This window comes from Xenopus tropicalis, chromosome 10 (assembly GCF_000004195.4).
Source record: "Xenopus tropicalis strain Nigerian chromosome 10, UCB_Xtro_10.0, whole genome shotgun sequence".
Taxonomy (NCBI): domain Eukaryota; kingdom Metazoa; phylum Chordata; class Amphibia; order Anura; family Pipidae; genus Xenopus; species Xenopus tropicalis.
The window spans coordinates 40,889,553-40,950,500 of record NC_030686.2 but is presented as its reverse complement, the minus strand read 5'-3'; the positions used below and the strand labels follow the sequence as shown (position 1 = coordinate 40,950,500).

Here is a 60,948-nt window from a genome sequence, read left to right as displayed (position 1 = left end):
TGTTCCTGTTCCTTTAACTGTGACTCTCTTATAGATATAATGATATTAAGCTCGTGCAGAAGCAAATCTCATAACCACATTATCCCACAAGCCTGTGTTGTGGCATCTGATAGCCCCAAGCACCAGTCCGTAGCTTGTACAGTAATGCACAATGTTCTGAATCATCCCAAACTCCATGGAATCATAAACACATAGAGACAATCTTAGAGTTTCTTTCAGTAGGGATGTAGATGTTTTCTCTGCCTTCTTGCCTATTGGGCTTTCAATAACTGCATTTGCCTTTTCATTCTGCCTATGTGCAGTTGGGTTGCCCCCTGCCCAGTATTTCACCAGCCAACTGGTAACATAGCAGCCGAGGCTGGGGCTGGTATTACAGAGTTGAGCAACAGCTCTGCAACTTGGCCAGTTTCCCCCCAATCTGCCCCCTTTACATCACAACTCTACCCCCTCTACCCCTCCTGGACCCCGTCCCCTTCCTTACATCATTGCCCAGTCCCTTTTCCCTGCTGGCTAGTATTGCCTCAGACAAAAAGTGGCAACCCTCATGTGGAGGGGTCAACTACAAAACATTCATCTTCCATTCTGCCTGTCAAACCAATGGCTGGTTGCTTGGGTCAGCAGGACCTTAGCAACCAGATTTAATCTCCAAACTGAAGAGCTACAGAACAAAAAGCTGCACAATTACAGATAGAAAGAATAGGGTCCAAATGAAAATACTCTTAGAAAACCATTGTTTTGAAATTTAACGGTGAACTGTCTCATTGGGACTTGTTAATATAGAGGTCTAAGTACAGCCTACGGGCTTCCAGCTGTTCTTGGACTACAAGTCCCATTTACAAACTGTACAATGCAGCACCAGTGCAGGAAACAATCAGACTTTCAACTGCTACAATAAATAAGCCTCTGTCCGGAAGTCATTTATAGAATATTGCTCCATATACCCCTCCCTATAACTCCCCCTATTGCTCCATATACCCCTCCCTATAACTCCTCCCATTGCTCCATATACCCCTCCCTATAACTCCCCCTATTGCTCCATATAACCCTCCCTATAACTCCTCCTATTTCTCCATATAACCCTCCCTATAACTCCTCCTATTGCTCCATATACCCCTCCCTATAACTCCCCCTATTGCTCCATATACCCCTCCCTATAACTCCTCCTATTGCTCCATATACCCCTCCCTATAACTCCTCCTATTGCTCCATATACCCCTCCCTATAACTCCTCCTATTACTCCATATACCCCTCCCTATAACTCCCCCTATTGCTCCATATACCCCTCCCTATAACTCCTCCTATTACTCCATATACCCCTCCCTATAACTCCTCCTATTGCTCCATATACCCCTCCCTATAACTCCCCCTATTGCTCCATATACCCCTCCCTATAACTCCCCCTATTGCTCCATATACCCCTCCCTATAACTCCTCCTATTGCTCCATATAACCCTCCCTATAACTCCTCCTATTGCTCCATATACCCCTCCCTATAACTCCTCCTATTGCTCCATATACCCCTCCCTATAACTCCTCCTATTGCTCCATATACTCCTCCCTATAACTCCTCCTATTGCTCCATATACCCCTCCCTATAACTCCTCCTATTGCTCCATATAACCTTCTCTATAACTCCTCCTATTGCTCCATATACCCCTCCCTATAACTCCTCCTATTGCTCCATATACTCCTCCCTATAACTCCTCCTATTGCTCCATATACCCCTCCCTATAACTCCTCCTATTGCTCCATATACTCCTCCCTATAACTCCTCCTATTGCTCCATATACCCCTCCCTATAACTCCCCCTATTGCTCCATATACCCCTCCCTATAACTCCTCCTATTGCTCCATATAACCGTCATTAAAATTTCTCCCATTGTGCCATATAACATACGATATTACACAGCATGGGAAATAGGTTCCTCAGAGAGCGTATTGTCCTCAACTATTTGTACATTGCATTTTCTGAGTTGACCAGTAGAGGGACCCCTGCTCCATCTGACACATCTAAAGGGCAGAAAATGTTGTTGTGAGGGGCCCTGTGATTTCTGAGGGCGGCCCTGGTCACAGCCACATTTTCATGTTGCCTTGGGCAGGTCCTGGATGCAATACGTTCAGTGTCTGGAAATAATATAAAGTTTCCCACCAATAGAAAAAGAGCGTTCTATTGTGTGAGTGGCACCCCCAATGGCTTAGGTGCCATAGACTGCACCCATGTGGCATTTAATCCGCCACTAGACAAAGAGCATATTATCCGGAATTGCAAAAATGACCATTCGCTGAGTATCCAAGTGGTGTGTGACAGTAACATGAGTATCATGAGTATAAGGATTCCCAGGCTCCACACATGAAGCAGCCCGGACTGTACGCTGATTCTGAAATCACGCATGAAATAATGCACAAATATATTGCATCTCTTAAAAATGTCATTGCCAGATAAATAATGACAATAAAATCGCTTCTTAATTCAGAGAAGTGCCCTTTTAGTGAATCGATCATTAATTCTCCAAATATAAGAAGTGATAATATTTTTAGCGCATGCAAAAACTAACACTCGTTTTTTCACCCTTTAGTGAATCGCCCCCTTTGTGGGGCCTTTCATTAATAACAACTCCCAGCACTTCTTAGATTTGCCTTTGTCTGCCTATGGGTGCTGGGAGTTGCACAGCAATATATGAAGGGCTACCTGGACGCAAAGGGGATCTGGGTGCATCTTTGCCGCTAAGGAAAGCCGGGTATTTGGAGGGGCTGTGTGGGTCAAACCTGCCTGCCCGGGTTTTCCAACTAAGGAAATATGGACAGGACTCTCAGTGCCGCCATCGGGGAGGAGATGGGGTACAGTTGTGCCAGGGCCCCGTGACATCTTCTTCCGTAACTTCTGCTAAAACTGTTTAAAAAACGACGTAACTTACATAGAAACTTATGGAAGCAGAAAACCATGGAGAGAAGCTTTGCAGGGACAAACTGTATTAGGGGGCACTGCTGGGCTGGCTACCAATGTATTAGGGGGCACTGCTGGGCTGGCTACCAATGTATTAGGGGGCACTGCTGGGCTTGCTACCAATGTATTAGGGGGCACTGCTGGGCTGGCTACCAATGTATTAGGGGGCACTGCTGGGCTGGCTACCAATGTATTAGGGGGCACTGCTGGGCTGGCTACCAATGTATTAGGGGGCACTGCTGGGCTAGTTACCAATTTATTAGGGCGCACTGCTGGGCTGGCTACCAATGTATTAGGGGGCACTGCCGGGCTGGCTACCAATGTATTAGGGGGCACTGCCGGGCTGGCTACCAATGTATTAGGGGGCACTGCTGGGCAGGCTACCAATGTATTAGGGGTTACTGCCGGGCTGTATTAGGGGGCACTGCTGGGCTGGCTACCAATGTATTAGGGGGCACTGCTGGGCTGGCTACCAATGTATTAGGGGGCACTGCTGGGCTGGCTGCCAATGTATTAGAGGGCACTGCTGGGCTGGCTACCAATGTATTAGGGGGCACTGCTGGGCTGGCTGCCAATGTATTAGGGGGCACTGCCGGGCTGGCTACCAATGTATTAGGGGGCACTGCTGGGCAGGCTACCAATGTATTAGGGGTTACTGCCGGGCTGTATTAGGGGGCACTGCTGGGCTGGCTACCAATGTATTAGGGGGCACTGCTGGGCTGGCTACCAATGTATTAGGGGGCACTGCTGGGCTGGCTACCAATGTATTAGGGGGGCACTGCCGGGCTGGCTAACAATGTATTAGGGGGCACTGCTGGGCTGGCTACCAATGTATTAGGGGGCACTGCCGGGCTGGCTACCAATGTATTAGGGGGCAGGGGTTAGGGCAAAACTCCACTGCCCCCCAATAAACGGAACAACTTATTAGCACATTAATCAATGGAACTCTTTATATGAACTGCTTATTATAGAGTAATATCAGCTGTTTATGTTGCACACAGAAGGGGTACTGCCTGTGTCCAGGGGGGGCCCAATATAAATAACTTGTGTGGGGCCCCAAAATTTTTTATGGCAGCCCTGCTCTCCCTGACCAGCCAATCAGCGATGCCCTGCACCCAACATCACAGGTCACCCCGTGATGTCACCTCCCCACCCCCGTGATTTCGCAACCACGCCCCCTGCGCAGGTTCCCTTCACAAAATTGGTGAAGATTGCTGCACTACAATGTTGGGATCATGTCCGGACTGGGCTTCACTAGGGTTGCCACCTCTCCCGGCTGGGGGGGCTGTTTGGGCCTCTGGGTACTTGGAATGCCAGGACCCAGGCCCAGACTGGCAATCTGTGGGTTCAGGCAAATGCCAGAGGGGCTGCTGTAAGATGCCATAGACACTCACTATTTATTGGGCTGGGGGGGGGGGTTGTTTGTGCCTCTGGGTACTTGGAATGCCAGGACCCAGGCCCAGACTGGCAATCTGTGGGTTCAGGCAAATGCCAGAGGGGCTGCTGTAAGCTGCCATAGACAGTCACTATTTATTGGGCTGGGGGGGGGGGCTGTTTGGGTCTCTGGGTACTTGGAATGCCAGGACCCAGGCCCAGACTGGCAATCTGTGGGTTCAGGCAAATGCCAGAGGGGCTGCTGTAAGGTGCCATAGACAGTCACTATTTATTGGGCTAATGGGAGGCTATTTGGGCCTCTGGGTACCTAAGCGCTGCCACCTAATTAGGAAAACTGGGAAGGACTCACTGAGATTGACAACCAATTGCTGATCCCTGTGTCATAGCCCCGCCCAGTGACCTCACATTCCCTTGTCTTGTATGCCCCGCCCCTGCCTCTTCCCCGCCCCTGTGACGTCCCAGCCCACCCCCAAATGCCGGGAGAGGTGGCAACCCTAGTGAAGCCCAGTCCGGACATGATCCCAACATTGTAGTGCAGCCATCTTGCCCTATTATTATCCGCTTTTCCAACCACGCACTGCTGCTCTGTGTGCAGCCATAATGCCAAATATATGCCCGGTGCCCACAGCTTTAGGGCTGTGTCCCATTCTATAATACAGCAGAGGTCAAAGCCATTTCCATGTGTTCTGTGAGCAGAAGGGAGGGGGCCTAACAATCTTATCTATCAATGCACATGTGAAAAGGAAAGGTGGAGGAATTTCTAAGCATTTAGCAGCAATTTTTTTTTTCTTTTTGGGAAAAAAATAATATATTTGAGTTACAGGCTGTTGGGGCGAGGATGGCATCAACAAGCCAATGTGGTTCTAGATCCCCCAGTCAGTTGGACAAGCCCGGCCCAGCTGCCCTCATCCCTGCTAACTCAGACCTGATCCCCACCGGCGCTCCCCCCACTGACCCCCCTATCGTGCCTAGGTAAATGTCAGATATGCCCTCTCAAGGCTCTAGTTACACAGATCGCATTGGGGTCCCTATACAGGTCCCGCATTTTTGTGTTAAGGTGAACGTCTTGCTTGTGGGCTAAGTCTCACCCACTTTTCAGACAGAGGGGCAATACAGGGTGTTAGAAAAGTTAAAAGTGCCTGGGCTGGGAGTGTGGGGCAGGAATAGGAGGAGTTATAATCTCAAATATACACTCATTATTTTAATTAACATTTATTTATAAAGCGCCACAGCGCTGTACAATAAGTGGGTTACATACATGGGACATACAGAGTAACATATAAAGCAACCAATAACCGATACAAGGGGTGAAGAGAGCCCTGCCCAAAAGAGCTTACACTCTACAAATAAAGAATACAGGAAAGTTTTAATGCACATTTGTACCTAGTGTTTCCTATACAGATAAAATAATACTGTGGTTGGAATCAGTGACAAAATGTCAGATATTATTAAGTCAAAACAGGGTAACGTGAGAAGTATAATTTAAATTCAGCAGTCCAGTCTTGCTTTATGGCAATGAATCTAGATAGACACTTTAGACATGCAAGCAGGATCAAATATCCTTTATAGCAGTGCTGTCCAACTGGCGGCCCGCGGGCCGCATGCGGCCCGCGACCCCCCTCTGTGTGGCCCCCCACCTGTCTGGCTGCTTTGATGGCTTACTCTTGTGTAAGCTTTAAATGGTATCAGTACTGTGATTAACTGGCCCCCCTGCATGGTTCTCACCTCAGATTCAGGCTGTAATCAGGCTGTATTGTTTAAATATGTAATCCCCTGTGTTGTTCACACCTTTTAATCTCTGCATTGTTCCCCCCGTGCAGTGTTCACACCTCAGGCTCAGACTGTAATCAACCATATTGTTCCCCTGTTCACACCTCAGAGCAGTAGAAACCCACAAATAATCCCTGCACACTACAAAAAGAACATATACTGAGGTGGTACTGCAATTAAAAAGTTTTTTAATATATAGTTATTGTGCAGACTGTAGGAGCATTGCCAGCATTGTGTCACTGTAGGCTGCCTGTGTGTGCCATACACACAGGCATCATAGGGCAAGCAGAATATGGCACACACAGGCAGGGTAGGGAAGGCAGAGTATGGCACACACAGGCAGAGTATGGCACACACAGGCCAAGTATAGCAGAAACCAGCCAAGTATGGCACACAGGCAGGGTAGGGAAGGCAGAGTATGGCACACACAGGTAGGGTAGGGAAGGCAGAGTATGGCACACACAGGCAGGGTAGGGCAGAGTATGGCAAGTTTTTGCTGTACTACAACCATTAATATGGGTATGGTCATGTGATAACATGGGTGTGGTTTCAAGTGGGTGCGGTTTCAAAAAGGGGAGTAGTCAAAACTGGCTTCCATTATCGGCCCTCCACCACGTAGGTCGGAAAAATTCCGGCCCTCAGTACCACAGAAGTTGGACAGCACTGCTTTATAGGAAAGTTACCTGCGAATGTAACCCTCTGCTGCCCGGGAAGGGCTTTGTGTCATAGAGCTAAGGGGGCAGAAGGGATTGCGCCTCGGGCTGAATCAGAACAAGAGATCCGCTGAATGGAAACACATGGAATCTGAGCCTTTAATGTTATAGTAAATGACACAGCACTTTGACAATTGGTGTAAATACATTAAAGGTGATTAGTGAACAGTGGGTAATTAAGAAGCAACAATATCTCTTTAATTGCAGTAACCCCATACACATCATGAGTGCAAAATCCCACTGGGGCTTCAGGGGCCCCTGCACCCCCCAATGGCCCCGCCACCTTCACACCCCCCCCCCACAGGAGCCCCCAACACCCTCCGACCCCGGAGAATGGCGGATCGTGGGAGTGCCCTGGGGGGTTCGGGTCAGGCCCACCGGGGACCACCAGAGTTTTTCGGCCCAGTCTGATGCTGCATGTTAAGTCCCTGGTGGCACCTGAGTAGGGGACGTCTCAATTCAAATCTAGAGGTGACAAGGGGGTGGTGGGCAATAACCCAAAAAGTAATCTGAGAAAGAAAGAGAAAGAGTTTTATGAAAAAGGTAATGCAACTGGAGATACATTGGATGTAGCTTGTAGGAATGGTCGGACACCTTGTAAGCAATAGAGAAACTGCAGGGTTACTGAAATTAACTCTTAGGGGCTGATTTACTAAGCCACGAATCCGAATTGGAAAAATTCTGATTGGAAAACGAACATTTTGCGACTTTTTCGTATTTTTTGCGATTTTTTCGTCGCCGTTACGACTTTTCGTAAATTGTCGCAACTTTTTTGTAACCATTCCGACTTGCGCGAAAAGTTGCGACTTTTTCGTAGCCATTATGATTTGCTCGTATCTTGTCGCGACTTTTTCGTAAGCGGCGGCTGAAACTTTCAGACTTAGCATGATTTTGGAAGCCTCCCATAGGACTCAATGGCACTCTGCAGCTCCAACCTGGCCCAAGGAAAGTCTCCCATAGGGCTCAATGGCACTCTGCAGCTCCAACCCGGCCCAAGGAAAATCTCCCATAGGGCTCAATGGCACTCTGCAGCTCCAACCCGGCCCAAGGAAAATCTCCCATAGGGCTCAATGGCACTCTGCAGCTCCAACCCGGCCCAAGGAAAGTCTCCCATAGGGCTCAATGTCACTCTGCAGCTCCAACCCGGCCCAAGGAAAGTCTCCCATAGGGCTCAATGTCACTCTGCAGCTCCAACCCGGCCCAAGGAAAGTCTCCCATAGGGCTCAATGTCACTCTGCAGCTCCAACCCGGCCCAAGGAAAGTCTCCCATAGGGCTCAATGTCACTCTGCAGCTCCAACCCGGCCCAAGGAAAGTCTCCCATAGGGCTCAATGTCACTCTGCAGCTCCAACCCGGCCCAAGGAAAGTCTCCCATAGGGCTCAATGGCACTCTGCAGCTCCAACCTGGCCCAAGGAAAGCCTCCCATAGGGCTCAATGGCACTCTGCAGCTCCAACCTGACCCAAGAAAAGTCACCATACTGAAGCTTGAATGTATCCGAAACTTTCGTACTCGGCGCGAAAGCTGCGAAAAAGTCGCGACCCTACTATAGTTTATATAAATACCCCGCTGTGTAGCCCCGGGGGCAGCCATTCCTGCACTGGTACAGCTGGGGTGTTTGCTACAGAAACCCTACTATAGTTTATATAAATACCCTGCTGTGTAGCCCCGGGGGCAGCCATTCCTGCACTGGTACAGCTGGGGTGTTTGCTACAGAAACCCTACTATAGTTTATATAAATACCCCGCTGTGTAGCCCCGGGGGCAGCCATTCCTGCACTGGTACAGCTGGGGTGTTTGCTACAGAAACCCTACTATAGTATAGTATATATTTGGAGGTGCCAAATAAGGGCTGTGATTGGCTATTAGGCAGCCTCTATGCACACTATCATCTTACATTCAAGCTGGAAAAAGGCACAGGTTACATAGCAGATAATAGATAAATCCTGTAGAATAGAATGGTGTTTCATCTGTTATCTACCAATGGTCTGTCCAAACTTAGGCTTTTTTTTTTAAATAAACATAACTTCCCACAATTCCCTGCTCATGTGACGTCAATAAGGAATATCACAGTTGAATGCATTGTGGGTTGTGTAGTTCCTGCATGCTGTCTGTAAGCTGTGGAATAGTTGTTACAATTTGTAACATCAATGTTTTAGTCCCTCCTCCCCTGCCAGGATTTAAAATGATGCAGAAAGGGAAGAACTGTTTTGCAGCTGGATTTCAGCATATAAAATTGTATTTATTCCTACTTTTTGAAGGAACAGATTACAGTGATAGGTATATTAGGTAATGAGCAAATTTTTGCCAAGTATCGCTGTGAAAAAACAGCCATAGATTCCAAAGGATGAAAAAAAAAAATAGGTGCTGTAAAAAAGTTGTAACACAAAAACCCATTGAATTAAATGTATTTCACAATGTTTTGTGAATATTTTTCGGCAAAGTGACGTGGAACAGATTCACTCATCACTAATATTAGGGGTTTCTGTGTTGTGTTAGGCTCTTTTTTTATTTCTGGTTTGCTCTTCCATCCCCTTCCCTGTTATAAGTTGCCCAGATGGGCCATGTAGTTTAAATATGAATAAACAGATAAAAAACAGGTAAACTTTGTATAAGATAAATTTATACTTTATTGGTTTTGCTCTTGTCTTTTCTCCAACTGTAAAAGTTAAGCCCCAGTGGAGCTTACAATCTGAAGTGCCTATCCCATTCCCATCAGTCCCTGCCCCAGTGGAGCTTACAATCTAAGGTCCCTATCCCATTCCCATCAGTCCCTGCCCCAGTGAGCTTACAATCTAAGGTCCCTATCACATTCCCATCAGTCCCTGCCCCAGTGAGCTTACAGTCTAAGGTCCCTATCCCATTCCCATCAGTCCCTGCCCCAGTGGAGCTTACAATCTAAGGTCCCTATCCCATCAGTCCCTGCCCCAGTGAGCTTACAGTCTAAGGTCCCTATCCCATTCCCATCAGTCCCTGCCCCAGTGAGCTTACAATCTAAGGCCCCTGTCACATTCCCATCAGTCCCTGCCCCAGTGGAGCTTACAATCTAAGGTCCCTATCCCATTCCCATCAGTCCCTGCCCCAGTGGAGCTTACAATCTAAGGTCCCTATCCCATCAGTCCCTGCCCCAGTGAGCTTACAGTCTAAGGTCCCTATCCCATTCCCATCAGTCCCTGCCCCAGTGAGCTTACAATCTAAGGCCCCTGTCACATTCCCATCAGTCCCTGCCCCAGTGGAGCTTACAATCTAAGGTCCCTATCACATTCCCATCAGTCCCTGCCCCAGTGAGCTTACACTCTAAGGTCCCTATCACATTCCCATCAGCCCCTGCCCCAGTGAGCTTACACTCTAAGGTCCCTATCACATTCCCATCAGTCCCTGCCCCAGTGGAGCTTACAATCTAAGGTCCCTATCACATTCCCATCAGTCCCTGCCCCAGTGAGCTTACAGTCTAAGGTCCCTATCCCATTCCCATCCGTCCCTGCCCCAGTGGAGCTTACAATCTAAGGTCCCTATCCCATCAGTCCCTGCCCCAGTGAGCTTACAGTCTAAGGTCCCTATCCCATTCCCATCAGTCCCTGCCCCAGTGGAGCTTACAATCTAAGGTCCCTATCACATTCCCATCAGTCCCTGCCCCAGTGAGCTTACAATCTAAGGTCCCTATCACATTCCCATCAGTCCCTGCCCCAGTGGAGCTTACAATCTAAGGTCCCTATCACATTCTCATCAGTCCCTGCCCCAGTGGAGCTTACAATCTAAGGTCCCTATCCCATTCCCATCAGTCCCTGCCCCAGTGAGCTTACAATCTAAGGTCCCTATCCCATTCCCATCAGTCCCTGCCCCAGTGAGCTTACAGTCTAAGGCCCCTATCCCATTCCCATCAGTCCCTGCCCCAGTGAGCTTACAGTCTATCACATTCACATGGCCAAGGCTCCATTTGCTGCAGGACACACAGAAGTGTGAATACAGTGCCAACTTCACGTTTCATGCCCCAGAACACATAGCAGTATATAAGTACTAACATGTGCTACATTAGATCAAAACAAAAGCCAGTAAGAGATTGCGCACACAAGTAAATAACGCCAAACATAGCAGCGGTATTCCGCTAAAACGCCAGTAATGAACGCTGGAGGAGGCGCCATGCAGACACAGCCGCCGCTGCTGTGAGGGGAACACGATTCCGGCCGGAGTGCAGGCAGCGGCAGCAGCTGACAGGGCGGAAGGGGCGGGGCTTCGCTATGCAAATCCCTATCCGAGGCCTTTTAAATCCAGCTGCGCCTGCGCAGTGAGGCTAAATCGGGACTTAGTCGGTTACACAATCCGCTGAGTGTCTCTGCCCACTCTCATTCTGCTCTGGCTGCTCTCGGCTCCAGCCGGCTTCTCTCCCTCAGCCGCACCGTACAGCAGGCACCGCGCAGTATCCCCCCCCCATCTCCATTGTACCCACTGTACCTGCTGTCCCACTCCCTAGCCCTCTCTAGCAGCCCCCATTCATTCACCGGAGCCCCCTCCCCTGAGCCCCCTAAGGATGAGTGGGGATCATGTACACAACGACTCGCAGGTAAGCACTTGCCCTGATACCCCTAGCCCCGCTCTGTAAGCCCCAGTCCGGCTGTGAGTGCTGGGGAGAGCGGCCCGGCATTCCTACTGCCCCCCTGCCCGGCCGGGCACTTCTGGGGCCACTTGCAGCTCAGTCTGGGGAAGGACTCAGGGACCCTATAGTACCCCAGCCCTGTAACTACCCCAGCCCTATAACTACCCCAGCCCTGTAACTACCCCAGCCCGGATCCAGGGTAACTAAGCCCACACAATACATAGGGGCCCCCCTGCCCTGATTGCCGGCCGCTCTCTCACTTCCTTGTGTGATTCTCGGCAGAACCCTCACTACTTGGGGAAGGTTCCAAATAGGAACTCACAGCCATTTAATAACTTCCCTTCAGGGTGCCCAACTCTGCTCACTTGGGGCCCCTTAACCCTGCCCTGGGGGGCCCCTTAACCCTGCCCTGGGGGGCCCCTTAACCCTGCCCTGGGGGGCCCCTTAACCCTGCCCTGGGGGGCCCCTTAACCCTGCCCTGGGGGGCCCCTTAACCCTGCCCTGGGGGGCCCCTTAACCCTGCCCTGGGGGGCCCCCTACCCCTGCCTTGGGGGGCCCCCTAACACTACTCAGGGCCACTTGTACTCACTCACTTTCCCTGACCCCCCACATAGTATATAATAAGGATAAAGTATCACCCCAATAACTAAAGGGTAACTTTGCCCCCCTCCTGTCCCAGATTAATTGCTCTAGTGACCCCCCAGCCTTGGCTGTCAGTGGGTTTGCTGTATATGAAGGGGGCAATGGGAGGAATGCTGGAAGTAGGGGTGCACTCCCCCCCCCTGTACCCCCTTTTTGCAATGGTTATTCTCTGGCTAGGGGCTCCTTGCTAGGGGGATGTGGGTGTATAGGCTGCCCCTTTATTATTTCTTATAAACAGAGTGGGGGCCCCCCAAACTGATGATTTTTTTCTCCCCCGCAGATCGAGGCGGATTTTCGGCTAAATGGTGAGTAATTTCGCTATTACCGTGTAGCTGGGAGTGTTGTGTGTGTTTAGGGGTGCGATGTGTGTGAGTTGTGGGGCCCCGGGCCCCTGTTTCCTTCTGCCCCATTCTCCTCCCCCCCTCACTCTCCTTCCTCCTCTAGGAAAGGGCAGACATGGCGTCCTGAGACTAAGTCCCTTTTGCTCGCTAACCGGCCCCTTTGTTCACCTCCAGCCCTGTATATCTCCCGGTTGTGGGGCTCCCAGCCGGCCCCGAACCCCTATATCCCTTCAGCCCGAACCGAGCTGCCTATCGCCAGTGTTCCCCGGCCTGTCGGGCCGCGTTTTCCCTCTCCTTTCCGCGCTTGAAAGTCGCCTTCCAGTCGGTGGGGACTTAGTCTCTGCGCCATTTTCTTTTTCTGTATCTCCCTGTGTGTGAGGCGGTGTGTGTGTGTCTCAGGCTGGGCCTGATATGGCTGCTGCTCGCCGTGCCCTCACACACTCAATAACAGCCTTTCTCTCACACAAAGGCACTTTTAACTCCATTATTCTGTTTCATTTTTTTCAATCTGCCTTATTCTGTGGAGAGAACTGTCTGAAGTGAATGTAAAATAGAGCAAATCCTGTTTGTTGTGTGATTACATGGGACTGAGTGTGGAACTGGGCAGCTCTTGTCTCTGTCACTCACTCACTGGATTATATTCCTATTATTCTCTGCACATCCCTCTGTGTCCCTCTTTGCCACTTTTTGCACATTTTCCAGATTTTATGACCAGTCTGAAGCTGGAGTCCCAAGTGATATTATGTATACTGTGCCAGTCTATATTTGTATTTACTTACAAAGCTCAGTACTAACATTAATGCTATTGTCCTAAACTACTTATAGATATAACTTAGTACAACTATGGGATCCCTTATCCAGATACCTGTTATCCAGAAAGTTCACAATTTCGGAAAGGCCATCTCCCACAGACTCCATTATAAGCAAATAATTCACATTTTTAAAAATGATTTCCTTTTTGTTTGTAATAATAAAACAGAACCCTGTACTTTTCATGATTTGCTTATAATGGAGTTTATGGGAGACGGCCTTCCCGTAATTTGGAACTTTCGGGATAACAGGTTTCCAGAAACCAAGGTAGAGGTATCGGACCGCTTATCCGGAAACCCATTACCCAGAAAGTTGCAAATTGTGGAAAGGCCATCTCCCATATACTCCATTATAAGCAAATAATTAATATTTTTAAAAATGCCTGTACTTGATCCCAACTAAGATATAATTACCCCTTATTGGGGCATAACAGCCCTATTGGGTTTATTTAATGGTTAAATGATTCCCTTTTCTCTGTAATAATAAAACCGTACCTGTACTTGATCCCAACTAAGATATAATTACCCCTTATTGGGGGCAGAACAGCCCTATTGGGTTTATTTAATGGTTAAATGATTCCCTTTTCTCTGTAATAATAAAACTGTACCTGTACTTGATCCCAACTAAGATATAATTACCCCTTATTGGGGGCAGAACAGCCCTATTGGGTTTATTTCATGGTTAAATGATTCCCTTTTCTCTGTAATAATAAAACAGTACCTGTACTTGATCCCAACTAAGATATAATTACCCCTTATTGGGGGCAGAACAGCCCTATTGGGTTTTTTTAATGGTTAAATGATTCCCTTTTCTCTGTAATAATAAAACAGTACCTGTACTTGATCCCTACTAAGATATGATTAATCCTTATTGGAGCTAAAACAAGCCTATTGGGTTTATTTAATGTTTAAATAATTATTTTAGTAGACTTAAGGTATGAGATTTGAATTACAGAAAGACCACTTATGCGTAAAACCCCAGGTCCCGAGCATTCTGGATAACAGGTCCCGTACCTGTACTAATGTTAATGCTATTGTCCTAAACTTTCTATACATATAACTTAGTACAGCTATGGACTCTTTTATTTGGAAACCCATTATCCAGAAAGCATTTCTGTTCTTTCCCATAGTCCCATTTAATCAATCAATTTAGGCTTTGTAATTTTTTTTTTTAATAGCTTATACGTTGTATTTAATAATTACACTTTCATAAATCCATATTGATGGCAAAACTTTTCTGCTGTATTTTCTTTGTTTTTTTTAAGTAGCTTTAAGGCATGGTGTTTGCAATGACAAAAAACCTGGAATACCCGCAGGTTTTGTATAATAGATCCCATATTTGTGTTACCAAAGTTCCTATTTCTTCCTTTAGTTTTACAGTATAAATGCAGGGGTGCAAAAATGGCTACTGAATGGCATTATATAAAATATGGACAAAAGAGACCTGATAAAGGAAAGCTGCTTTTTTTTTTTTTTATAGAAAAGTTGGCAGCCTGTTACTGACTGCGGGGTTCTAATTTTGGGTCTCAACTAGGGTTGTCAAGCTTTCTGAAAAATAATGCCTGCCTGCCTTCCTATGTATTTATATTAATATGACCCCTAGGTTAAGAAACCCTACTGTAGATCATATTTATTGTGTTTAACTTACTGTCCTCTCACTGACCTACAAATGGCTTCCATTCACAGGGCTTGGCTATAAGGGGATTATGGGGATTGTAGTTCAGCTTGAGGACTACTGAAACCTGTGCCCCATAATACTGCGCAAGTATAGATACACACAAGTGAAGTAATCTCTAATAGTTAGTCTTAGTTTAGACAGTATAGTGGTGTGTTCTCCTGTACACTGATAGGGCTAGAGTGGGCCAAATCCAGATATATAGATGTAGGGTCTATTATCTGTAAACCTGTTAAAAAAAAAACAAAAAAAAACAAACAGTACAGGTATGGGACCCTTTATCCAGAATGCTCGGGACCTGGGGTTTTCTGGATAAGGGGTCTTTCTGTAATTCAGATCTCCTACCTTAAGTTTGCAAAAAACATTATTTAAACAGTAATTAAACCAACTAGGATTGTTTTGGCTCCAATAAGGGGTAATTATATCTTAGATGGGATCAAGTACAGGTACTGTTTTATTATTACAGAGAAAAGGGAATCATTTAACCATTAAATAAACCCAATAGGGCTGTTCTGCCCCCAATAAGGGGTAATTATATCTTAGTTGGGATCAAGTACAGGTACTGTTTTATTATTACAGAGAAAAGGGAATCATTTTTAAAAATATGAATTATTTGCTTATAATGGAGTATATGGGAGATGGCCTTTCCATAATTTGCAACTTTCTGGATAATGGGTTTCCGGATAAGCGGTCCGATACCTGTACCTTTGTTTCTGGAAACCTGTTATCCTGAAAGTTCCAAATTATGGGAAGGCCGTCTCCCATATACTCCATTATAAGCAAATCATGAAAAACTTTAATGATTGCTTTTTCTCTGTAATAATAAAACAGTACCTGTACTTGATCCCAACTAAGATATAATTACCCCTTATTGGGGGCAGAACAGCCCTATTGGGTTTATTTAATGGTTAAATGATTTTTTTAGTAGACTTAAGGTATGGAGATCCAAATTATGGAAAGACCCCTCCAGAACATTCTGGATAATGGGTCCCACACCTGTACTTGATATAAATAAGCTTTATTGGAGGCAAAACAATCCTGTTAGGTTTATCATTTTTTTAGTAGACTTAAGGTATGGGGATCCAAATGAAAGACTCATATCCAGAAAACCCCGATCCCAAGCATTTTTAATAACAGATCCCATAACTATATATTATCGCAGGTATTGGGCGTGTTATTTAGAGTTTAGTAAAACCTGGGGTTTTACTAAAGAGAGCTTTCTGTAATTTGGCTCTCTATTTATTTCTACTGATAAGTATTAATGGGGTTATGTAATAAAAGGCACTAAGTTTGCCCAGAAGTAGTAACTAGTTGCAATGGTTTAATGCTCCTGGGCAACCTTAGTGCCATCGGGGTTCCAAAACACAGGCACACGCTGCCGAATTGTTCTGAGGGACCTGAATTTGCAGCCAAAATCTACTTGTGTATAGCCAGCCTTAGGGTAAAAACCCACAAAGCAGCCAGGATAGATCTCTGCTGTCGCTTGCGACAAACCGATCCGAAAAGTCTTTCTACGGGCAACAATAGGAGTCGTCATTGGAAAGCCCTTCGCATCGCTTCTCTTACCAAAGTCGTGTGAAGTTGGCTGCAGGGAGAAACTTGTACAGCTTCAGGTTACCCAAGCAATACGAAGGGCTTTCCACCAGCGACTCCTATTGTTGCGGAAAGAAAGTTGTGGAGCAGTTTGTCGCCAGCGACAGCAGAGATCTGTTGCGGCCAACTTAACCACTTTTTGGGTTTTTACCCTAAGGGTGAAGACACACAGAGCTACTAGTAGCAGTTACTTGTCACGGCTACAAAAATACAGTGCTGATAATTGTCTGTGTGTTTTAGCAGAGGTCATTCTAATTGTCTATTGCACAGGATTTTCTGGTGTTTAGTAGCCGTGATAAGTAGCTGCTACTAAGTAGCTCTGTGTCTTCCTTCTCATTTAGAGTGAAAAGTTAAATGAAAAAAGTTAGGCATCCCCCCCCAGTGATTGTAATCACTTAGCAGAAAACTGCCCTGGCCTGGGGTATCAGCTAACAGGCCTGGGGTATTTCTGCAGATGTTCTTTGGACTATTCTTCTTTCTCTTCTTTTCACCAGGGCGTGGGCATGCACATGAGAGTGAAAACACCGGCTTTTCGTTTATAAGTTTGGCCTTCGCTGTTCTGTGCATGCGCCTGCCCAGACTGAGATGAAAACATGGAAGAATCAAAAGAAGATGGTGCAGAGATTCTTCTGCAGAGATACCCCGCGTCAGTGCAGATTTGAGAGGAGTACCGGCCCAAGGTATCGAGTAAGTTGAAATCACTGGGCCAAAATGGTAGGCATCCCTCATTGATTTAAAATGCTTAACTTCTCCTTTAAATTAAACATTAAATAAACCTAATAGGATTGTTTTGTCACAGATAAGAACTAATGATGGACTCTATGGGAAGATGGCCTTTCTGTAATTCCGGTCTCTCAGATAGGGGATCCCATACCTATAGTAAAGACAGGTTAGCTCGGGGGAAGCTCAAATTATTATTGGGGCCTGTTGCTAAAGCTGCTGCCTTGTGAACCTTTTTGTGGGAAATGTACATACAATCAAGCTGTGTACCCAATAAACAATTTTTTTTTCATCTCTAGTCAGTACTAACAATAAATATCAGTTATGTTTTATACCTGTATGTGTGTAATTGCCTATGTATATCATTTTGTATGCATACATACACATATATATGGAGCTCATGCCCCTATTATGCTGGGCATAAGGGGGAAATGTATGCTGTTGGAAACCCCTTTATCCAGAAGCTCTGAATTACAGGAAGGTCATGTCCCATAGACTCCATTATAATCAAATAATTCACATTTTTAAAAATAATTTCCTTTTTCCCTATAAAAATATCCTAACTAAGATGTATATAATCCTTATTAGAGGTGACATAATCCTATAGGGGTGTCTTTAATGTTAAAATTATTCTCAGTAAACTTAAGGAATGGAGATCCAAATCACGGAAAGATCCCTTATACCAGGGGTCCTCAAACTTTTGATACAGGGGGCCAGTTCACGGTCCCTCAGACTGTTGGGGGGGCCTGACTATAGTTAGTCCTCAAACTATGCGCCCGTCCTCACCCTTGGCTACTACCTGTCTGCCTCAGAGTGGTGCTCAGTGCGTCATTAGCATTGGCCAGTGTGACAGTGACTTGACGTGCTGGGGCCGAGGACCATGCTGAGGCAGACAGGTAGTAGCCAGGGGTGAGGACGCAGTGGGCCGGGTAAATGACCTTGGAGAGCCGTATCCGGCCCGCGGGCCGTAGTTTGAGGACCCCTGCCTTATATGGAAACCCCTGTGTCCCAAGCATTCTGCATGACTGGCCCCTTAAGCTAAATTTCCATTACTAATACAGGAATGTCCAAGTAACATCTCTGCAAGAAAAAATAGAATAAAATATTGCCTAATGAAAGAAAATGGTATTTCAACTTTGCAATATACATTCATTGCTCATGTGCAGTGGTTTTAAAGTTTGTTTGTGATTGTCATTGCTATTAAAAGAAATGTCTGCTGCTTTCTATTCTCTGCCCTGGTGGTTCTGACTTTTACTCAATGTAGCCAGAGCCAGCTGATTAACAGTCTGGCAGGAAGCATGCAAGGCTAACGTCTACTATATTATTCCAAAGGGCAGCAATAGCAAGCATGCAACTGTCTGTCTGCACGCTGGGTCTATTTCTTTTGCAAATAATGTACCTTTATAAAGTTGCTTAGGTGGTCATTTCCTTTTATTAGGCAATTTTTATTTTTGGCTTTACATCCCCCCCCCCCCCCCCCCATTAAGTTGATTCATCGGGTCCTTAGGTGCTGCTGAGATTTGTAGTTAAACAGACACAGGAGCGGTAGATTGCACATTCCCACTAGGTGCATGTAAGGCTGGAAGTCACAACCATTTCAGTATGGAGATCAGACAGAAGGAGGTGGAACTAAGCAGCATGGAATGTAAAAAATATACGTTTCCAACCCTGAAAACTCCATGTATAGTGAGCTTCTACCATCAGAGGCTCCAAGGGCAAGCACATATAAAAGCTTATTGGAGCCTATTCCCGGCCTGTGTTTACCAGCATTGTGGCTGTAGCCATAAGGCTAAAATTTGGGATAGTTAACTGGATATCTTTTCCCTTTGGCCAAAATCCCCGATGCAGAGAATGCACTGATTCAGCCAGAAATGTAACCAAATGGTATAAGTTGAAGTAGACTGTTTGTGCAGGGAACAGGTGTACAACACGGGCCACTCGTTTGGGCAACTCTGGGGTACTGCTAGTACTCATTAATTACCATCAGGAAAGACCAAACTGTCTTAAGCAACTTTTCAATTGGTCTTCATTATCTATTTTTTTTTTTTTTTTTTTTTATAGTTTTCAAATTTTGCCTCCTAACTTTTTGCAACTTTCAAATTGGGTTCACTGACCCAACAGCCAAGAAACTATTACTCTGTGAGGCTACAATTTTATTGTTACTCTTTAAAACTTGTTTTACTATTCAAGCCCTCTCCTATGCATATACAAGTCTCTCATTCAAATAACTCCCTGGTTGCTAAGGTAGTTTGGACCCTAGCAACCAGATAGCTGCTGAAACTGCAAAACAAAAAACTACTGAAAAGAATTCAATTAATTAAAATGAAGACCAGTTGCAATTCGTCTCTACATCATACAACTATTCGATATTTGTAAGTAGTGCCCTTAGTATGGGGATATGAATTAAAGGAAACTCCCAGTCCTTGTAGTGCACAGGTGTGTTACCTGTCTGGGAGTTGTAGGTTATGTGCCTCAGTATGGCAGCCTGCATTCCTTCCTAACTTTCAGTTGACTCCCAATGCTCTGTGCTATTAGTAGCTACTTTGTGTTGTAACCATAAGAGGTAGTACCTTGCTACATTGCATTATAATCTATAGGGGCCTCTCCTATAAATTTGCCCCCTCGTTATCAAGAAGCCATTTAAAAAGAAAAAACAATGGCTCCTATGATGGTTCAGTTGGCTGCTTCCCAAGCAGAAGTATTCCTATCATGGTTATAGGGATATAAAGCTGTTCCCTTCACTAAAGCAGAGCAGGGAATCCCTGGTGTTGCCCATGCAGCAGGCACTTCCTGTCAGAGAGAGGAAGCTGTATGGACCGTACCGTTCAAAAAAGCCATCCCTTCTAATGCTTGTAACACCCCCGAGCCGCACAAGATTGATGAGGAAAGCCATTTCCGCACACCCATTAGCCCACTTGCATATGTTTAGTGGGGTTTTATTTTCTTCCCCTGTGCTGCTGCCATTAATACAGAAAGTGTAACTGTATCCCCCGCTAATGGGTTTTCCCCTCAATCCGAGAGATTTCTGCAAATCAGCTGCTTCTATTTGTGTCTCACCCCTTCTCATGGCTGGGGCAGGTCACGTGAGCGTGTGTTTATATTCAGCGCAAGAGACTGCTGCCCCATAAGCCACTCCAGCCTTGCAACATGTGCCTTCAGGGCCACCCTGGATTTGCTATATAATGGCCCTATTGTGGGTGGAAGGGGGCACTAGACTGTAAGTGCACTAGGGCAGTGATATATAATTTCTCTATAGCAGAGCAGAATATGCTGGACTTGTATATCTGACATTAATAGATACTGGTGTGTGTGTGTGTACACAATCTGTAACTTCTGATTAATGTGCCATTTTTCTGGTATTTTGGGTGGCTTTTCCCTCCCTTGTGTTAATGTAGGAGCATTTATGGACAAATAACCTTCATTATTTAACTTGTTTACCCTGCTCAAGTATTAATGCAGCCCTCTCGAGTGCCTGCGGCAGGGGTATCATGAGGGTTAATTTACATTGATGGCATTTTTTGGATCCATTTTGCCTGAACCTCTCGGATTTCTGTGAATATTATACAACCTGGGAAAATGGGATATATATATATATGTTTTCAGTTCCAGACTGGGATTGAAAATAGTCCCTGGCATTTCAACCACACACAGAGGCCCAAACAGTGCCCCCCCCCCCCAGCCCAATAAATAGTGAGTGTCTATGGCATCTTACAGCAGCCCCTCTGGCATTTGCCTGAACCCACAGATTGCCAGTCTGGGCCTGGGTCCTGGCATTCCCAGTACCCAGAGGCCCAAACAGTCCCCCCAGCCCAATAAATAGTGAGTGTCTATGGCATCTTACAGCAGCCCCTCTGGCATTTGCCTGAACCCACAGATTGCCAGTCTGGGCCTGGGTCCTGGCATTCCAAGTACCCAGAGGCCCAAACAGCCCCCCCCCCCAGCCCAATAAATAGTGACTGTCTATGGCATCTTACAGCAGCCCCTCTGGCATTTGCCTGAACCCACAGATTGCCAGTCTGGTCCTGGGTCCTGGCATTCCAAGTACCCAGAGGCCGAACAGCTCCCCCCAAACCCAATAAATAGTGAGTGTCTATGGCACCTTACAGCAGCCCCTCTGGCATTTGCCTGAATCCACAGATTGCCAGTCTGGACCTGTACATTTTAATAAACCTCTAAATCTATTTAGGGTCACCCAAAGCATTTGTGTATGAAGATCACCATTCATACCCCCTCCACAATCCTATCACACCCCTGGGGCAAGGGGGGTATGGATACTTGGTGCCTTTACATAGCTGGTCCATAGCTTTCTGGGGAATTGACATTCGGAGACAAACATCAGTAGTTTGGGGATTTTTTTGCTCAGTAAGTTGGGGTGTTGTCCTCCTTCTACTCTAAAAAGTATAAAACTGATAAAGCTTAGTTCTAAAAAGGGAAAATAGGAATAGATGCAACACTATATGGCTGAGTTTGCCACAATGTAACTTTGCCTTGATTCTGTAAAGCACTTGGTATCATCCAATAAAGTTTACTAGCGTGGGCATGTAGGCGTGGGAGCTGCGAGTGTAATAGAAGAGATTGGCAGGGAGTGTGGGAAAGGAGGGGGTACCATGAGAGTATTTAGAGCCTCCCCTTTTTTAGTGAGCACTGGGTAAGCTTTCATTCACACTGCTCCGAGGTGTATCCGGCATTGAAATGAACGAAGTGTCATTGACTAAATATGTCTCCCGCGGGGATTGGATAATTATACCCGATGTAAGCAACTGGTTACGGCTTGGAATTTGTGCATTTATCTTCTACTGGCAATGGAACGTTCCTGGAAAGCCGAGCAGGTGGGACGTCTGTTTACCTGATGGGAGCATTATAATGTTTCAATTGCCATGGCTGCTCATCTGGCTTCCACCTGTTTCCCCAAAGGAGGAATCCGGGATTCTGTGCATTCCCTTTACATAGAGTATGTAGGATGTGTTTAGTAGGTAGAAAAGTACATTCTGGGCCTAGGAGGGACTGAGCCCTTAAACATTTGAGATCCCATGGTATTTTTGGGAATGCATACTGGGATCACTGGGAACCACTGCACTGACCCCAAATTCAGACTGTAGGCCTGGTCCTCCTAGTGAGGCCCATATAACTGGCTGGGTGGGGGGGAGGCTAAAGGCTGGTAATGGTGAAATTTGAGGAGAATAATAATAATAATGTGTAACTCAAGCCATTTCTGGTGGCCAGTTGTGATCCCCTGACCTATTGTTTAATGCCATAAATGCCATATTTATTAAGTATACTCAATTACCAAGTATGCTTATTGGCTTAAGGACAATGGCATAGGTAGGTAGTTTTCTCCAACTTGCTTGCACTAGTACAAGGTTCATACTATACAAAGGAAAAGTGAATCAATCAAAATGAACAATCACTTATTTAAATGTTAGGGGAAACGGAACTGCAGTGTTTCAGAGCTTTCCGGATAATGGGTTTGTAAGTAATGGAACCCACAAATTATGGTGCACACAGTCGTAGGGATAATTATCCTTGTGTTTCGTAAGCATTGCTATTTCCCAGTAAGTATATAGAATATACACAAGCTTAGTTATGACTGATTTCCCTGCATAATGTGATGCTGAAGGATGGGGCACCTCAAATGGTTGTAAATACAGAAAACAATAGAACATAATTATAGCGAGCACCTATTAAGTTAAAAAAACATTGGATACCGTTCATTTCTTTCAGACCCATGCCACCCCTCCCAGTGACCCAGTTTGGCAATTGGGGTTGTTATAGAACAATTCTTTAGCCCCAGACAGTCTATTGTCTAATTGCAGGTGGGGACTTCAAAAATCAATAGCTGGGGGCAGTTAAGCTTGCTTGGCCATTTCTGGTAGGTGGCAGTGCCTTCCTGCTGTCAGTCTGCTATTGAAGCTGCTCTGCCCTGTAGGCATGTTCCCTTCCACCCAACGCATTCCGCAAATATCAGCCTGGTAACTGCTCGTTCTCCTGGTTATTAACCCCTAAAACCACAGTCTGCCCTGGAGGAAGTGTTTTTAGCTTTTAAAAAAACAAAACAAATTGTAGTGTATAAATTACAGGCTAAACCTCGTGGTAGCCAGCTTGCCTGTCCCACTTAGCCTGCCAGGGCTGTTTGCTTTATAAAGGGTAACTTGTTTAGTAACTGATTTTTTGTTTTCTCCGGGATTTAGACTCTCATAAACACAAGAAAGACAAAGAACATCGCCACAAAGAACATAAGAAAGACAAAGACCGGGAAAAATCCAAACACAACAACAGGTATGTTCCTACCTTTCCTGAAAGGGCTGCTGACTCCATTAGAAAATCTCACAAGTTAAATTAGTGGGATAGTTATTGATACTGAAGCACTTATACGTTTGTGGGACAGCTAATATAGGGAATCAGGGCCATGTCTAGGCTGTTTATCCATGTAAAAGGTGTCCTGCCTTATAAAATGATTGCTATAAGGATAAGTGGTTATAAAGTGCTGTGTGGCCTTAGCCATCTTTAAGTTTGTAGTAGGAAAATGTACTGCTTGTATGAATAAATACAATATGAAGATAGACAAGGCTAGGATCTGGACTACATATTTAGCACAAACTGTACTTGGCCAGCCGTGTTTCTCTGATGAAAATCTAACAAATTAAAAAAGGAATCTCCTGAGCCCATACATAGACCAGTGCCATCGCAGCAGCTATATGCCCATGAATTGGATGTGGGAGATTTAGTGTTTGCAACCTACAGCTCTTTTTTTCTGTTTTTCCCCTCCAGTGAACACAAGGATCCTTCAGAAAAGAAGCATAAAGACAAACACAAAAACAATGACAAACATCGGGAAAAGGATGGCGAGAAACACAGAGAAAAAGATGGGGAGAAACACAGGGACAAAAATGGCGAGAAACACGATAAGCATCGAGAGAAAGATGGCGAGAAACATAAAGATGGAGAGAAACACAAAGAGAAAGATGCTGAGAAGCATAGAGATGGAGAAAAGCATAAAGATAAACACAGAGATAAAGATCGGGAGAAGAGAAAAGAAGAAAAGGTGAGGCTGTCATCTCCATTAAGGTGGCCACACACGTGGCGATTTGGGATGGTCGCACGAAAGATCGTTCAATCAGCCACTAACTGTTCAGAGCTGAAACGGCAGATAAGGTGGTAGAAACAATAGGATTTCTACCTCCTTCTGCCGATTCAGCTCTGATGGCAGAACTTGCTCAGGCTCCTTCTATGGCGCCCGATCAAAATCTTTTAACCGGTCCGATCGGCGAGTTGACCGATATATCAGCAGCCTCCTGCGATATTGGTCGACTCGCCGACTTGCCATACACGCACCGAATATCATACAAAACGAGGTTTTGAGGACCTCCTGCACTCATATTTATTGTATTCACTATGACCAGTATCACTGTTTAACCTGACTGCTTTTATCTCTTGCAGATGAAATCTTCCAGCGGCAGTGTTAAAGTGAAAAAAGCAAATGGTTTCTCTAGGTAAAGGCAATGGGTCGGTAGAGCAAATATACTGCCACTGGGTGCGGAGTTTCTCTTATTGAACACCCTGCTTCTTCTCTTCTAGTCCTGTGCGGGTTAAAGATGAGCCAGAAGATGACGGCTTCCACATGTCCCCCAAGGAAAATAAGGCAATGAAGAGGCCAAGAGACGATGAGTACGTGAGCAGGGAATGGTTAGAATGGTGAAGGGAGTAGGTTGTCCACCTACTACTGCACTTGTATTCCTCTCATCCAAGATTAATAGCCGCAGTCTTAATAGAATGAGTTGGAATAAATGTCATCAACCTACTCTGCCATATTGCTTGCTTCAGATATTCCGGAGTTATTCTATATAGGTAATATATAAGGAGGGAATACACTAGACAATCTAAGTCTTGGCACAAAGCTGGCCTTTCCAAAGGGCATTTAACAGCCTGGCCTTGAGTTTCACAAACTGTATTGTACTGTGACTGTGTAAGATATGACAGTGTCCAGCCAATAGCTTACATATAACTGAAGCAGTGTGTATGTGGTTTTTACCCCCACCCTCTTTTATTAGAATGAAACTCTGCCCACACAAAATGTTGTCATGTAGCAGATCATAAAGCAGAACTGCCCTAAAGTTTTCCTGTGGGTGCTGATTTTACCTACTGTGTCATTCTGGTTTTAGTGAGGATTACAAACCTAAGAAGATCAAATCTGAAGATGAGAAAAAAGGGAAGAAGCGGAAGCAGGAGGAAGAGGTGAGGTCTATTGCGGAGTAACTAAGGGGCATATTATCCTTTGTAGGCCAGCATCACCAATTTATGCCCCTAAGTGTCCATCTGGTTGGTTGTTTAGGAAGCAGTTTAAAAACATAGTTTCCCTTCACAGGATATTAAGCCCAAGAAAAAAAGTAAGGGCAAAGGCAACGAGGGGGAAGTGAAGAAGAAAAAAGTAAAAAAGGAGGAGGAAGAGAAGTGGAAATGGTAACCGCTTCGTGCCGTGCGTTATTGTATTTTATGGACTGTACAGCATTTCTTCCATTTCTAACACTTCTAACTCCTATAGGTGGGAGGAGGAGCGGCATGCTGATGGCATTAAGTGGAAATTCTTGGAACATAAAGGACCAGTGTTTGCTCCCCCCTATGAACCTCTCCCTGACAATGTGAAATTTTACTATGATGGTAAGTGGCTCTGCAGTATTCCCAGGTGTCCCCGTGCCTTCAGGTACCAGCTTTGCTTTTGTACTTGCTGTTAATAAACCACTTACCTATACAACCCCCTTGCTGGTAGAATAATTGGGAATAAACCCCTGGCCCTTCATATCTGCAGAGGATGGTGAATATATTCAAATGGGCCTTTATCCTTATATCTTCTGCTCGCTGCAGGTAATCTTGTAAAGCTCAGCCCAAAAGCCGAAGAAGTGGCCACGTTCTTTGCAAAAATGTTAGACCACGAGTACACTACTAAGGATATCTTTCGGAAGAACTTCTTCAAAGACTGGAAAAAGGTAGTTTTTTTTTTTTTTTTTTTCTTTGTTTGATTTAATCCCTAACTCTTTGAATCTGTCCAACTAATTCAACCGACTTCCTGGCCGCTTTCAGGAGATGACAGCCGACGAAAGAAACCTAATCACCAACCTGGGCAAATGCGACTTCAACGCGATGAGCCAGTACTTTAAAGAGCAATCGGAAGCGAGGAAAAACATGACAAAGGAAGAGAAGCAGGTGCTTAACCTTGAGAAATTGAGTTTTGCTCAGTAATGCAGAACAATTAGCTGCTATGGGTTCTAGTCGATAATAGGTCAGACAAGGGATTTTGGGCCTCATTTCTTTTATTCCTGCTACAGAAAATCAAAGAAGAGAATGAGCGGTTACTGCAGGAGTACGGCTTTTGTGTCATGGACAACCACAGGGAACGTATTGCTAACTTCCGCATAGAACCTCCCGGCCTGTTCAGGGGCAGAGGAGATCACCCCAAGATGGGCAAACTTAAGAAGAGGATAATGCCGGAAGACATCATCATCAACTGCAGCAAGTATGTAAAAACCCAGCAATACCAATTTGTGTTCATGTACCTTGTGTGTTTGGAATGTAGGAATTTTTTTTATTATCACTTCCCCCACCCCCCTTGATTTTAGAGACTCAAAATATCCTGTTGCTCCTGCTGGTCACAAGTGGAAAGAGGTTCGGCATGACGGCAAGGTTACATGGCTGGTATCATGGACAGAAAACATTCAGGGTTCCATCAAATACATCATGCTCAACCCTAGCTCCCGAATCAAGGTAAATAGATAATTATGGGCAGCCTGGCCACTAAGGCACTTCTGTTGTTGCTTTATATCCTAATGGAAATGGATCTAGAAAATTGAATTCCTGCAACTAACAATTCCTGTTTGCCTTTCAGGGTGAGAAGGACTGGCAGAAGTACGAGACTGCCCGAAGGCTCAAGATGTGTGTTGAAAAGATCCGCAATACTTACAAAGAGGACTGGAAGTCCAAAGAGATGAAAGTCCGACAGAGAGCAGTAGCGCTCTACTTTATAGATAAGGTGAGGCCCTTTTGTGTTTGATAGATACAAAACTGCGTTTGGTCTTGCATGTGTCTACTCGGCCCATCAACACTGCTAAACTATTAGGATATATAACAAAGGTCAAGGGTGGGTTTCAACAACCCATCCCGTGAACCTGTCTGATTGCAGATGATACTGTCTGCTGTTCTAAATGGGATGATGGGAAGTGGCCATGCATGTTTATTGCAACTAGTACAGTATACACTGCTTGTTGTGTCCTAAGGAGGTATGGGTCAGGTCATCTAGGCAGGCCTGCAACTAAACTAGATATTTTTGCAGTCCAAGGATTATCCCAGACAGCAGAGGCTATTCCTGAAGTAGTCACTGTATAGGCTGTATGCCTTCCCATTTTGTGGAATTCTTTCTTGTGACCCTAAGCTATTCCAGGAGTGCTGCTGGCCTGGCATTACTTACCCCCCCCCCCCCATGTTTGTATGTTTCACCTTAGCTTGTATCCTAATTCTACCCACCAAATCAATCCTTTTCAGCTTGCATTGAGAGCTGGCAACGAAAAGGAAGAGGGAGAAACAGCAGATACTGTAGGTTGTTGCTCCTTGCGAGTGGAGCACATCAATCTCTTCCAAGAGTTGGACGGCCAAGAGTTTGTGGTAGAGTTCGACTTCCCGGGTAAAGATTCCATCCGCTACTACAACAAAGTGCCAGTGGAGAAAAGGGTAAGTATACGGAGTTGCATTTCTAAATTTGTTTAGCTGAAAAATCTCCCCAATAAACATGGAAGGAAGCTGTGACTTTATGTACTAAAATTTTCCTTCTCTGGTGCTCTGCTCAGGTTTTCAAAAATCTTCAGCTCTTCATGGAAAACAAGCAGCCTGACGACGACCTGTTTGACAGACTCAACGTATGTAGATTTGACTTTGGACATTCAGGATTTTTCTGTAAACCTGCCTAGGACATATGAAGGTTTATGTCTTTTTATATCCCTTCTTTCAGACAAGCATTTTGAACAAGCACCTTCAGGACCTGATGGAGGGACTAACAGCCAAAGTATTCAGAACATATAACGCCTCCATCACCCTGCAGCAACAACTAAACGAACTCACTAACGGTAAGGCCCCTTTCTTACCCTACGTGGGCTGTAACTAGCGGGGGGTGTCTTATTAATACGTTTCTAAATAAATGTTCTATTGTGTTCTTAAAGATGGCATTATTATATTCCTCTGTCAGCTTGCTCATGAGTCCTGTTGTGACACTCTTCAGGTACAGGTATAGGATTTATTATTCAGAGTAGTTGGGACCTGGGGTTTTCTGGATAAGGGATCTTTCTGTAATGTCTATCTCTATACCTTGTCTTCTAAAAAAAATTGTAATCATTAAATAAACTCACCAAAATGGATTCATACAGCTTCGTTTGGAGCTTAGAAGCTACGGTTGTGTTTTTACAGAGAAAAACGTAATTTTAAAAACTAAAATTTTTGCCTTAAACTGAGTCTATGGGAGATGACCTTTCCTGTATTGGATTTCCAAATAACTGATCCTATATCTGTATTCCTATAATCTGACGTCTGAGAACCCTTTATGTATAACTGCTTGTGTAATAGTATTTTGGCTTGTTTCAGGTGATGACAATGTTCCCGCCAAGATCTTGTCCTACAACCGTGCCAACAGAGCCGTCGCCATCCTGTGTAACCATCAGCGAGCCCCTCCTAAAACGTTTGAGAAATCCATGATGAACCTACAGGGAAAGGTGAAGTTTGTGAATGTTTGGGTTAAAACCCTCTGTCTGTAAAGCTGGTGCCACCTACACAAGGGCACCAGATTGGTTACATAGGGTCCCTCCCTTTGGGTGGGGGGGGGGTGTATACTCACTGCCAGGGCAAAGGCACTTTGGGTGTTCTGATAACTCTTAAATATAATTAAGGCCTGACACATTTTCATTTGTCAAGTCAAGCCTTTTTTTTTTTTTTTTTTTGAGATGAAAGGATATGGTCTGAGCGAAATGAATCTGCAGCGTGACCGTTATTTGTGACGTTTAGCTCTGATGCCTGAAATGCACCTTTTAACTTTGCTTGTGTTTTGGGTTTTAGATCGATGCAAAGAAGGATCAGTTGATGGACGCCCGGCGAGAGTTAAAGAGCGCAAAAGCAGATGCCAAGGTCAAGCGGGATGAAAAATCAAAAAAGTAAGAGATAGCAAAATACGGTTTATTAGTACCACACCTTTAGGGCTACTAAACTGAAAATCATTATTGTAGCACTTCATTATTTTTAGCACTTTTATATTCCTATGTAAGCTTGCTCGTGCCACGAGTCTCGGTGAGACGGCAGGAGCAATTGCTTGTGCCAGTGGTATAGTAAGGGAGCAAGTGCCTGCGTGCTGTGGCAGCATGATCGACTTTCTGCAGAATGGAGAAACTGGATTACGCAACCACTGCAGTTCGCATGTGTTTTTAATAGCTAAGGTTTACATTGAACTTCTTTATCGGGCTCTGTATGCTTTTGTTGTTGTTTTGTGTGTGTGTACACACACTGGGAACTGATTACACTTTTATACCCACAGGCTTGTGGAAAGCAAAAAGAAAGCTGTACAGAGGGTAGAAGAGCAACTAATGAAGTTGGAGGTTCAGGCCACAGACAGAGAAGAGAACAAACAGATTGCTCTTGGAACCTCCAAACTCAACTACCTGGATCCCAGAATCTCTGTGGCATGGTACGCCTCCTCCTCCTCCAACGTAAACCCTCAGTGTCACTCATAGAATGCTGGGAAGCCATGAACGACTTATGTTGTATATTGTACATTTATATCTGTGTCTGACTCAGGCAACAAGGGGAACTTCTATTACACATTCATATTATCTCTTGATATTAGTCGTGTAAAAACTGCTAATGACATGCAATTGTTAATCAATTTTTACTCTAAGGCACCTATAGGGAAATCATTACTATTATTGCAATAAATGGTAGGGGACCCTATGCCACCCACAGCAGGAGGGAATGTGATGAAAGTGTATAAAAGTAATTATAATACTTGTCGTTAACCCTACTGTAGTTTATATAAACCAAGCTGCTGTGTAGCCCCGGGGGCAGCCATTCAAAGGAGAAAAGGCACAGGTTAATTTGCAGATAACAGATAAAACACTATTGTATTCTACAGAGTTTATCTGTTATCTGCTATGTAACCTGTGCCTTTTCTCCAGCTTAAAGGAACCGTAACACCAAAAAATCAAAGTGTATAAAAGGAACTACAGTATAATGTACTGTTGCCCTGCACTGGTGCAACTGGTGTATTTGCTTTAGAAACATTACTATAGTTTAGTAAATGAAGCTGCTGTGTAGCCATGGGGGCAGCCATTTAAAAGAGAAAAGGCACAGGTTACATAGCAGATAACAATACAATGGTGTTTTATCTGTTATCTGCTATGTAACCTGTGCCTTTTCTCCTTTTCTCAGCTTGAATGGCTGCCCCCATGGCTACACAGCAGCTTTTTATATAAACTATAGAAGTGTTTCTGAAGCAAATGTGCAAATTTTTACCAGTGCAGGGCAACAGTGCATTGTATTATGATTACTTAAAAACATTTTTATTTTTTGGTGTTACTGTTTCTTTAAATGGCTGCCCCCATGGCTACACAGCAGCTTATTTATTTAAACTATAGTTTAGTTTGCAGTCAAGAAATAAGTTCATTCATTTCCTATTAGACAGACCACATGTGCTGTAAGGGCTCTGGCACACGGGGAGATTAGTCGCCCGCAACAAATCTCCCCGAATTGCCATCCCACCGGCGAAAATGTAAGTCGCCGGTGGGATGGCACACGCTGCGCCAGGCGATTTCGGCAAATTGCCGAAGTTGCCTCGTGAGGCATTTTCGGTGATTTGAGGAAATTGCGCCGCCGCGTGTGCCATCCCACCGGCGACTTACATTTTCGCCGGTGGGATGGCAACTCGGGGAGATTAGTCGCGGGCGACTAATCTCCCCGTGTGCCAGAGCCCTAAGGCAGCATTTTCCTATAAAGTTGCGAGCTATTTGTTGCCTAATCCAAAATTCATTAACTTCATTGCCTAAATCTTTATTTTTTTTTTCCCCCCACACAGGTGTAAAAAATACGGTATTCCTATTGAAAAAATCTACAACAAAACCCAGAGAGAAAAGTTTGCTTGGGCCCTTGATATGGCGGATGAGGACTTTGCATTTTAATGCAGAACACAATTGGGTTTTTCTTAATTTTATTGTTATTTTAAGCCTGGATGTCACCTCGGAATGGCGACTTTTAGGGAACTGTGAGCCTTACTTTTTATCAACTGAATTTTAATTATGAAAATTTTTTGTTTTGTTTTTTGGTTAAGCTGGGAAGGGGATATGTACAGATTAAGGGAAGCGGCCTGAGAAAAATCCCTCCCCCACACCTGATGGAAAAATGGAATTGGGGGGCGACTGAACATTCTCCCCAAGCTGCCTTTTGTATTGTCCCATGGACATTTAGTATATAAACGGATCACGTAGAATATGGCAACGTTTAAAAAAAATCTTCGGGGGGGGGGGGGGGGGGAGGTTTGTATGTAAGCTCACTGAAAACATTGCAGATTGTGTTCTAGAGGCTGTACAGAATTTACAAGAAAAACATGCATTTCATTTTTGTTTCTGTTCTAAAATAGCATCTATTTTAATGGGGAAATAATTTCTGCTCATATCCCCTTACCCTGATTATTTTTATTTTCTTGTTCTGCTGATCGATGAGCTTGTCTTGCTGGCAGCTGAGGGGTTAACTTAACTCTCTCCTATCCACCAACCTCGATGCAAAGATTCCGACCAATCATTGAATTTCTGTTTTGCCCATTCAGAAGGTGACTTACAATGTGACCCTTTTTTTTTTTTTTTTTCTCTCTCCTTCCTTCGGATATCCAGTGGAAGAAAGGCGGAAGTTTATATTTTTGTTTTTAGAAATGTGAATTTTTTTTTTTTCTCTTTTTTTAATTATTTTAACTATTTAAACGTTTTAATGTTTGGTAGCATAAAAAAAAAAAAATGAAAAGAGATTTCACTGACAAAAGAACATCTTTGATTTGAATATGTGGAAATGGGGGGGATGGGATTATCCCTTGAACTGCAATGGAGACCAAAAAGAGAGCTGTGGGTGAGGGAGGCTCCTGCTGCATGCTGGGTAATAATCCCACTGACACCAGTACTGTTACAGCAGAGGCTTATGTGGAGCTCAGAGACCCCTCCCCCCTCACGCGTTAAGGGAAACTAAACTGTAGCTTAGCGAATAACCCCAATTTTAAAGGTCAAAATAACGACTGGTGGATTTGTTTTGCGTATAAAGAACCTATAAAGGCAATTGGAATGGAAGACCTTTGTCTGGAAGAATAAGAGAAATGTGTAAAAAGAATTTTAATGTGAATTATTATTTTTTTTGCCTAGAATCCTCGCTTAGTTTTGATTCTTGGATCAATTCCGAAGTGTTCAGAGCAGTCTCTTTTCCCTTGGACATTTTTCCCCCTTTTATCTTCTATTTTTATCATGAATTTGCCATTAATGGAGTGTAGGTTATTTAAAATAAAACCCTACAACTTGCACGTTTGGTGTTTGTGTCATCTTTCCTGTGTCTCAAAGCCACTGGCCGGCCCCCTGTGGGGCAACACAGCCATGCGAGGGGTCCCCCTGCACCTTCCCAGGGGTAAATAATACTATCTAACTATTAAAGGGCAGTCTAGCCAACATTTTCCTCATACTAAAGAGCCCCACACAACACAGAAACCCCTAATATATGATCAATGTAATCTATTCCTTCAAAAAGTATGAATAAATACAATTTTATATGCTGAAGTCCAGCTGCAAAACAGCATCATTTGGAATCCTGGCAGGGGAGGAGGGACTAAAACATTGATGTTGCAGAATTTCCACAGCTTACAGACAGCATGCAGGAACTACATAACCCACAATGCATTGCACTAATGTTCCTTTCATTATTGACATCATATGAGCAGGGAATTGTGGGATGGGGAGGAGGCAGGCTGAGGACAGGCGACTACTGTTACATTTTATTTGAGTCTTAAGGTTGTCAGCCAGATCAGCAGGGGGCGGGGCTTAGGGAACTGTTCCAAACCATAGAATTAAAAATCATGAAATGGCTGCAAGTCGTAAATGTTGTATATTGCAAAGGTGTTTAAAATTCTGTTTACTTTTCAAAAGGCTTAAGTTGTCGTTGGTAGAGTTCCCGTTTTTGGGTAAATAGTGGGGTGGGGGGTAATTTTAGGACTTACAGAGGGGGTTCTGTTTTGGTTTAAACCTGAGCTCACGCTATATGCCCAGCAGTGCCCATGTTATTATGCAATGTTGTATAATCTCTGCCCCTGTTCTCCAGCTGTTTCCATGCAGAGCTCCCCGGTGCCCAGAGCAGCCATTCAGCAGTTGGATTATACCGTGATACCAAAAAGCTGTAGAGGTCTGTGGGCAGGCTGAGGGCTGTAGAGCCGTTACACTTGTGCACTTTGCCTCAAGCACCTACTGTTTTCAGTCCTGATTCATTGTTTGGCTTAAACACCAATAACAGTTAAACATCGGAGGTGAGCGCCACTGGTTCTATTGTAGGCAAGTTAGGACAGTATTGTTCTAATTACTATTTTCTGACTAATGTCAAAACAGTCCGCCATCACAGCCTTTCGTTTTCACTAACCTAATTTGCCATGGACTAACCCAAGCTGCTGATCAGTTGCTAAGGGTTACTTATAGGACTAAGTCAGTGAGAAATGTTTAAGTTTGCAAAATAATCTTTTTTTCTTTGTAAGGTGCTGATGAAGAAAAACTATGATGCAGGGATAGACTGGTGGGCTTTAGGCCATGTGCTATTCTCACTGGCCACTTGCAGAATGCCATTTTATTGTGGAAAAGATCAAGAGCGACGCATTAATGCCATTCTGCACGACCCACCCGACTATCCTATTTGCATCAACAGTAGGATAAAGGATCTCCTGCAAAAGGTGGGTGTGAGCACTTATACAGAGGGGCTCCAAGAAAGTATTGGGTCACAGGCAGCTCCCAGGCCTCCAGCTAAACAACAAGCAATTTGTATCAGGGCAGTTTTAAAGTGGAAAGTTTATTTGAGTAATTAAGTTAAATTGTCCACTGCCTCATTTTCTTGGCCCTAATGTAATTACAAGGTTAACCTTGAGTAACTATAGAGGAGCAAACCCCCAACAGTTGGGGGGCATGGGGTTAAAAGGGGCTCAGGATTAAAGCATGGGTAACTCATGATTTCACAGGACACACAGAAAACCGCAGGAGCCCCACAATGCTGCGCAGATCACGTGCCCCCTGTGATATTGTGTATCTCTGGGAGGGGAGAGGCTTGTGTTGATTAAAATGACTCTTAATGCTTTTCCTATAGCTGCTAGAGAAGGACCCCACAAAGCGTCTTGGGGTGAACGGAAACATCCAAGAACATCCAGTCTTTAGAAACATCGACTGGGCAGCAGTGGAAATCCAAAAGTTAAAACCTCCTCCACGTTCATAAGCTGTAAGTAATAACTGGGTTAAAAGGAGCATCTCAGTGTCTATTAAAATCAAGAGAAAGTCACCAATGGGATGGGAACACTTACTCTATACGGGTCGTGTATTAATGCTGGGCACTAGCGCCATGCTCGCTACTGGGTACAAATGATCATGCATGGCGCTTGCATCCAAAATCAGGCCTGTTAAACACAGCAAATGCAAGGCATTGTGGGCATCAGAGTTACTATTCCTAGTGATTTTTTCCTAATGTTGAAACGTTACAATCCAACTAAAATAATGCTGTTCTTGTTTAGTGATCAGCACCAAAGGAGTCACTGTCATTCTTGAAGGAACTGAATCCCAACATCGATTCAGGTCTCATCAAAAGCCTTCAAGAAGTTTCCCATGTGAGTGACAGCTGGCAGGGCCAACCAGCAACATGAAGCTTTAGCACCATGTGCTTCCAACACCTGGCCCCCCCTTCAGCTCAGATTCCAGCCCTTTCCCCGGATCTATACCAGGCCCTACCATCAGCAGCTCAGCCACTGACTCCATCTGCAGTGTGACCATCCCCTCCTTCTTCAGCCCTACCAACGGCTTCATCTGCTTCCCTTCCAGCGACTGCACAAACGGCGCTACAAGTAATATCCTTATGTCATCTACAGCGCCGAGATCTCCAGCCCTCCCGTTAGATCCAGCTCTCTTCGGCTGAAGAGAGCTTCATAAATAGGATGTAGACTATAGAAGTTATATAAGTTGATAGTATTAATATAATAAATATTAGTTTGTATGATCCAGGGACTTGTCCGGCTGCCAGATTTGGAGTCGGGAAGGAATTTTTTTCCCCCATTCTCCGGCTGGAGCAATGGGGTTTTTTTCTCCTTCCTCTGGATACAATAGAAAATAGGATTTAGCACATATATGTATTTATATAAATATATAATATTATATAATAATAGGTTTGATATAAAGTTAATAAATACTAGTAGACATTAAACATAACTTTTTCTTAAACAACTAGAATTATAATAAAGTAGAATAAACAGTAACAGTTCAATATATATTTATAATAAGATGTTATAGATAAACAGATAATAATAAGATGTTATAATAATATAAAAATATGTTATAGATAAATAGACAGACAATAATAAGATGTTATAATGATATAAAAGGATATAACATAAAACATACCATAGAATAAACATGTACTTTATTAATAGGGATAAGGTGGCCATACACGAGCATGTCGCCAAGCGAGCGGATCTTCCCCCGATATCCCCACCTACGGGTGGGCGATATCTGGGAGCATTTAGGTAAAAAAAAAAAATAATCCGATCGTTTGGCCCTGGGGCCAAACGATCGGATTATGTGGGCGGCAATGGGGCAGTCGGATCGGGGACCGCATCAACAAGCCGATGCGGTCCCCGATCCGACCAGATTTTCTAACCTGGCCGATCAAGATCTGGCCAATTTCAGGCCAGATATCGGTCGGCCAGGCCGCTCTGCTCTCCCCATACACTGGCCGATTAGCTGCCGAATCGGTCCAAGGGACCGATATCGGCAGCTATAGTCAGCCCGTGTATGCGGACCTATAGACTTAGAATAAAAAAGACAATAGAAATTAGGGATAAATGAAGTAGATAAATAATATAGCCTGTGATAATTAAATTAGTAGATAAATAGCCAATGATAAGAAGAGAGTTGATAAATAGCAGTAGAAGATAATAAGAGCAGAAGATAAGAATAGATAACATAGAGAATATAGAATATAAAATATTAATTAGACATATAGAGATAAGGATAGAATAAACTATATGAGAAAGTAATAAGAAAGCGCTAAATGAGATAAAAAAAGATAAAAGTAGATAAATAGGATATAAATAGAGTAGGTTAGGGACCTGCTCACAGAGCCTACCTTGACGTGGTGGCAGGCTTGGTATCCTTTGGCCAAACATTTCCCACAGAACCACATTGTGGCGACTCCCAGAGCTTCTAGTCATAGTCAGTGAGGAACCAACTCACGTGGATACAGAGTACAGGCCAGGAACCAAGTGGCTTTGGTGAGGGCTTTGCCTCGTCTCCCACCCATAATGTGAGTTGGACCCCACGGGCAAAATCTCTGCTTGGGGTTGGCAAATATTTAGAGACTTTTTCTAGAGTATTATGCTATGGGTTATTGATATTTATCCTGTGCTGATTATGCCCCCCCTTATTTGTTATTTGCTTAGCTAGATTTATATCCTGTAGTTCTAGCTGATCTTTGGCCAAAGGATATAACTAAAGGGCTCTTTATGGCAAATTATAGGTTAAAATTGTTATATGGAGGATACAAGATTTTAATTAATCTTGAAAAATTCATTTAAATCTGCACTGGGCTATTCTGTAGTTTTTTTTTGTTTTTTTTAATAAATAAATCACAGCAGTTGATGCACCCTGCGATAAGTAAGTTTGTAGATTTTATAAGTATCCCGGTGCCCAAAACTTTTATTTTCTAGCTGATGACTGGAAGAGAATTCTGGGATATGTAGTTCTACAACAATTGCAAAGTCCTGTTTGGCATCATTGCACTAAGGAATATAATTCTTCTACCGACCTAAATGTACAATTATAACAGCAACGGGCAAAGGGATCCAGTAAATATTATGCTGACTAATATATTTTGGAAAAAAAAATAGAGGAATTATTGCTCTATGATAATTTACCTCCTCAGAGCACCACCTGTTAGAGACCACTGGAAATATAAAATGAATGTAAATGTAAAACTTTTACATTTGTAAAAACATTATTGGTATATTTTCATAAGCATACACATTCCCCCACCAGCCCATAATATAGTGACTGTCTATGGCATATTATAGCAGCCCTTAATTTGCCAGTCCGGGTCTACATTGCTCTGTCTATTATAATAAGGAGGGACATTGCTGTGTCTGCTTAGGGCCACAACTTCTGTCATGAAATGCTTGCGGCCACCACTGTGTTGCCTTTTATGAAACACTTGGGAGCGACCAATGTGTTTGTCCTGAAATACTTGGTGGTCACAAAGTCCATCATGAAACGCTTAGGGGCCATCACCGTGCCTTTCACAAAATACTCGTGGGCCACCACTGCTTCTGTTATGAAATGCTTGGGGGCCACAGTATGTCATAAACTGCATGGGAGCCACAATGTGTCATGAAATATGGGGGCCATTGTGTCTGTCCTTTGTTAACTGGGTGTGGTATTATGAGGATGTCACTATGAAGTGGCCAAATAATGGGGACCCTGATGGAACTGCCTGAAAAATTGCTGTTCCTCATGAAATGAGCCACTATAGATCTTAACAGGGCTGACAGTTGGATCAGCCTGCATTGGCCACCCTCATGCAGGACTCATTGATCTGGCAGTGTATGGGGCGGCCTTTAGTCTCTTCCTCAATCAGTCACCTTTCTAGTCTGGGCATCAACTTACATACCCACTATGTCGGGTATAATTATTAGTGACCGCAGCAGGACATCTTTATTTGCATGAACTGTGTTTTGTTTTATAAAGTTATGTACTTTGAATATGTCAGGCTGTGGCAGCTTCCGGAAATAGAGTGGGAGGCGCTTGGGAAGGAAGTCTGAAGTCCATAAAGATGGAGAACTGTGAACAGCCTGTGTGCGTTACTGTAATATTACAGCCATTAAGCTTTTTAAGTTTATGTCTACTGAAAAGGGGCAACATGGGCTCCCCCTGGGGTTTCCCCTCAAGAACAAGTGTCCCTCGGAATTAAAATAAATAAATAAAAGTATATATGGAAAAAAACCTGCCTTTTGAAAGTGTGTAATCACTATCCATGCCCTGTGCCCACTCTCCAGTTACTGGAATGGCTGATAATTCCCTGCCCTCTGTGCCCAGTCCAGCTGGGAAGTCACTACAGAAATAGATTGAATGTTGCATTAACCCCAGACATAATATACATATGGGTGCGTTGCACTACAACTCCCAGCAGCCCCGGGAGATCCTGAGAGTTATAGCTTAAGGATCAACTGCAGAACTGCCCCCACATAACAGTAGAAAGTAATAGTACAATCTCATATCATACAGAGCAGGGAGCAGGTTGTAGGGCAGACAGGTTAGGCCTGAATAGAATAGAAATGGGAGCCTCTGTCCAATTGCATGCTGGGTATTGTAGTTTTATATTAATTCTAACTGTAGGCTAATTGTTAGACTACAAACTACATTACCCAGCATGCAGTGGAACAGGCACACTAGGAGAAAAAAACTTTGTTTAGTTTCCAAACTACAAACCCACTGAGGCTCAAAAAAATAGCCCAAAACTTTACCTTGGTGGGTTAGTACTTTGCAAACCCACCAGGGCTTTAAATTAGTAGCCCAATATGGTGGGAAAACCGCCAACCTGGCAACCCTGCATTGCAGGGCCCTATGGCAGCTGCACCTCATACATTGTTTCCATTCCCCTCAGAGAAAGAGCAAACACCCAGGTCACATGAAGGAGAAAATGTGAAGGAGAAAATGGCTGTGCTACAGTGCTGGGGACAGGGGCTAAATGTGTAAGTGGCATTATTGTGCTGTAAGTGAGGGTAGCATGGCTACCTGTGGCACCGAGGAACCCACCAGTCTGAGCTGCTCTCTCTTTATTCTGTGAGGAGACGGGTGGGGTTGCCACTGGGCCAGTAAAATGATGCTTAATGCCAATGTGATTAATAGGAAAGGAAGATAAAAAAATAGGAAGGCCGGGATTTTTTCCCAGAGATAACTTAGAGAAAGCCTCTTATTTTCTGGCCCAGTCTGTTCCTATGGGTCAGTCCTGCTTCTACTCTATCCTGATCCTTATACAGTGAGCATACTCTCTCCTATACCCCATATAGGGCCTTTATATTAGTTCCAGCTGGGGCGGCCACACAAATGCCCGTTTGTTTCTCAGTAAAGTGTTTCTTGGAGATGTAGGTTAGGGGTTGCCATTTTGTTACACAGCTGAACTCATATGAAGTTCAGGCCTCCTGTCGGAAAACCTTGTATCCCACCATCAGTGGGGCTGCTGTACACAACCAGGCACATTTAAGACAAGGGGGGCCATATAGCAACTCATTTGCTTTTAGGGTTGCCACCTTTTATATTTCTAATACTGATCTTTGGGTCAAGGGCGGACTGTGGCGTTATTTGGGGTGAGGCTATGGCATAATATGGGGGGGGGGCGGAAGGACAGGCTAGCCAGGAAGAGGAGAATGGGGCAGAGAAATGGGCAGGGCAGAGGTGGGCCTATGATTATAAAGGCTGACTGGCAGTGGAGAAGGTGAGGAAAGGGAAGGGCTCATAGGGTATTACAAATTTAATGGTACCGGCCTTAGATGTTGATTTTCAGGTTAGCTGGTGATTTTCTGGTTAAATATCGGCTAGGTGGCAACTCATTTGCTTTCTTAAATATCTGGGTCCCCAGGCCCTGCTCAAACCATTCCATCTTGTAGATTGTAAGCTCTTTTGGGCAGGGCCCTCTTCACCTCTTGTATCTGTTATTGCTTTAGATGTTACTGTGTATGTCCAATGTATGAAACCCACTTATTGTACAGTGCTGCGGGATATGTGGGCGCTTTATAAATAAATGTTAATAATAATAATAATAATTCCTGGCAGGTAGGGCAGTGTCTGGGCCCCAGTGGGTGGTGGTCATGGGAGGTAAATGTTCATCATATGGATGAACAGCGGCTCAGGTTGTCTCGCTTTGTTTCTATGCCCTGTCTGTGTCATTTCTCACCACTGAACAACTCCCAGCAGGCACCTGCGGCCACTGAACTGGCGCCTCGTCCCGAGCAGAAGTTGGAAAGAGAGGAAAATTGCAATTAATAGAAAGGTGTCTGCTACAAAACAGCCACTAGAGGGCACTCAAAGTAAAGGTAATTATGAGCTATAACTGAAGCACTTGTGTGAAATCTTGTTTGGCCCAGAGACACAGTTATTAGAAATGACAGGGCCGGCCTAATAGTAAATATTTTGTGTAAATGATCAATACCACCACAGGTTAGAGGAATGTACACACAAGGAAGTGCTCAGTCCAGCACCCCATCCATGCAGGTGAGGTTTTAAATTACTACAGATTTCACCATTTAAAGGATAGACACACTCCTACACACAAATCAGTGTAAAATTGCTTAGATTGCTCTTGTGAGCACTTCTGCAATTGTCTTTATTCTTTCCTTATGTAAGAGGGGTCTCCAGATGCTTTTCTGCTCAGCTGATTAGAGAAACATCCGGAGACGCTTCTGCATCAGTAACTGAGACTTTTGCTGTTCTGACTGGGACAGGACAAAACAGCAGAGGGTATTTCTGTTACAAGTTCATGGTATTTATTTCATTAAATGATGAGTTTAATGCTGCTAAGTCTATATTGCCTTCCCATTCCATTAACCCAGGGATCCCCAACCTTTTATACCCGTGAGCCATATTTAAATGGAAAAATTGTTGGCGAGCAACACAAGCAAGAAAAAGGTTCCTGGGTGTGCAAATAAGAGCTATAATTGGCTACTTAATAGCACCTATGTTGATTGGCAGCCTACAGAAGGCTCTGTTTGGCATTATACTTGGTTTTTATGCAACCAAAACTTGCCCAAAAACCCAGGAATTCAAAAATAAGCCCCTGCTTTGAGGCCACTGAGAGCAACACCCAAGGGGTTGGAGAGCAACATGGTGCTAACGAACCACTGGTTGGGGAATCACTGCATTAACCCCTTCATACCCTGTCAATATGCCTAGGCTGTGGGTGATAACACATTTAACCCCTCTCCCTATAGATGCAGGATCTCCTTGGGCTCTTATCTTTATTAACCCCTTCCCTTCTCACCGGCCTCTATATAGCAGTAAATATGAGTTACTTCAAATCAGATTAGTGAATCTCTTCTCTTTTGACTGCTCAATGCCTCATATCAGAAGCGGGCAGCAGGGGGCACTGTGGGATTGTATAAGAATTTCACTTTCATGTTTCTCAGCAGAGAAAGTTGAAAGGGGAACATATGTGCATATAACTTTATACTGTGCTACTTGTATACACAGAGACGTAGCCTGTTGCTCAGGATATGCCTAGGGGTCCTATGGTTCATTGCTCATTGCTGTTTTACCCTCACTGTCACTGTATTCCCCCTAGCAACACATATAAGTAATTAGGTTTGAAAGCAACATACATAGGGAATCATATGCCCCCTGTTGTAAGCAATAAGGATATTTGAATTTATCTTCCTGAATAAACTTAAATTCAACACAGGCCCTTGGATTTCAAGTGAAAAAACAATATAAACGTTTGGCCAATGCCACTTTATAGCAGCCCTTTGGCGTTTTCCATGGTTTCCATGTTGCCAGTCAATCCATAAATATATAAAGGCAAAGGCCAGTTCTTTAATACAAGCCAGAGAAGTTCTTGTATAAAGGCCATAGGATTGGCTAATATTCTAGTATTTTACAACATTGATTACATGTCTTTTTATAAGTCATGTGACGTGGTGGGGGTTAGAATTTATTTTCCTAGATTTGTTGTACCCTCATGAGCTGGCATCTAGGGGCATTGACCTTTGCTGCAAATTTGAAAGAATAAATGGTTTAGAATGACTCCCCTTTCCCTAAATAGACATTTGCTGTAATTACTGTTAAATATGAACATGAAACTGGATTCCTTTCCAGTAAGAGACGTGCAACACTCATAGCCAGGGAAATCTATATGAATTGCATGATATTCAACTTCTGCCCACTAGATGGAGACACAGGCCTCCAACACAAATCTCCTATAATTACGCGCAACTTCTGTCGCAGTTTGATATTTCCCTGCGTCTGATCTATTGTCCTGTACAGAAAGGTGATTCATTTATTCCCCCCTCTTTCTCTCTCGGTGATACTTTGTATTCGCTGGATCTGTCTGTTCCGTCGCCTCTGCAAATTATTTTAATGAACGACAGGTAAAGGAAGGGCAAAAAAATAGAGAAAATTGGACTTTCCAGCTCCTCATTAAATCTGATATCACTAAGGCAAGTGTTCTCTGCGCTCCCCTATAAACCCTAAAGATCAATAAAAGATGTTTAAAGGGTTTTATGTCCCATGATCCCCGGCCCAGATATTATTCCTGCAGATTAAGTATGGGATTCATTGCAATGTCTGCCTGCCCTCCATGGCTGATATGGGACTGGTGAGGGGGAATAATTTCTTTTATTATGACCGAGAAAGAATAAATAGTGCTAAATACTTAATGGGGTGAGGTTTAAACCAATGCAGCTGTGAGTTATATTAAATATTACCAGCCAATGCATGTCCTACTTTCCTGCGATGTCACCCAGGGAATATGTGCCTTTTACTAAACAATAATACTTATTATTTCAGATCAGTATTGCCAATCCTGTGGGAGTTGTAGTTCAACAACTGAAGGGCCTTTTGTTGGACAGCTTTACTTTAAAGAATTAAGGCCTGCAGAGTGTGTTTGTCCCCCCCCCCCAATAAAAGACAGCCCTGACTAGTGTTATGGCCAACTATCCTAGCAACCATTAGTGCTTGAATGCCAGACTATAGCCTAGCATTCATATGTTAAAGGTAAAGATATTTACTACTGATGCATTGGGCCAGCTCAAAATACGTGGGTTAGGTGGGTTCAGCTCACCTCACTCTGGACCCTGGTTCCCCCCCAAAAAAAAATATTTCCAGCTCCCTACACGCCATGCACACGTTTGGGGGTGTAACAGGCTATCTATCACACCTGAAAATCCTTGCTTGCCCACCCGTAGTCTACCAGCCCTATAGACAAACCACTGGTAACGCTGGCATTTAGCTCTCCAGGTCTTTGGGCGCACTGGAAATTGTTTTTATTTGGCCTCACACAGGCCCGCATTCCTGTCAAGGCCACAAAGGCTCAGTGGGTTTGACCAAATTGCTATAATATTTGTCCAGCTGTATCAGGGGCAAATCCTCATAGTTCCTAGCCAGTGGTAGGTACCAAATGATGGTGCTATTTAATAAGGCCTTGGCCAATGAAATCTCATTATCACCTTGAGTGCATCCAGTAAGGCTAATGCCAGACGTGGCGTTTTTACTCTGTGTATTTTCTAATTCTCTCGGCGGCTGAAAAACGCCTGATATCATCATCTGTAGAAATAACAGTCTCGACGGAAAACACACTATGTGTAAATACGCTAGAAAACGCGTTACCGCGGACTTTTCATACGTTTGCCAAAATATGCCGATATTTGCACAGCAACCTATTCCTATATATACACAAAGGCAGCTGCAAGCCCTTGCGGAAATACGTGGCGTTTTTACTATTTCACACTATTAGCACCATGGGAAACGGGATTTGCTACGTCACCAGCACTAGGCTGAAAAACGCCATAGTCAGGGGCTGTGTGGCTTGTGCGGCGTTTTTAGGCTGAGAAAATATGCAGCGTAAAAACGCCACGTGTGGCATCAGCCTAATGGCAGGACATGGATACTGCTCAGTCCCCCCATGGAACTTCCCACATCAACCAATCAAAATTGCACTTTCCCTATAACTGAAGCCTTCCGTTGTGTCATACATTGGGGCAAATCTGTTTCTATTTCCTTTCTAATTCCAGTAAAGGTGACAATGATATTGACACAGTCGTTAGTGCCTAGATGTCCTAAACGAGCCCCCCGATATCTTTTAAATCTCAAAAAAAAGTATATCTATATTTTTCTGAAGGAGTAGTTGATTGGTAGAATGGCCTCTGAGCAGAGATGGCAGGGGATAATACATGTAAGGGAATTGGATATGATATGGGGTTGGAGGTATCTTACCGCCTGCATCAAAGGCTTGAGTTTTCCCTGCGAGTAGAAAAGAATAGCCTGACTTAGCAGCTCTTATCTGCCATCAATATTTTATTTATGCCTTTGCACTGCCGGGTTCAACCTTTCACTGAAAATGAGTAACCCTTTCCTTGCTTAACCCCCCTCCCCACCGATTACCGGCAGCACAGCGGTGGTTACTGAGGGTCACACAGCACTCCTAATCCTTCTGGTGACTAGGGAGTTAACTTTTCCCAGGGATGACAGAAAAGCGCCGCAGGGCAATCTTTCAGCTTTAATTCCCCCCCTCCCTCCTATCCCAAATAAATTCCCTTTGGTTACACTCCTTTTTTTAATGTTTCTTTTAATTAGGTACAATTACTTCCCAAGAATTGCTTTTTATTTTCCAGCCTGGAATTGAGATGATAAAGTTGCTATCAGGCCAAACAGTAATGTGTGACATGCCTCATTTAGTGGGTATACGAACGTATATTGAACTAGAAAATTATGCAGCGCGGGAGCTATTCATTCCCTTTATGATGCCCTCACTTCTAGCTGAACTCCTGGGATCGAGCCATGCGTGGAAAGGGGTGTTGTTAAACCATATCCGGTCCCCCCCACCAGTCAACCTTGCAAATTATTTACAATTGCAGGACTTTAAACACTTGCATTGAAAAGTTTGAGGCTAAAGCAGGAGAGTTGGGCATAATCCTCATGAGGGAGCATTTCCCCTCTATGAAACCCCCATATAATATATATGTGGAATAGTACCCCCTCTTTTGCTACATATGGAGATATTAGAAGTCACTGAGGGGTTCTGTGCCCATATAAAGGCACAAGGCTGCAGGCTGAGTTATACAGGGAACTCTGAGTATCACTCATGTATTATAAGGGATAATGTACCCCCTACTGTAAATGATAAGGATATTAGCAGTCACTGAGGGGTTCTGTGCCCATATAAAGGCACAAGGCTGCAGGCTGAGTTATACAGGGAACTCTGAGTATCACTCATGTATTATAAGGGATAATGTACCCCCTACTGTAAATGATAAGGATATTAGCAGTCACTGAGGGGTTCTGTGCCCATATAAAGGCACAAGGCTGCAGGCTGAGTTATACAGGGAACTCTGAGTATCACTCATGTATTATAAGGGATAATGTACCCCCTACTGTAAATGATAAGGATATTAGCAGTCACTGAGGGGTTCTGTGCCCATATAAAGGCACAAGGCTGCAGGCTGAGTTATACAGGGAACTCTGAGTATCACTCATGTATTATAAGGGATAATGTACCCCCTACTGTAAATTATAAGGATATTAGCAGTCACTGAGGGGTTCTGTGCCCATATAAAGGCACAAGGCTGCAGGCTGAGTTATACAGGGAACTCTGAGTATCACTCATGTATTATAAGGGATAATGTACCCCCTACTGTAAATGATAAGGATATTAGAAGTCACTGAGGGGTTCTGTGACCATATAAAGGCACAAGGCTGCAGGCTGAGTTATACAGGGAACTCTGAGTATCACTCATGTATTATAAGGGATAATGTACCCCCTAGTGTAACTTATAAGGATAATAGAAGTCATTGAGTCCCACTTATATGTGTGCTCCCTGACCATAAACACTAATGGACATATTGCAGAACAAACACAGCTTGCAGCATTCTCCAGTGGGACTCTCTAGTGACACACACTGGTGGGGGCTGGTATTTTCAGCTGCATTCCTGTGGTGTTTAAATGCCACATAAATGTTCTATGTCTTCTGACATAGACTAAAAGCTCAAAAACAATCATTTTTCCAACAATTGCTAACATTATAACATAATATCTATGTTTGGTATGGGGACCCGGTGAGGCTGGAATCTCAGCACTTGAGCTGGAAAAAACCTTTGAGATTTCAAAAATGTGAGAAAAAGCAAGTCGGGAGGTGGGGGAGATTTCCTGTATTTCTCTGTATTTCTGTCTTTTCCCATCTATATCAGCTTTACCAGTGCTGGGAATGTGCTTAACGGCCTCTGTATCTCAATCATCCTCCATTACTAACTCATTAATGTAATTAGGACGAATAATTTCTTTAAGGTATAGTTCATTAGCTCTGATAAATATGAGAAAACCGCCGATACTGATCAACCATGTTCCATTTGCTGGGCCAGAACAGAGATGGTTAATTTAGCATGAATTTCACCCCAGTAAATTTGCAGCTACCCAAATTATTTCCTGATTTATTTAATTCTTTTTGTATTATATCCGTAAAATGAATTCTATTTCTCTGTATAATGCCTTCAAATTTCCAAATAATCCTCTTCTTTTACTCTTCATATTGCCCCATATAACATTCCTTATACTTATCTCTTTTGCTCTATAAAGGCCCCCATTTAACTTTTTTGGTCAATATAACCCAATTGTAACTCCTCCCATTCCTCCATATAACCCTCCCTATAACCGCTCCTACTGCTCCATATAATCTTCCCTACAACTCCTCTTATTGCTCCATAAAACCCTCCCTATAACTCCTCCTATTAATCCATATACCCCTCCCTATAACTCCTCCTATTGATCCATTTACCCGTCCCTATAACTCCTCCTATTGCTCCATATAACCCTCCCTATAACGCCTCCTATTGCTCCATATAACCCTCCCTATAACTCCTTCTATTGCTCCATATACTCCTCCCTATAACTCCTCCTATTGCTCCATATACCCCTCCCTATAACTCCTCCTATTGCTCCATATACCCCTCCCTATAACTCCTCCTATTGCTCCATATACCCCTCCCTATATCTCCTCCTATTGCTCCTTATACCCCTCCCTATAACTCCTCCTATTGCTCCATATAACCCTCCCTATAACTCCTCCTATTGCTCCATATACCCCTCCCCATAATTCCTCCTATTGCTCCATATACCCCTCCCCATAATTCCTCCTATTGCTCCATATACCCCTCCCTATAACTCCTCCTATTGCTCCATATAACCCTCAATATAATTTATAGATTTTGTGGTGGTGGGGCAGAAGGCCCACAGTCGTTTAACTGGGTTGTAGAGAACCATGGATTACTGAGTAGGGGGTGGTTATATGGAACCCTCCAGGGGGAGGAGCCTGATCAATACTGTACCTCAGTATAACTGAGAATGAAGTAAATTTCTCAGGGTTTAGGGAGCTGAAGCTTTTAATTGCACCAATGCTTTAAATGTGCCCAGTAGCCAAGTGTCCATATAAAGTACTGTGTGCTTAGCTCATAGAGCCATGAAGAGAAAGAAGTTGCTGGTGGACTGTGAAGAAGTCAGTACTGACTCATTTCAATATTTCTGCGCTGAGTCCATATCTCTGAATTGCCTACTGTCCAGCAGGGAAGAGGTTAAAAATGCCTCCCGCTCTCCTAGACAGGCTTCCATGTTAATGGAGTTGTGCCTCATTGTGCGGGGCATCTATAGATCCGGCTGGAACATGGCAGCTGTGTGATGTTTTTATGTAGCAGTCAGCAATCTGATTCACTAGCCACTGGTTAATATTTTATCCGGCCTCTTTATAGCCTGATTGGCAAGTGCTGAGTGGGACAGGAAGATGGCTTGTCACTTTGTAAAGTAGTGGAAATGGCTGGGTGACATGAAAAGGGGCCATGGGCCGCAGCTAATGCCTGATTGATTATAGGGGCCTGCAGGACCGTTGCTTTGCAGGTGAATATCGCATTGTTAAAGAGCTGACAATCTAATCTCCCATTGCCATTCCTGCATGCCATTATGCTGAGAGGGACACACATATAATTAGTGTGAGGCTATGAGTATTTCATGGCATCTGATTGATTCTGTACCCTGTTAGGCTCCTAATATAATGCTACTGTATGTGTATCCAAGAAAATGAGAGTGCACGTGGGATGGTTTAGGCCAATTCATGAAGGGGATAAACAGCAACAAGATGGATAAACTCAATCAGAACAGCCACGTGCCATTGAGGAGCCTGAAGACCCAAAAAAAAGACAGGACATTGCTGTCCAAACAGCATATAGGCACCCCTGGTCCTGTGCCTAAGGTGGCAGTATGGGTACCTATATGGTAAATAAAAAAGGCACTAAAATAAAAAAAGCTCCCCAGCCCACTGCTGGATACCTGCCGCTAAATCCGGCAACAGAACCAGGGCTAGGGGTTGGGCTGAGGTCTGGTGCCTACGGCAGCCCTGTCTGTTCCTCTCACCAACAGTGGCAGTGCCCAACTAAAGGTCCCCATACACTGGCCGATTCTAGCTGCCGATATGGGTCCCTTAGACCGATTCAGCAGCTAATCGGCCCGTGTATGGACATTACCGACAGGCCTGCCTGACCGATATCTGGCAGGTTTAAAAATCTAGTCGAAATTGGGGACCACATTGGCTCGTTGATGAGGTCCCCAGACCGACTTTTCCTATGCCCATTCTTATAATTCGATCGTTTGGCCCCAGTGCCAAACGATCTAATTAGCCTTGATTCTCCCGATATCGCCCACCCGTAGGTGGTGTATGGGGACCTTAAGTGTGAAGCCTTGGACCACCTAAAGTCTATAGGGCTCATGTATGTCTACAAGTGCAGCTGTGGTCCCTGCACTTTGCCCGCAGTGAGTAAAACCACTTTCATTAAAGGTACTTGTGTTAAAATGTGTTCCTCACAGTTCTGAACAGCTGCACTTCCATAGTTACATAGTTACATAGGGTTGAAAAAAGACCCAAGAGTCCATCAAGTTCAGCCTTTCCGAGTAAACTAAGAATAAATTGCAAAAGTTTTCAGTGGAATAAAAACAACAACATTTATTGGCTCAAATAAATATAAACATAAACAGAACTCATAACAAAAGCATACTATACCAAAACATGACCAGGTGCATCCTAATCTCCTAACGCGTTTCGCACCATGTGGTGCTTCATCAGAGGAACTTCATCCGAGTAAACCCAGCACACATCTATACACTCACATACATAAACCATATATACAACCACTAGTACTAACTGTATCACAATAGCCTTGGACATTCTGATTGTTCAAGAACTCATCCAGGCCCCTCTTATAGGCATTAACAGAGTCTGCCATTACCCCATCACTAGGAAGGGCATTCCCCAACCTCACTGCCCTCACCGTGAGGAACCCCCGACGCTGCTGCAAATGGAAGCTCCGTTCCTATAATCTAAAGGGGGGGCCTCTGGTGCGTTGATTGTTTTTATGGGAAAAAAGAACCCCCCCATCTGCCTATAATCCCCTCTAATGTACTTGTACAGAGTAATCATGTCCCCTCGCAAGCGCCTCTTTCCTGTGTTCCTTCTGTTCTGAATTGAGTGCAGTTGCTCCTATTGATGCAGGGGAACCCTGGACCTACTACCACCTCCAGACTAGGCTTTAGCCCCAGGCTTCCCTCAGCGCCCTGCGTCAGTCAGTTCAGTTGCAGTTGAAAGAATAGGGCACACTGAAAATGACGCCAGCCAATTTGAAAATATTTGCCGCAACTGCAGAGATATTTACTTAGGTCCGTTGCCCAATGTCTTTGTGAGCACAATAACTGTAATATAACTTCTGCTAATAAACAGAATAGGTATTTCCTTTAGGGAACCCTTTCCAGAGCAGACATTTGCCCATTGCTGTTTGGAGTAGGAGAGATTCCTATAGATGATAAACAACTTTGGCTTTGCGCTGGGTTCTTTAGCATATAAATTGTCCCCGGGGCCAACACTGGGTCTGTAATATGGAAATAACACATCAGGCTGAATGGGAATTTAGCATTTCTTAAACTCCTGCTTCTGCCTCGTGTGAAACTTCCTATTTCATGGATCTCTGAGCTAAAGGCTCCTTTGTGTGTGTGTATAGATATATATATATAAACTACACACCTATAAGATGATTATTTCTAAGGTTCATCTCCCTTTTATTTCTAGTAAAATAGGCTTTTGCTTGTTGTGTGTCTAGAATATTCCTTAATTGTGTGTTTATATTGAAGCACTGGGGTAGTTGGGAGCTGCCATATAGGTTCCTTATACAAAGACTATAGATGACTGTGTGTCCTGAACATTTCCCTCTCTGTATATTTGTATATACGCACAATATGGGTGGGAGCACAGTATGAGGCCTGGCTTGATGGTGGGACCAAGCATTCCTTGTTGTGTATTTGTGTTTATAAATAACAGTGACAGCTGCCATATTGCTTGATTTTATACCTTGGGCAGCATGGTCTTGTGCTAAGGAATACTGCTGCCTGGCCAAGGCTGAATTAAGTTTGTATGTGCCCCTAGGCCGCTGACACCGTGACGTCTGCCATTGTTCCTTTAGATATGGGTCTAGGGATGCCAATGCATGGACTTGCATAGCCAGTAACCAGTAAGCTATCTGTCTGTCTGTATATCTCTCTCTCATCTATCTATCTATCCATCTCTCTCTACACATATATATTTCTCTATCTATTTTCCTATATCGCCATCTATCTATCATCTATCTATCTATCCATCTATCTATCTATCCATCTATCTATCTCTCTTTCTCTCTCTACACATACATAAATATATATCTCTGTCTATTTTATATCTATTTTATATATCATCTATCTATCTATCATCCATCTATCTATCTATCTATCTATCCCTCTATCTATCTATCTATCTATCTATCTATCTATCTATCTATCTATCTATCTATCTATCTATCTATCTCTCTTTCTCTCTCTACACATACATAAATATATATCTCTGTCTATTTTATATCTATTTTATATATCATCTATCTATCTATCTATCTATCTATCTATCTATCTATCTATCTGTCTATCTGAATCTGGTCTATCTATCGATCCATCTATCTATATCTATCTATTTATCTAAAAAATGACATAAATATATTATGTTACTTAAATATAATATCTATATGTATATCTATCTATCTATCTATCTATCTATCTATCTATCTATCTATCTATCTATCTGTTTTCCTCTATCATGTATCTATCATTGTTTCTCTCTCTATCTATCTATCTCTACATATATATGTGTATATATATTTTTTTTATATATCATCTATCTATCATCGTCTCGCTCTCTACATATCTATCTATCTATCTATCTATCTATCTATCTATCTATCTATCTATTTTCCTCTATCATATAAATATCATCTATCTATCTATCTATCTATCTATCTATTTCTCTGTCTATTATCTATCATATCTTTACATCTCTCTCTATCATCTCTCTCTGTCTCTCTCTCTCTTATATAGATGTGCACAAGAGCTGGCAATCTTATCAGGCACAGGGAATGACAGATGACAGATGAGCCTGGCTGGCAGTTTGAATGATGAGTTATCCCAGAGAGTGGGACAGTGCCGCTGTGAGATATTATCCAGTAACCAGGCCAGTGGGACGTTATTACTCTGTAACTAGCCACAGAATGGCCCCTACATGTTTAGGAAGTCCTCTCTTGTTTCACATGCCACTAGCCGCCCTTTCCCCCACAAAACATGGCCACCTGTCCTCTTTGTCATTTCACTTCTCCGCTACATTCCCATTTCCTCTTTTGCCTATTTTAAGATCCCCTCTTTAACATTTTTATTACCCCTTACAACTTCCAGTGTAAAATTTAACCGGGTCTTTGATAGGAAGATGGATTGGTGGATGGAGGTTGCCTCCAAAATCAAATGCCTTCCATGTTGGTCTGCAGGCAGCCATCTTTGTTGGAATGCATAATCGCATATCCCTTGGGTGGGGCTCTCTTTACCAAGGATGCTGGCATCAAACTCTTACCCATTTATGAATGACAAACACCAGTTACATCTACATTATGGCATCGCTTGGGCATTTTCTCCCATTCACCCACTTTTATTCTTGGTTTTGTAGAAGTGTAAGCAGCGCAATGGGCAAAGGGATCCCTGGAGTTAATACCAAGTTGACAGTAGATGGCATCCCTTATTAAAGGTGCTTGTGTCCAAAACCAGTCCTTGCACTTGGGCATTCTGGGGGCAATATGCCTGTTTGGATGGCGCCTATTGGAGCTTGGGAACCCTGAAGCTACCACCACCTACGGAAGTATGGGGATTCATGGACTATGGAGGGGTTATGCACTGGCCAATGGCCATAGACCCAAGGCTGTGATGCCCTCAGTGGCCCCACCATGCCGCCACCATGTGACTGTCTATTATAAGACATGGTACTCCTGAGCAGACTCTACCATTGGTGAATAAGGTGCACTTGGGCTCATCCAGGTTTAGGGGCCTTTGAGTTTTTCATATGGGCATTTTAATTAGTAATTTGTCAGTTATAACCCAAAAATTGTTCTCGCCATGAACCCTCCACTTTATTGTCGCTGTTGTTCAGTATCTTATGCTTTGTTTGAGTAGGAGGGCTCTGGGGATTTACTGTATGGGAAGTGATGTTAACTCTTGGGGGGGGCAAAATCTCCTAAAGGGTCCCTGCTAAGTGGCTGGATAGGCATCCTGGGAGTTGTAGTTCAGCAAGAGCAGAAATGCCTGTCTTTATGCAAGACACTGTTTACCCCCATCCCTTAGTAATAGATAAGTTTTGGTAAAGGGGTGTTAAGTGGTGGAAACATCCGTCTTCATCCAGTTCCATTCAGTAGCCACCCTCCCTCCAATCAATCACCAAGGGACGAGTGCAGTGGCTCATATGGTCAGGCCCAGTAGCCTCTCAAGGGCCATTTATCACATTGCGGGGGAAATAATGGAGCGTTAATAGACTGTGCATCACGGAACCTTCTTTTAATTTCTCGCTTTTTTTTTTTCAATTTCCCAAGTAATTTTTATGAAATGAACCTGATCCACGGAGAGGGGAATGCAAGTAGATTCCAATATGTCTGGCCCATTTATCAGTGTCTTTATGGGGAGCAGCACCAGATTTATGGCACGGGGTGGGGGGAGGACTGTGCTGGGCTTTGTTGCCATGAGAGACACAACTAGAGTTTGCTTTCACAATGAGGTTCTTCTAAAAATCTTTCCTGATCTCTGTGGATGGAGTTAAAGTGAACACTTTCTGTATAAATAGGAGGGGCAGTGTATAGGGGCTGTATAGGCAGGCACTGATGCACTCGTACAGAGTCATAGCGAGTACTATTGGGGGGGACACCCACAAATGCACAACTCACTCACATAGTGAATTATGTACCCCATTGTAATATCTCAAGTTGTTACAATTCACTGATGAGTAATATAATCATATAAAGAAATGACCAAACTACTGATCAAGTACTTTTATACGGCTATGGGACCCTATAGGAATTATTGCAAGGAAGGTCAGTTTCACACTAGCAATCTTTGGATCCTGGCAAATGCCACACAGGCTGCTACCAGAGAGCCAGTTACTATTTATATGGCCTGTATAGACTGTCTGGGAAATGCCAGGGACTATTTTGAATCCCAGTCTGGGTCTGGGAGGGGTATATGGAGCAATAGAAGGAGTTATATGGAGGGGTATATGGAGCAATAGGAGGAGTTATAGGGAGGGGTATATGGAGCAATAGGAGGAGTTATAGGGAGGGGTATATGGAGCAATAGGAGGAGTTATAGGGAGGGGTATATGGAGCAATAGGAGGAGTTATAGGGAGGGGTATATGGAGCAATAGGAGGAGTTATAGAAAAGGTTATATGGAGATATACTGCAATGAATCAGGCATAAGTAAAGCCCATGGATGAACAGCAGGAATTCCAGGAGATCAGTAAATCTTCTTGTAATTAAACAATTATATAGGATATACACAGAGACCTAATGAAAAACAAAATTTACTCCTCAAAAAAAGCTAAAGAGCCAAAGAAAGTATATTCTGCCCTTCCTGACTCTGCAGGGTTAACATCACTCCCTGACATCCCCGCACATTAATTAGCTATCTCGGAAACACTTGCACAGCTAATTATTTCCTTTTCTTCCCGGGCATCTGCGCCAATTCCTGGCATTTAGTGTGACAATGAAACCGGGTAACATTTTGAGAGGTGACACGTCGATAAGATAAATGGTTCTGTTTGGGCTTTAAACAAACTCCCTTTATGTCACATCGCCACAAGTTCCACTGATTTAGCTAAAATAAAATACAGAGCTCCATACACAAAACATGATCCTTTCTTGGCATAGCTCATTGTGATGGCTTTATGCTCTGGACACTGACAGTGATGGAGAAGTTTATTACATTAAAGGTATTATTAAAAAAAAAAACAACAAAAATGGGGTTTCTGTCAATAATGAGGAACATTAAATTAACATTTATACAATGAAACCCATTAGTCAGCTGTAGCTACTTATCTCCCAGTGTATAATGCTAGGTCCACAGTGGCTCCAACTCACCCCACCTTGCTATTGGGAGTCACTAGGTTGGCATAAAGGGAGGTTCCCTCTGTTTGACTGGCCATATAATTGAGGTATAGCCAAGTGCCAGTGTGTTCAAGTCAGATTATAAGCTAGCAATAGTCATCAATTTCTTGTTGACTTTGTGCACTTGCTAAAGTTCCAACTCCATAACATGTGTTCACACACAATCACACATCTTAGAGTAGTGGTTTCAGACTTACATTCCAGCTCCCCTTTTTGACTCCATTGTCCCCCTTTAGTTCATAACAACACTGCACAAGATGGGCTGTCAGGAGTAGGCAATTTCCACAAGTCTCAAGTGGCTGTCAGACTGGACCTCCCCACCTAAGGCAAAGGTAGTCATCTCTATGATGCCCCCCATGGTCCTACAACAAGTCTCAGGCTGGACCTTCCTAACTACAGATCCAGAGAGATCTAGACAAAGGAAATTAGCACCCAGCACAAGGGTAGCCATTTCTGTGATGCCCCCATTGGCCTCAGGCTGGACCACCCCTACCACAGATACAAGAAGATCTGTACAAAGAAACTTTGGCACCAAAGGCAAAGGATGCCATCTCGTTGACACCCCCATGGTCCTCATGACCTTCAAAATGGGCTATCAGGAGTAGGCTTTTCCCCAGGTTTGAGACTAAGTGGTTCTCAGGCTGGACCTCCCCACAGATCCGTGCAGATCTGGACATAGGAACTTAAGGCAATGTTTGTCATGTGTATGCCACCCCCCCATTGTCCTACCACATCATTGCCACCTACAAGCAGGCAAAGTAGAAACAAGAAACTGTTGATCAGTCAATTGGATCTTGACAATAAAACCATAATAAACATTTTCTGCAATTGCATTCTCCCCTAAAATAGATGCACCTTAAGCCAATGGCTACTCCTAGTTCAGGCCCTGAATCTGGACCCTACTAGGTGGGACAACCCTATAGTTTGGCATAATGGAACCATTGCTTAGGGCAGCGTTTTTCAACCGCTGTTCCGCGGCACACTAGTGTGCCGCGAGATGTTGCCTGGTGTGCTGTAGGCAGGGCCGCAATTTTTACTTTAAAAAAAAAAAATCCGGGCCCTGTCATTGGTTGCGCCCCGTGTGTACGGGTGACGTCAGTACGCACGGGGCGCAACGTTATAAAAGGGCCTGTGTGCGGTCGCGTGAAGGCAGAAGTGCAGAGGCGGCGCGCGTGAGGTGAAGATGCTGCTGAAGCCGCCGAAGAGTAAAATGCTGCTGGGCACCAATGTATTAGGGGGGGCCACGGGGCACACTGACTTATGGGGGCACTGCTGCTGGGCACCAATGTACTAGGGGGGGTGGCTCTTGGCACCAATGTACTGGGGGGCACTGCTGCTGGGCACCAATGTACTAGGGGGGCACTGCTCTTGGCACCAATGTACTAGGGGGGCACTGCTCTTGGCACCAATGTACTAGGGGGGCACTGCTGCTGGGCACCAATGTACTAGGGGGGCACTGCTCTTGGCACCAATGTACTAGGGGGGCACTGCTCTTGGCACCAATGTACTAGGGGGGCACTGCTCTTGGCACCAATGTACTAGGGGGGCACTGCTGCTGGGCACCAATGTACTGGGGGGCACTGCTGCTGGGCACCAATGTACTAGGGGGCACTGCTCTTGGCACCAATGTACTAGGGGGGCACTGCTCTTGGCACCAATGTACTAGGGGGCACTGCTGCTGGGCACCAATGTACTAGGGGGGCACTGCTCTTGGCACCAATGTACTAGGGGGGCACTGCTGCTGGGCACCAGTGTACTAGGGGGGCACTGCTCTTGGCACCAATGTACTAGGGGGGCACTGCTCTTGGCACCAATGTACTAGGGGGGCACTGCTGCTGGGCACCAGTGTACTAGGGGGGCACTGCTGCTGTTAAATTTTTTAACATTTTCTAATGGTGGTGTGCCTCGTGATTTTTTTCATGAAACAAGTGTGCCTTTGCCCAAAAAAGGTTGAAAAACACTGGCTTAGGGGCACACTGTATGACACTTGTAGAGTCTTTAGTGTGGCCATAACACAAAGCTGGTATCCCCACCCTTAATCCACTGATGCTCCATGTAAAAGGATCAAAATAAATCTGGTTGGGTGGCCATTCATCTTTCTATCTCTGCAAAAGAATCAATAACATGGCCATGAAGGAAGACTTTTCTGCAGGTCTCTAGGGGGTGCAAACTTGATGTTTTAGTAAGCAAAGTAAGCAAAAATACTTAACTGCTCTACTAAAGGGGTTTCAAAGGGATTTCTATGCTACTTGTTTATAGGTCTATGGGTTCAGTTCACAGACAAACAAATCCACTTTACCTATGGCCTTAATAAACTACCTGAGTGAGCAAAGCAACTGAGCGCCTCATCTTGGCCATAGTTAATGTTCAACATTTTAGTGCCACTTTAAACCAACATGGCTGCCAACTGAACCCTCTCTTATCCAATATATGTACTTAGGGGCATATTTAGTATAGTTTGTTAGCTGGTAATTTTGCCCATAGCAACCAATCAGCAATCAGATTTAAACAGTCACCTAGAATTTAGAAAAAGCAAAGATCTGATCTGGTTGCTATGGGCAACATCACAGATGATGTTGGCTTATACACTATAAGAAATATGCCCCTATATAGTTTTTGTTGTCATTTTATCCTGTTAAACAGAGTTTGAATATATATATAACCAATAGGCTTTTAACCCACGGATCTCATGGCTTGACTTGTTTCTGCTTGTCACACTGTATGTACGTGATTTGTGTCTGTTTGCCACATTACTGATTCACTCCCGGTGTATTGTACTGCACAGCAGAATATATATTTATAAATCAGCTATAATACAGGCAACAGGAAGCAGGCAATAATCAAAGTAATATAAGAGAAAGGAGGAAGAACAAGGTCCTGGTTACAAATGGCAAACCTGATGCGCAGGTTACCCCTTCACCTTTTCACCATACCTGATCTAAGTTTGACAAATGTTGTATTAAAAGGTTCCTTTGGTCGACTGCCGTACTTTATTGACTGGTATCTTGTCTCACCTGCACAGGGCTCCCTTTTTAACCTAGCCATTCATTAATAAGAGGAATTTAAACCACTAACAGGCAGATTTAAAGCCATGCACTTTAAACCCTCTCTGTTAATGTATTTTCTTGTCAGTGTGATCTATGGTCAGCAACAGAAAGATTTGTAATATACATATTAATCTTCTCCTCTGCTGCTTTATATGCCTCTAACAGAAAGGTTTCAGACTCACGTTATAAGTGTTTTTTTGTTTTGAATTTACATGACCATAGAATGGCATAAGGCTACAGGGAACTCTGAGTATCACTCATGTATTATAAGGGATAATATACCCCCTACTGTAAATGATAAGGATATTAGAAGTCACTGAGGGGTTCTGTGACCATATAAAGGCACAAGGCTGCAGGCTGAGTTATACAGGGAACTCTGAGTATCACTCATGTATTATAAGGGATAATGTACCCCCTACTGTAAATGATAAGGATATTAGAAGTCACTGAGGGGTTCTGTGACCATATAAAGGCACAAGGCTGCAGGCTGAGTTATACAGGGAACTCTGAGTATCACTCATGTATTATAAGGGATAATATACCCCCTACTGTAAATGATAAGGATATTAGCAGTCACTGAGGGGTTCTGTGCCCATATAAAGGCACAAGGCTGCAGGCTGAGTTATACAGGGAACTCTGAGTATCACTCATGTATTATAAGGGATAATGTACCCCCTACTGTAAATGATAAGGATATTAGCAGTCACTGAGGGGTTCTGTGACCATATAAAGGCACAAGGCTGCAGGCTGAGTTATACAGGGAACTCTGAGTATCACTCATGTATTATAAGGGATAATGTACCCCCTACTGTAACTTATAAGGATTTTAGAAGTCACTGAGGGGTTCTGTGACCATATAAAGGCACAAGGCTGCATGATGAGGGCATTTACACAAGTCACAAAACTCCAATAATATTTTCACATATTGTATTGTATATGTCATGAGACACAACTGTAAGACACAAGAAATCCTCTACATTAACCTATTATTAACATTTATTGATAAAACGACAACATATTCCGCAGCGCTGTACAATAAGTGGGTTTCATACATGGGACATACAGATTAACATATTAAGCAATCAATAACCGATACAAGAGGTGGAGAGGGCCCTGTCCAAAAGAGCTTACAATATAATAATACATTAAAGAAACGGAGACATTTTGTGCATAAAGCTTCTCTAAAAAAACAGGGATTGTTTGTCTATATATTATAATATATTTAAGCTGCCAACTACATCAAAGGCATCCCTGGTCTCACTTTCATCCGATTCCGATTAAGAATTTACCTGCAACTTGCTTTTTCCATAGTTAAAACCCCTGTTTAAACTATGGCCACTAGTGATGGGTGAAATGTTTCCGCAGGCATGGATTCGAGGTGAATTTCCGTGTTTCGCCATTGGTGAATTGTTTCGCAAAACGGATGAAAAAATTTGCAGCGGAAAAATTCACTGCGCATCCAAAAATTGTCACAAGAATAGTCGCGGGAGTCAAAAGCATAGTCACAGGAGTCAAAGGAATAGTCGCAGGAGTCAAAGGAATAGTCACGGGCGACAATTTTTTTGCTGCGGGACAGATTCGCTCATCACTAATGGCCACTGCTCCTGCATTAATTATAGGAAATATATGAGGAGGGGGTGACTCATAAGACACAACTAACATCACTAAGCACTGATAATAACAACTGATAACATCTCAGAGCTCATAAGGATATATATTTTACGGTAATTCAGGGCTATTTTAGAAGAAAATTATAATGACAAAAAAAAAGAGTACATTTCAGATGTGTTATCAGCTTGCACCAGAACTGTCAATGAAAGACTAAAGAAGAGTGACTGGATAAAGTTAAATATATATATATATATATATATATATATATATATATATATATATATATATATATATATATATATATATATATATAATATATCTGGTAATGCTTTATTTAAAATTACTCTATAAAATAAAATTCCAGATAATTACCTATCGGTAGGCTGTAGCTGTAAGATGTATGTGTGCAAGACTGGTAATTTTTGCTGCAACTCCCATTTCCATGTTGGTACATACTGTCACAATTGTCTATGAAGATTCTCATTCATCCAGGTCATGATATACAGTATCTAGTAGAATTAAGTCTAAAACAACTGGACTTTTCTGAGTTTTCTTGAAAACGTTTCACCACTCATCCGAGTGGCTTCTTCAGTCTGAAGAAGCCACTGAAGAAGCCACTCGGATGAGTGGTGAAACGTTTTCAAGAAAACTCAGAAAAGTCCAGTTGTTTTTAGACTTAATTCTACTAGATACTGTACTGTCACAATTATTACTCTTTTAGCACAGAGTCAAAAGACCCAATCTGGGCTTCTATGTACTTGGAATGCCAGGGCCTATTTTAAATCGCAGTCCAGGCTTGATTTTCTGAATACTTATTCATGCTCTGATCAATGTATGGATAGGACATGGCAGCAGCTAAAGCCCTTACCTGGTTGTTGATCAGTTTAATAAGCCCATTTAGACCAGGGCAGCACCCACACTCTTTGGCAGGAGAACATCATTAATCAAGGTGAAGGCTAAGTCTGGTTACTGACCATGCTCGGCCCAACAAAGGCCAACCAACAAGTACGCTTTTTCTCACAGAAGGCCTGGTATGAATTCTTTAAAGCAGATTTTAAATCACCAATCACCAATGATTTATTCATCAGCAGATGGGGTGGCCGGAATCATTTATTATTATTAGAGCCACCCATGTTCAGATGAGGGCACCCTCAAATTTTCTCCTTGTAGCTGGACCTGGCTGGAGGGCCACAAGGCCAACATCCATATTTTACAGCTGCCCATGTACCCAAAGCAATGGCTAAAAAGCAATGCAACCACTGTAATGGATTAAGAAGATTGCTTTTTATGATGTAGATAGGACTACACTGGAGCATGACTAAGCTTGCTGACCTCCAACCTACTCATAAGCCGGCCATATACGCACAGTTTCGTCCGATGTTCGGTGCGTGTATGGGCGCTCGACGAGGCGACATATCGCAAAAGGCTGCGGATATCGGTCGACTCGTCGATCGGCCAGGTTAAAAGATTTTGATCGGGCGCCATAGAAGGTGCCCCAGCAAAATCTACGTTCAGGGCTGAATGGGCAGGTGGAGGTA

General features: G+C 43.8%; 1 protein-coding gene across 1 annotated transcript; it reads left to right on the top strand.

The window, feature by feature from the left end:
- Positions 1-11,108: 11,108 nt before the first annotated feature.
- On the top strand, positions 11,109-32,768 carry top1.1 (DNA topoisomerase I, gene 1). Its single transcript, XM_002932872.5, has 21 exons — positions 11,109-11,381; positions 12,337-12,361; positions 23,383-23,470; positions 23,963-24,236; positions 24,632-24,684; positions 24,770-24,859; positions 25,354-25,426; positions 25,557-25,651; positions 25,734-25,849; positions 26,054-26,175; positions 26,270-26,392; positions 26,515-26,702; positions 26,806-26,950; positions 27,072-27,215; positions 27,725-27,910; positions 28,027-28,095; positions 28,188-28,302; positions 28,814-28,941; positions 29,282-29,376; positions 29,754-29,903; positions 31,287-32,768. Exons 1-21 carry the CDS (start codon positions 11,349-11,351, stop codon positions 31,387-31,389), a joined length of 2,415 nt encoding a protein of 804 aa, XP_002932918.2. The 5' UTR covers positions 11,109-11,348; the 3' UTR covers positions 31,390-32,768.
- The last annotated feature ends 28,180 nt before the right edge of the window (positions 32,769-60,948 follow it).

What these genes read in the sequence shown, in the direction of transcription:
- top1.1 (XM_002932872.5), top strand. Translation starts at nt 11,349, where the DNA reads ATGAGTGGGGATCATGTACACAACGACTCGCAG. An exon ending in AGAAGAGAAAAGAAGAAAAG is followed by an intron (nt 24,237 to 24,631) that starts GTGAGGCTGTCA and finishes TATCTCTTGCAG; the next exon opens with ATGAAATCTTCCAGCGGCAG. An exon ending in TCTTCAAAGACTGGAAAAAG is followed by an intron (nt 26,176 to 26,269) that starts GTAGTTTTTTTT and finishes GGCCGCTTTCAG; the next exon opens with GAGATGACAGCCGACGAAAG.